The following is a 72,089-nucleotide window of genomic DNA, read 5'->3' as shown; positions in this document are numbered from 1 at the left end:
GAAACCCAGCCAGCCAACAGATCAAGGAGAGATGGGCTCCTTCATGTCTTATCATTTATTTTTTGTCCATTTGTGTTTAAATGATTCTAATAGATCAACGAATGTGCATAGATAATAAATCTTCTATAGATTGGTGAGTAAGTTGTGGTTGATTTCTGTTATTTATTTCTACAGATTTTTGTAATAGTCGACACTCAATTCTTTCTTTGTGCACACATCATGTGCCTGAAGTTGTGCAAGCAACAAGAACGATAACCAACTATCTAGATTAATGGAGCATTTCACACCACAGTTTTGCAATGTTTCTGCTTTACAAAGAGCAATAAACAAAGACGCAGAAGGGTAAACCTGGCATGGCCACTGACCACTAATTTCCTGCCCAGGTGATTTTTAATATGTTTGTTAACTCAGTGCTAAATTTATGAATGTAGACTCGAAACTACTTTATCCTGCTCATGCATGCATTGACCAATTTCCGGAAGAGGAGATTAATAAGATACCATTGTGTAAAGAAAACCTTGATAGCTCTTTGAATCGATATAAGTAACCAACATTTTTTAGAATAACAATTAAGTTGAAGCAAAATAACTAGGAATATTTCAGATTATTTTTTATCAAAATGGGAGAGATATTTGAATCAACAATTGTAGTACAACTCTTAGATAGAGGAAAATGATGAGGTAAAGTTTTGGTTCCTGCTTTGATATATTACTCAATGCCCGTATTATTTATTTCTCTATGAAATTTGACATATTAAGGACACTGATTTTACACCTTCACTTGTTTGTTCCAAACCGTCAGACTTGGGAACCATGTTATTACTTGTTAGTGATTATACTGTGGAACTGTATCCAATGACTAATTTTTCTCCGTGTGTAAATATGTCTTTGAAACATCTTTTCTTTTCACAATGCAGACTTGGAAAAATATGTGTTTCTTTTAATTTACATATGTTCTGCTAGATTCCTTAATTATCACCACTCATCTTAGAAAATACAAGAAATATCTGTAATTCTGCATTTGGATTACCTGGAGCTAAAACACGTATGTGACATGCAGGTGTTGTGAGAACATTTCCGTTTTTTGTGCAAAGGAGATGTGTGGGCTGAAGTAAGTAGTACCATCTATTTCCTTCAATTTGTAGAGTCTGATGCGTTGCAGGAATTGTAAAAAAAATGGTTGCCATTTCTTCATTTTTTATTATAATACGGCAACAACAGAATTACATAAAGCCTCGCCTCAGGATTTTGATATTTGTTTTTAGGGAGAACAATTAGCTTTGGTTTGACAACGAATAGATATGTAAATTCAATGTGATTCGCCTTAGAATGAACATTCCCTTGTGATTCTTAAGATCTTTGGATGAATGGGTCTTGATAGTGGTCTTTAGGTGTTCACATTATATATGCTTTTGTTCTTCGGCACCTAACAAGTATGAACATAGGGCACGCAGCGTCCAACTATTACTTTGTAATACACTTATTATGATGTGTACAAATTACATCATTGTTTAGGACCTAATAAGTATGAACATAGGGCATGCCTCAATAGGTTTATGTCAAGTCTTTAGTTTAGTCTGCACATCTGTTGAGTTTTTTGTTCATCAGATTGATGATGTAGATTTAAGTGCTTGTGATCGCTATGCATCTACTTAAAAAATTATAGGTACCATTAACTCTGCAAGTTGTTGTCATCATATCATTATTTTCTGCAGTTTCTTTCAGCCTTTCACATAATTAAGTTTGTAATGTACACTGCGAGTTGAGGCTTTTATTTTCCTTCCGCAATCCTTTTTGCACTTTCATGGCTTATTAAATGCTGATTTTATAGAGTAATGATCAAATTTATGAGATGCTAGAAAAATCTTTATAGGTGGTAGGGGTCGGATACTATTGGATGTATTAACAGCAGAAGCTTTGGCTCTAAGGTTCGGCCTATCCCTTGCACAGAGGGCGGGATGCAATCGTCTTGTCGTTAGCTCTGACAATATGGAGGTGATTGTCACAATGAAAAATGAAGGACATTCGGCGGCAGCGGCGACAACAGTGTTCGATGATTGCTATTTCTTAGCTTGTGTTTTTCCTCTTTTGTTAGGTTCAAACATTGTAATTGGGAAGCTAATAAGGTGGCTCACGAACTTGATAGGTGGCTGAACGGACTAGGAATGGAGCAACTTGTCCCCGATCTTCTGAAATTTGTGAACAAGAACACACCACGCCACCTCTGTGTGGTAGAGGCACTGAACGACGACCTTTGGGTTCGTGACATTGGCGATGCGCCCTCCATTTCGCCGATCACTTAGTTTCTACAGCTTTGGGCCACCGTAAGGCAAGTTCAGCTGGTTATATATATAAAGCGGGGGCGAAAGCTTGTTTCGAGGAGGAGGTTCAGCTGACTGCCGTGCCAGACGATGTCTCATGGAGTTGGAGGCTTCCGTTAGATGGGAAGCACAGAGCGAGTTCTACGTACTAGGCCATGTTCCTAGGCCGGGTCTTCCCTCCCTGCGCGGCGGAGCTTTGGCATTCTTGGGCACTCTTGGACATCAAGGTCTTTTTTTGGCTGGCACTCAGAGACAGGTAGCGGAGGCTGGTCGCCTCGCGCATCGTCAACTGCAACATTCGGACCGCTGCATTCGATTCGCCATGCTTCTCCCTTGGCGGCTCCACAGATTCACCCAATGACTCCAATGAAGCTTCAAGACTGGTGGCTGCAGGTACAAGGACATTTCTAACTGATCCCAAATAAATAGTGAAGTATCCGGTGGAGTAAACCCTTACTGTGTTGGAAATATGAGCAAAATTACTACAAGATTTAATCCGAATGAACAAAAGATAAATCATGACAGCAATAGCAGAGATTAAACTAATCATGCGAACTAGCATAGTAGATGAACAGATCACATCTAGGGCACATACTAGAAACATGAATTCTACCACGATCTCGAACAGGAAGGATAGAATCACATACGGTGCAGCGGGAGCAGCACCGCCGGCGTTGGCGTTGTCGCCCATGTCATCGAGGATGAGGTTGCCGAGGTCGGGGAAGAAGTCATCGTTCGCGAAGTCGTTGCTGCCAGCAGTCGCGCGAGTGTGCCCTGCAAAAACATGATCGCCCCTCTTCCGTACAGGACCACGAGAGGCGGGGTTCCGGAGGCCTGCTGTCCCTTCTCCAGTTGCACGCCGAAAGGAGGGATGAAGAAGACTTGCTTGGCAGCTCAATGATCTGGAACGGTGGTGAGAAACCATACGAAGCGGCGGCGGCTAGGGTAGACGTCTGCCTGACTATATAGTGTGGGCCGGGTAGGTCGTGGGAGTAAACCCCACTCCGAATCATCACGATCCAAAAGAATCGGAAACGGTTCAGTAATTAACGCGTCCGTTAATTATTAAATAATGACTCATTAATTTTCCCGAGCAGCAAAAATATAGACAACATGCAGAGCTCTGTCCTCAGCTCGGCTCAATCCCGCAACCCGCGGCACGGCGCGTCGTGACGAGGCATTGGCGTGGCGATGCGAGCATGCGTGTAGGTCTCCTCTTCACATGCTCATACAAGTGGTGGAATAGCTCACCTTATAAAGAGGTGCAACTCTCTCTCAACTCCCGGGGTGGGACTAAACTTTAGTCTCACTCACTCCACTCATATGTGTGCATGAATGGGCCAAGAGAATTTCAAAATTTTAGTTAGGCTTTGGGCCAAAGGCCTACTAGCAAAATTCCAACAATCCCTCACAAAGTCTCATTGGCACATCTCATCATTTAGTTCCAAAACATTGTTTATATACCAGTGCTTAGTGGAGACTGTGAAGTTGAACTTGCACTTAGAGTTTTATGCTACACTAGATCATAACTTGAATAGTGGACTATGCCTTGAACTACAAGTTTTCCGCGAAATTAGTTTCACACAAATTCTTGACCGATACTAGGCTGTCGCAAGGCTTCCCCGCGGGTGGAGCATATACGTCATACTCCAGGGCCTTTCATGAATTTATTAGAGAACACCCAATTCTCACAGACTACGACATTAACAGTCAAATTCATATAGGTGTGTTCATTAGGAGATGCTCTGCAGGACAACATCTCTGCTTACTCAAATAAGCACTTGGAACAGATTAAGATAAATATCAACCTGCCATGCAGATCAGGAGAGTATTGCATCTTCATGGAGTGGGATAATTAAAATAGGGATACTCTCCTCTCAGCTGACCAACAGCTTGTCTCCCACTTCTACTTCACGGGATGTCCGATCACATAGAGTGGGTTACCACTATGGACAACTCATGCGGTGGGTCTCAAACCCATCTCCATTGATGCATTATCTATCACATTATGTGATAAACCCTTTGTGAAGGGATCTGCCAAGTTTTTCGTTGTTTGGATATAATCCAACATAATAACTCCGGAGTTCCTCAATTTTCTGACAGATTTTAGTCTCCTCTTCACATGCCTTGAGGACTTCATATTGTCCTTAGAACTTTTTATCTTGACGATCACAGTTTGATTATCACAGTTCATCAGGATAGGGGGTATTGGTTTTTCAACCATAGGTAAGTCCATCAAGAGCTCATGAAGCCACTCTGCTTCAATAGTGGCAGTGTCTAATGCTGTGAATTTTGCTTCCATAGTTGACCTCGTTAAGATGGTGTGCTTGCAAGACTTTCAGGAAACAGCGCCACCAGTGTAAAAACATAACCACTTGTGGCCTTAATCTCATCAGCATCAGATATCCAGTTTGAGTCACTATAACCCTCCAGTACCCTTGGATACCCGGTGTAGTGAATCCCATAGCTCGTAGTGCCTTTCCAGTAGCGTATAACTCTCTCAAGTGCACGCCAATGATCATCTCCCGGTTTTGACACAAACCGACTCAGCTTGCTCAGAGCAAAAGAGATGTCAGGCCTCGTGGCACTCACCAAATACATAAGCGAGCCAATAATCTGATAATACCTCAGTTGATCTCTAGCAATCCGTCTATTCTTTGGAAGCAACACACTAGCATCATATGGAGTTGGAGAAGGCGTGCTGTCGCTATACCCAAAACTACTCAAAATCTTTTCCACATAATGAGACTGAAGTAGTGTGATCCCACCATTCTCATCTCTCAACATCTTGATGTTCATGATAACATCAGCTACTCCTAGATCCTTCATCTCAAAACAACAAGATAGGAAATCCTTAACGTCCTTGATTAGATCAAGTTTGGTTCCAAAGATCAGTATGTCATCGACATACAGATAAAGAATAACTCCTTCGCCCCACCATGGCGATAGTACACACACTTGTCACCATCATTTACTACAAACCCGACAGTAGTTAATGTTCTGTCGAACTTCTCATGCCACTCCTTAGGAGCTTGCTCAAGGCCATATAAAGACTTTAATAACTTGCACACCTTTGATTCCCGACCAGTACTACAAAACCATCTGGCTGATCTATGTAAATTTCCTCCTTCAACTCTCCATTGAGGAAAGCCGTCTTAACATCCATTTGATGAATGAGAATACCATGTGAGGCAGCCAGTGATAGTACCACCCAAATTAAAGCTAGTATTAGTAGAGATCTTTTTGTTACGAGAAAGTTATTTGTCCAAGGCAATCGATAACTAGACCGGTAATCACTGTTGCAATCCTATTTGAGGGAGAGGCATAAGCTAACATACTTTCTCTACTTGGATCATATGCACTTATGATTGGAACTCTAGCAAGCATCCGCAAATACTAAAGATTCATTAAGGTAAAACCCAACCATAGCATTAAAGTATCAAGCCCCTTTTATCCCATACGCCAACAACCTACTTACTCGGGTTTGTGTTTCAGTCACTCACGCAACCCACCATAAGCAAATCATAAACATATTGCAAACCCTATAGCGGGAATACCTCACGCTTGCGCGACATGGAGGGCACGATAGGACAGCACCAATAATAAAACATGTAACTCAAACCAATCACGATCATCAATTAACCCATAGGACAAAACGGATCTACTCAAACATCATAAGATAGCCATACATCATTGGGAAATAATATATATCATTGAGCACCATGTTTAAGTAGAGATTACAGCGGGTAAGAGAGAGGTTACACCGCTGCATAAAGGGAGGAAGAGTTGGTGATGAAGGCGGTGAAGTTGTTGGTGAAGATCGCGGTGATGATGATGGCCCCCAGCGGCGTTCCGGCGCCACCAGAAGCAAGGGGGAGAGGGCCCCCCTTCTTCTTCTTCTTCCTTGACCTCCTCCCTAGATGGGAGAAGGGTTTTCCCTCTGGTCCTTGGCTCCCATGGCGTGGGAGGGGCGAGAGCCCCTCCGAGATTGGATCTATCTCTCTGTTTCCGCGTTCTCAGATTCTACCCCTTCACCGTTTCCTTTATATCTGGAGATCCGTAACTCCGATTGGGGTGAATCTTTCACCTAGATCTTTCTCATAAAATTAGCTTTCTTGCGCCAAAAGAAGAGCGTCAACCGCCTTACAGGTGGCCCACGAGAGCCCAGGCCGCGCCCAGGGGAGAGGGCGCGCCCCCTGTCTCGTGGCCACCCCGGACACCGTTTCACGTTGATTTTACTTCCCAAAATCATAAATATTCCAAAAACAATCTCCGTCCGTTTTTATCCCGTTTGACTCCGTTTGATATTGGGTTTCTGCGAAACAAAAAACTTGCAACAGACAAGAACTGGCACTGGGCACTGGATCAATATGTTAGTCCCAAAAAATAGTATAAAAATTGCCAAAAGTATATAAAAGTTGAATAATATTGGCATGGAACAATAAAAAATTATAGAGACGACGGAGACGTATCAGCATCCCCAAGCTTAATTCCTGCTCGTCCTCGAGTAGGTAAATGATAAAAAAGATAATTTTTGATGTGGAATGCTACCTAGCATAATCTTGACCATATGTCTAATCATGGCATGAATATTAAGACACGAGTGATTCAAAGCAATAGTCTGTCATTTGACATAAAAACAATAATACTTCGAGCGTACCAATAAAGCAATCATGTCTTTTCAAAACAACATGGCCAAAGAAAGTTATCCCTACAAAATCATATAGTCTGGCTGTTGCTCTATCTTCATCACACAAAGTATTTAATCATGCACAACCCCGATGATAAGACAAGCAATTGTTTCATACTTTAATAATCTCAAACTTTTTCAACTTTCATGCAATACATGAGCGTGAGCCATGGATATAGCACTATAGGTGGAATAGAATATGATGGTGGAGGTTATGTGGAGAAGACAAAAAGGGAGAAAGTCTCACATCAACTAGGCGTATCAACGGGCTATGGAGATGCCCATCAATAGATATCAATGTGAGTGAGTAGGGATTGCCATGCAACGGATGCACTAGAGCTATAAGTGTATGAAAGCTCAAACTGAAACTAAGTGGGTGTGCATCCAACTTTGTTGCTCATGAAGACCTCGGGCATTTGAGGAAGCCCATCGTCGGAATATACAAGCCAAGTTCTATAATGAAAATTCCCATGAAAGTGAAAGCATACTAGACTCTCTCTATGAAGAACATGGTGCTACTCTGAAGCACAAGTGTGGTAAAAGGATAGTAACATTGCCCCTTCTCTCTGTTTCTCTCATTTTTTATTTTCTCTTTTTTCCTTCTTTTTTCTTCTTTTTTCTTTTTTTCTTTTTGGTGGGCTTCTTTGGCCTTTTTTTTTCTATTTGGGCTTCTTTGGCCTCTTTTATTTTTCATAAAGTCCGGAGTCTCATCCCGACTTGTGGGGGAATCATAGTCTCCATCATCCTTCCTCACTGGGGCAATGCTCTAATAATGATGATCATCACACTTTTATTTACTTACAACTCAATATCTAGAACAAAGATATGACTCTATATGAATGCTTCCGGCGGTGTACCGGGATGTGCAATGATCTAGCATAGCAATGACATCAAAAACTGGACAAGCCATGAAAACATCATGCTAGCTATCTTACGATCATGCAAAGCAATATGACAATGAATGCTCAAGTCATGTATATGATGATGATGGAAGTTGCATGACAATATATCTCGGAATGGCTATGGAAATGCCATGATAGGTAGGTATGGTGGCTGTTTTGAGGAAGATATAAGGAGGTTTATGTGTGATAGAGAGTATCGTATCACGGGGTTTGGATGCACCGGCGAAGTTTGCACCAATTCTCGAGGTGAGAAAGGGCAATGCACGGTACCGAAGAGGCTAGCAATGGTGGAAGGGTGAGAGTGCGTATAATCCATGGACTCAACATTAGTCATAAAGAACTCATATACTTATTGCAAAAATCTACAAGCCATTGAAAACAAAGTACTACGTGCATGCTCCTAGGGGGATAGATTGGTAGGAAAAGACCATCGCTCGTCCCCGACCGCCACTCATAAGGAAGACAATCAATAAATAAAATTGTGCTCCAACTTCATCACAAAGCGGTTCACCATACGTGCATGCTACGGGAATCACAAACCTCAACACAAGTGTTTCTACTAATCCACAGTCACCCAATAGCATAACTCTAATATCACCACCTTTATATCGCAAAACTATTGCAAGGAATCAAACATATCATATTCAGCGATCTACGAGTTTTATGTAGGATTTTATGACTAACCATGTGAATGACCAATTCCTGTCATCTCTCTAAAAAGATATAAGTGAAGCAAGAGAGTTTAATTCTTTCTACAAAAGATTGCCCATGCTCTAACAAATATAAGTGAAGAAAAAGAGCATTCTACAAATGGCGGTTTTCTATGTGAAGAGAAACAGGCAATCCAAACTTCAAATGATATAAGTGAAGCACATGAAGCATTCTATAAAGCCATACTCAAAAGATTTAAGTGAGGTGCAATGAGAATTCTATAAATCAACCAAGGACTATCTCATACCAGCATGGTGCATAAAAGAAAAATGAAAACTAAATGCAAAAGACGTTCCAAGACTTGCACATAATACATGAACGAAACGAATTTGAAAACATACCGATACTTGTTGAAGAAAGAGGGGATGCCTTCCGGGGCATCCCCAAGCTTAGACGCTTGAGTCTCCTTGAATATTTACTTGGGGTGCCTCGGGCATCCCCAAGCTTGAGCTTTTGCCTCTCTTCTTTTCCTCATATCGAGACCTCCTCGTTTAGACACTTCATCCACACAAAACTTTAACAGAAAACTCGGTAAGATCCGTTAGTATAATAAAGCAAATCACCACTCTACGTACTGTTGCAAACCAATTCATATTTCGTTTTTGCATTGTGTCTACTGTAATATAACTTTTTCATGGCTTAATCCACTGATATAAATTGATAGATTCATCAAAACAAGCAAACTATGCATCAAAAACAGAATCTGTCAAAAACAGAACAGTCTGTAGCAATCTGAACATCCACCATACTTCTGGTGCCCTAAAAATTCTACCAAAATTAGGAAAAATAAACAAGTTGTATAGCAAGACAGCGAAAAAGTAATCAGAACCAATTGACGTTCCAGTTAAAAATCTAAAATCGCGTACTACAGCCAAAGTTTCTGTCCAGCACCTTACAAACCAACAAGCATTGTAAACATCCTAAAGGCAAACCTTGGCACATTATTTTTATAATACAATGGAAATGTACAAGGGGGTAATTATTTTTGTTGAAAAGTTTCTGTAATCAAGATTCACAAAGTTTCCGTGAGCATGAACAAAGTCCAAGGCTAGCTCCCACTTCAACAATGCTTGTCTTTCTCACTTTCACTTTCCTTTTTGAAAAGGTTTTAGGTTCCCCTCTTTATTTTTGTGTTTTTAAACTATATGAAAGCACTCAACAGAAATAAATGACTCTCTAAAACTTCCGGGTTGTCTCCCTGGCAGCACTTTCTTTAAAGCCATTAAGCTAGGCATTTAGTGCTCAAGTAATGAATCCACCCAAATCCTAAGGTATATCAAAGCCAATTTTAATTAAAAATGATTTGTAATTTAGTAGTGAGCACAAAGTAACATATATCATGCAACAACGAAGTCTAACTCTCTTCCTATGCATCGACATGTCATAAAAGAACAATTCATGCACACCAAGTAAAGGCCAATGCATAGTATAAGCAGTTTCTTGCAATTCTATTGTGTTGGAAACATAAAGAGGCGAAGATGTAGTTCCTCTCTCATAATAATTGCAAGTAGGAGCAGCAAGCACATGCATATTATATCCATTAAAATCATCATGTAAAGTAGTAAAACGCAACCCATCAATATAATCCTTAGTAAGCACAAAATTCTCCGATATAGTGTAGTTTGGAGAATTCAAAAAGACAATAGGATTATCATGCGTGGGTGCAATAGCAACAATTTCATGTTTAACATAAGGATCTATAGCAAGTTCATCTCCATAAGCATAATTCATATTGGCATCTTGGCCACAAGCATAGCAAGCATCATCAAAAAGGGTATTTCAAACAAATTCAAGGGATCATAGCAATCATCCTTCGGTAAGCACGAAGGGGAATTAAATAATGTATGAGTTGGAGGGTTACTCTCATTAGAAGGTGGGCATGGGTAGCTAATCTGCTCTTCCTCCTTTTGTTCTTCGCTCTCCTCATCATCTTTTTCATCCAATGAGCTCACTGTTTCATCAATTTCTTCTTCCATAGCTTCCTGCAAAATATTAGTCTCTTCTTGGACAGCGGAGACTTCCTTAATAAATGCATTAATATAGTAATTGTATTCATAATTTTCATAGCAATATCCAAGTATAGCAAGATTTTCAGGCCTATAAGCATCATCATCTAAAGCTTCATACTTCTCAAACAAAGATTCAATTTCATAAGCAGCCTTAAAAGCAACAAATTCTTCTATTTGTTCCACATCATAGTAATCATATATACCATTAGCATAAGAAGCTAAGGTTTCATTATCGTTAAATTTGCATGAAAAGGGGAGGTGTGGAGCCTCCATCCTAGAGCAACAAGTAATATCATATCTCAAGCATAGATTCCAGGCATACCAACGCAACATAATAAATTGATCCCATAATAGTTTCCCTTTTTGTGTCGAGCGATAATCCCTAAAGTATTCACGTTGATCCGACGTATCTCCCATTATAAAGTTGAATGGGGTTTTCTCAGGATTATCAAAGTAGTACATAATATCTCTCACATAATGAGAATCGGGGGTTTTAGGAGTTACCCCATCTACATGAGTAGCAAGTACCTCTAATTTTTTTGGTATTTTGTGTTCCATATCCATAACTAAAGATAGAGAACAACTAGGAACAGCAAATAAAAATTACTTAGTGATAAAGCAAACAAGCACACACGAGAATATTCACCCCACGCTATGACTCCCCGGCAACGGCGCCAGAAAAAGGTCTTGATAGCCCGCAGGTATACGGGATCGTAGCAGTTTTCAATAAGTAAGAGTGTCGAACCCAACGAGGAGCTAAAGGTAGAATAAATATTCCCTCAAGTTCTATCGACCACCGATACAGCTCTACTCACGCTTGACGTTCGCTTTACCTAGAACAAGTATGAAACTAGAAATACTTTGTAGGTGTGATAGGCTAGGTTTGCAAGACAATAAAGAGCACGTAAGTAAAGAGTAGGGGCTGTTTAGATAAAGACACAACTAAAGTAAGTATTAGTAGAGAGCTTTTTGTTACAAGAAAGTTATTTGTCCAAGGCAATCGATAACTAGACCGGTAATCACTGTTGCAATCCTATTTGAGGGAGAGGCATAAGCCAACATACTTTCTCTACTTGGATCATATGCACTTATGATTGGAACTCTAGCAAGCATCCGCAAATACTAAAGATTCATTAAGGTAAAACCCAACCATAGCATTAAAGTATCAAGTCTCCTTTTATCCCATACGCCAACAACCTACTTACTCGGGTTTGTGTTTCAGTCACTCACGCAACCCACCATAAGCAAATCATAAACATATTGCAAACCCTACAGCGGGAATCCCTCACGCTTGCGTGACACGGAGGGCACGATAGGACAGCACCAATAATAAAACATGCAACTCAAACCAATCACGATCATCAGTTAACCCATAGGACAAAACGGATCTACTCAAACATCATAAGATAGCCATACATCATTGGGAAATAATATTAGCGTTGAGCACCATGTTTAAGTAGAGATTACAGCGGGTAAGAGAGAGGTTACACCGCTGCATAGAGGGAGGAAGAGTTGGTGATGAAGGCAGTGAAGTTGTTGGTGAAGATCGCGGTGATGATGATGGCCCCCGGCGGCGTTCCGGCGCCACCGGAAGCAAGGGGGAGAGGACCCCCTTCTTCTTCTTCTTCCTTGACCTCCTCCCTAGATGGGAGAAGGGTTTCCCCTCTGGTCCTTGGCTCCCATGGCATGGGAGGGGCGAGAGCCCCTCCGAGATTGGATCTATCTCTCTGTTGCTGCGTTCTCAGATTCTACCCCTTCCCCGTTTCCTTTATATCTGGAGATCTGTAACTCCAATTGGGATGAATCTTTCGCCCAGATCTTTCTCATAAAATTAGCTTTCTTGCGCCAAAAGAAGAGCTTCAACCTCCTTACGGGTGGCCCAGGAGAGCCCAGGCCGCACCCGGGGGGAGGGCGCGCCCCTTGTCTTGTGGCCACCCCGGACACCGTTTCGCGTTGATTTTACTTCCCAAAAATCATAAATATTCCAAAAAAAATCTCCGTCCGTTTTTATCCCGTTTGGACTCCGTTTGATATTGGGTTTCTGCGAAACAAAAAACATGCAATAGACATGAACTAGCACTGGGCACTGGATCAATATGTTAGTCCCAAAAAATAGTATAAAAAGTTGCCAAAAGTATATAAAAGTTGAATAATATTGGCATGGAACAATCAAAAATTATAGATACGACGGAGACGTATCACCGCTCTTCTCATGTTTGCGCTCCTCAAAGCGATTAGGACACTTCGGAGCCCAGTGATTAGGATCACCGCAGACATGAAAAAGTCCCTTCCCTTTCTTATGAGAATTCTTCTTGAAGTTGGTAGAATGTGACGGCTTGTTCTTTGTATCAAACTTGCCTTTGCCCTAAGTTTTGTTCTTGTTGTTTTGAACTTGTTGGGCTGGAAGTTCTTCTTCTGTACCATGTGGGCACTAGAAGCTCCCTCAACAACTTGAGCACGTGTGTCCTTTGCTCTCGCCTTCTCTTCAACATCAAGAGTACCAATGAGATCTGCAACGAAAAACTCCTGTCTCTTGTGTTTCAGGGAAGTAGCAAAATTGTTCCAAGAAGGTGGAAGCTTGGCAATGATACCTCCGGCAACAAATTTGTCTGGCAACACACACTTGAAGTACTCAAGTTCTTTTGCGAGCGACTGTATCTCATGAGCCTGCTGTACAACAGAGCACTCATCATTCATCTTGTAGTCATAGAATTGCTCCATGACGTACAACTCGCTGCCGGCGTCTGAGGCACCAAACTTGGCCTCGAGCGCAGCCCACATGTCCTTGCCATTGTCAAACGACATATACGAATCCACAATGGAGTCATCAAGAACACTCAGAAGAGCGCCTTTAAAGAGAATATCGATCTTCTCAAAAGCTTCCAGCTGTGCTGGATTAAGATTGCCTTCAGGCTTGCCCTTGGTGGCATCATAGCAGCCCATGGTCTGAAACCAGTAGACTGCTCTCGTGCGCCACCTCTTATATTGCGCCCCCTTAAAGACAGGCAGCTTCAGATGCGCAGCAAAACTACTCGGAGTAAATTGCCTATAATCAGGTTTTTGGATTATTGGAAATATGAGCAAATTACTACGAGATTTAATCCAAATGAACAAAAGATAAATCATGACAGCAATAGCAGAGATTAAACTAATCATGCGAACTAGCATAGTAGATGAACAGATGACATCTAGGGCACATACTAGAAACATGAATTCTACCACGATCTCGAACAGGAAGGATAGAAGCACATACGATGCAGCGGGAGCAGCACCGCCGGCGTTGATGTTGTCGCCCATGTCGTCGAGGATGAGGTTGCCGAGGTTGGGGAAGAGGTCGTCATTCACGAAGTCGTCGCTGCCAGCAATCATGCAAGTGCGCTCCCCAAAAACCTTGTCGCCCCTCTCCCGTACAGGACCACGAGAGGCGGGGTTCCGGAGGCTTGCTGTCCCTTCTCCCCATGCACGCCGAAAGAAGGGATGGAGAAGACTTGCTTGGCGGCGCAATGATCTGGAACGGTGGTGAGAAACCATATGAAGCAGCGGCGGCTAGGGTAGACGTCTGCCTGACTATATAGTGTGGGCCGGGTAGGTCGTGGGAGTAAACCCCACGTTCGAGTCGTCACGATCCAAAAGAATTGAAAACGCTTCAGTAATTAATGCATCTGTTAATCATTAATTTTCCCGAGCAGCAAAAATATAGACAATGTGCATAGCTCTATCCTTGGCTCGGCTCAATCCCGCGGCGCGGTGCAGTGCGGCGTGGCGAGGAGGAGGAGGAGCGCGCGTGTAGGTATCCTCTTCTCATGCTCATACAAGTGGTAGAAGAGCTCATCTTATAAAGAGGTGCAACTCTCTCTCAACTTCCTGGGTGGGACTAAACTTTAGTCTCACTCACTCCACTCAAGTGGTAGAAAAGTATCGGCAGGGAACTTCATCTTGTATGTTCATCACTACCTCCAAGCAGTCTGAGGCCACACATATGGAATGAACCTGCAAATCCGAGGCGAGAGAGAGGGCCTCGCAACATGCCTGTGCTTCGAGTATAGTTGGATCGAGGCGGCCTTCATAGATGATGGCCGAGGCACCCAGGAAGTTTACTCGTTTGTCCCTGCATATCACTGCTGCAGCTGCACGGTCGCCGATCTTCGAAAAGCCTACATCAACATTCATCTTAACATCATGGTGCTCAGGCGGGAGCCACGCATGCGATCCCCATGGCTACTTCTAGTCACATGCAGGTCCCTGGAAATCACATGCAGGTCCCCTGAAGTTACATGTAGGTCCTTGGGGCGTGATTTCTTGTGCGGCATCATCTCGAGCTCCGCTTGAAACTTGTCAATGAAAATATGGGTACTTAGTGGGCTCTGGTACTGGTCGTCATGGATGGCTCGGCGTCTCGCCCACCATATGGCCCACATTGTCACCAATACCCGTGCTAGGTCGGCCGAAGGTAGGGTATCAACCAACCATAGCATCCAAAGCTTGGCATCCTTCTCCCTGTTTGATATGATTATTTCCGTCAAATCCTCGTCAGTGAGGGCCCAAACACAGCGAGCCATGCGGCAATCAAAGAGGGAATGACACCGTGTATTGACCGCCGCGTGACAGATGGCGCACTCAGCTGAATCAGCCATACTTCGGTGTTTTCGGACATATCCAGTTGGGATCGAGCTCTTGGCCAACCTCTAGGTGAAGACCCGTACTTTCGAGGGAACTGCGGCACCCCATAGTCTGGACCAAGACCGGCGATCTGCAGCGGCCCACGAGTGCCCCTCAGTGTGTTCAAGCCAATCTGTGCACTGCTGTTTTGTGGGGGACAAAAGTTTGTATGCCGACCTCACCGTGAAAACGCCCTTGCGTTCATAATGCCACGCCCAGAAATCATCGTGGACTCGAGAGCTGAGAGGGCTGTTGAGGATTGCTTCCTTGTCCATTGCATAGAGGTGCGTTTCAAGCACATCGACATCCCAGGAAGAGGTGACCGGGTTGATGAGTTCTAACAGCATATGTGGAGGATTAGTCGTCTTCGGGCACACAGGTCGGAGCTTAAAATCTCGTGGTATCCAGTTATCCACCCAAATGTTGGTGTCCTCGCCGGAGCCAATACGTTTCACGAGACCAAGCTGTAATGTGTCTCGGCCTTCTATCAGAGAGCGCCAGACTTGTGATGGATTCCTGCCAAGCTCGGCTTCAAGGATCGATGATGTAGGATAATAAACAGCCTTGAGAATTCGAGCGCTCAGGGAATTTGGTTCCTGGAGGAGACGCCAAGCTTGCCGCGCAAGCAGGGCTAGATTAAAGAGTTCAATGTCACGGAATCCCATGCCCCCCATAAATTTCGGCTGCGTCATCACTTCGTCCCAGGAGACCCAAGCCGTTTTCCTCTCGCCATTTTTTGATCCCCACCAAAACTTCCTCAAGAAACCATTGATGTGTTGGCACAAGCCTCGTGGGAGCTTAAAACAGGCCATGGAATATGTCGGGATTGCTTGTGCCACGGACTTGACGAGCACCTCCTTCCCTCCAATAGAAGGTGCCTTCTCCATCCAGCCTTGTACTTGCTTCCAGATCCTGTCCTTCAAATATTTGAAAGACCCCTCCTTAGCTCTTCCCACGTCGGTAGGGAGTCCAAGGTACTTTTCGGAGAGCTTCTCATTTTGAACTTGGAGAAGTTGTTTGATCTCTTGCCTCGAGGATTCAGAGCAACCCTTACTAAAGAAAATGGAGGATTTCTCCTTGTTGATGCGCTGCTCTGATGCCGCACAGTACCTTTGAAGAAGGGTATCCACTCTATTTGCCATCTCCGGTGTAGCATTGAAAAATAGAAGGCTGTCATCTGCAAAAAGCAAGTGATTTACCTGTGGTGCACCAGCCGCCACCGTGATTCCATTCACACTCTCGTCAGGTCTTGTGGATTTCAGAAGACATGAGATCCCCTCAGCAGCCAATAGAAATAGATATGGGGATATAGGGCAACCCTGTCTGAGATCACGGGAGGGCCTGAACTCCTCCTGTTTGCCACCGTTGAAGATGACCGAAAAAGACACAAATGTGACACACCTCATAACTGTCTGTGTGAAACGCGGGTTGATTCCCAGTTTGAGCATAACTCTCTCCAAATAGTTCCATTCGAGCCTGTCATAAGCCTTCATCATATCGAGTTTTAAGGCACAGTACGTGTTGCCCTTCAGCTTCCTTGTTTTCATATAGTGGAGACATTCGTAGGTTGAAATGAAGTTGTCCGTAATAAGACGTCCTGGTACAAATGCTGACTGTTCTTTAGAGATGACATGGGGGAGAATAACCTTGAGCCGATTTGCCAATGCCTTGGATGCAATCTTATAGATCACATTGCAAAGGCTTATCGGTCGAAACTGTGCTAAATTTTTTGGGCTCGCAATCTTGGGAAATAAAACAATGAACGTTTTGTTAATCTCCTTCGGGGAATCCTCTCCGTTTAGAACTCGGAGCACCATAGCAGTAACCTCATCACCACAAAACTCCCTGTGCCGTTGAAAAAAGCGTGTAGGGAAACCGTCAGGCCCTAGAGCCTTGGTCGGGAACATCTGAAACAAAGCAGTTTTTACCTCGGCGTTGGTATTCTGTGCATTTAGTGAGGTGTTCATAGAAGCGTCCACTCTTGAGGGTATATGCGAAAGAACTTCCTCAATGCCCACCGTTGCTTCTGAGGCATACAGGTTGATGTAAAAGGATGTGGCCATGTCCGCCATGTCTTGCTCGTCCGTGCAGGTAGAACCATCCGGCCGTTGCAGCTCGGCAATGCGATTCTTTGCCTTTCGCGCGCTCGCCTTGCGGTGAAAAAACTTGGTGTTGCTGTCTCCTTCCGCAAGCCACTGGATTCGAGCCCTCTGACGCCACATGATCTCCTCCCTCAGACATAGTTCTATCATGCAGGTTTCCACCCGCTCCTCTTCAGCCGACGGTCCTGTGCGATTGGGGAGCGGACGCAACTCCTCAAGTTGCTTGCATAGACGGCGGAGTTCAGCCCGGACTGCACCAAAAGTGGTCTGTCCCTAGCGTTGCAGCCTTCCAGCTACCGACGCCAACTTGTCTGACAATTCTGTGACTGTTATGTGCTCTTCCTGTTGAATTCCATGCCTCAGTAAGCATGTCGCCGAAACGTGTGTCCCGCTCCCACACACACTCATAGAAAAATTGTTTCTGTTTTGCACACACACATGTAGCATTCAGGTCAGTCTGCAAAAGGATCAGGCAGTGATCCGACTTTGCTGCGGTAAGATGCTCAACTGAGGCAAACAGGAAAAGGTTAGACCAGCAAGGTGATGCCAAAACTCTATCCAGCCGAACGCGACAGTAATGTCCTCCGGCTACCTTCTTCTCCCAAGTCCAGTCCAAACCACGGTAACCCAAATCCGCTAGACCACACACGTCCACCGCTTCCCGAAAAGCTTCGATCTGAGAGCTGTCACGCTCATTGGGGCCGTGTTGCTCTTCAGGCCGCAAAATCTCGTTAAAATCGCCTATGCACATCCACGGGAGGGTGCTCTCCCCTCTCAAGAGTTTCATAGTATTCCATGTCTTGTAGCGGAAGCTCCTGGTCGCTTCCCCATAAAAGCATGTCATCCTCCATTGCTCCTTCCCAGGTTCCGTGACCCAGGTGTCAACATGATACTCGAAATAATTTTTTATTTCAACATCCAAAGAGTTCTTCCAAAAGATACAAAGGCCGCCACTGCGGCCACTACTCCCTACTCCAAAACTGAAATCAAAACCTAAAGATGTCCGAAGACCTTCCACATGACTCTTTTGCAATTGAGTTTCAACTAAACATAAGATAGTTGGCGAGCTAATATCCACGAGATCGCGGAGCTCACGAACTGTCGCGGGATCGCCTATCCCGCGGCAGTTCCAGCTTAATATTTTCATTGGGCCTGGCGGCACCCCGCGTCGGAGCCCTCAATGATGCCATCTTGTTTGTGTTCTGCTTTTTTGGTGAAGTTGTTGTCTTTGCCTTTTTTTGCTTCTCTGGGAGATACATACTGTGCGGGTAGTGGAGGGATGATTACCAAAGCCTGACTCTTATCACCCAGTGCTGTCATGCCCGCCTCAGATCCCTGTGTCTGCTGGTCTTGGCCATGTATGTCATTGGTTTGGCCAAAATCCAGATTCCTACGGGCCCCCAATGGTTCTTCTTGCTCCTTCCCCTCAGCATAGCTCGGTTTCAAGGGGCTGTTAACATCATCTTCTTCTCCCTCTTCTACGTCCGAGTCAAGACCCGCCTCCTGTGATGAGCATTTACGCACTAGAGATGGTTGGCGGGGTGGTGCAACACCCTGGCCTGATCTACCTCTGCCCCAGCCTCCGAACCTGCCTCCTCGAGGAGCTCGGCCGCCTAGCTGCTCCTGAGGTACCTCACTCCGCTGCGCCAACATCCAACCTCCCCATTGCTTGTATTTTGCCTCCCAAACTCCATCTCCACACTCCTCGTGGTTGTGACCCATGAGACCGCAAACTTTGCAGAAATATGGTATCTTCTCATACTTAACAGGTAGGAGTTTCCTGCCCTCACCTGTCACATTCAGCGGAGTCACTCTCGTCAGGGGTTTATTGACCAAAACCCTAGCACAGACCCGTACGTAGTCACCCTCGTAGAAGAGTCTAGGTGAGAGTTGTGTTTCCTTAACTCGATCGATTCGCCGAGCTAGTTGATCAACCACCTCGATCTTGCGATACAATTCTGGTATATTGTGGATCTGCGCCTAGACATACAAACCATCGAAGACGAAAGATGCTGGATCTTGCTTACCATCATAATCCTCAATGAGCATACCCATCCCCCGGAATAACCAGGGTCCTCCATGGACAACTTTCTTCCAATCTGCTAAGTAGAACATCTGGAAGATATAAAGATTTTCACCCGCTTCTCTGTACTTTGGCACTTGTGCTAATCCCCAGATGGATTTCATGGTCTCAAACATCGATGATGAACTAAACTGCCGGGTCATGTTAACCTTCCCGATCACCAGCCAACGCGCATCTGCTGCGTACTTCTTGGTTTCCTCCTCCCCCCACGATCACATCATACAGCTCATCGTCTTTGAGGTCCAAGTGCTGCAACATCTCCTCTAGCTTCTTCCCCGACCATCCCGCGGAAGACGATCCTGCTTCGGCCGCCATCTAGGGTTATCCCTCAAAATAGCTCACCAAATCAAAAAACCAGGCCAAACAGCTAGCCGATCTCTCCCCCCATTAGCCAGCACCAGGGCGGGCTCGAGCGAAGGATCAAATCGGCGGTAGATCCGAGTAAAACTCTAGGCGACGATGGGAGTCGCCGCCAGAGGCGAAAAACCCTAAACTCGAGGGTGGTATATTCCGTACTCACTCACTCCACTCATATGTGTGCATGAATGGGCCAAGATAATTTCAGAATTTTAGTTGGGCTTTGGGACAAAGGCCTACTAGCAAAATTCCAATATAGTGAAGTAAATTTACTCACTAAGTTTTGGCAGAACCTAATCGATCCCCTATATATAACGGAGTAAAAAAATCATTTGCATTTCATTTTCGGCCACTGAAACACATTTCTTTGCTTTGTTTTTATTCAACGACATTTTGATACATTGGAGTACATAATTCACCAATTCTTCGCTACGAGAGAAGACCAAAGAAAATAAGAATCACAATTAGACATTTTAAAAGCTATGTAATTTCCGTAACTGCTCCCACTAGTTGGACTAATATCTTCTCTATGTCTTCATTGTTGATCCGCGGCTTCTCGAGCTTGCACACTTTTTTCTTCTTCGATTCTAAAGAAGTAGACGTTGCTTCGTATCTAATCTCATCTCTAGCCTCTATTATAGCAATGAGTACACGCATATCTATCAATTTTCGTGCTATCAAACTTGCATCCATCATACACACAAATTTCAGCAAACAATGAGCTACCGAAATTGCGCCGAATCCGGTGAACAACCGAATAAAAAGAAACACATACCCCATTACTTTTGCACTTGAACAACACTTATCCGGATTGTTGCGGCGTGGTAGGAACTCGGTGCACCACTTGCCGCGAGCAGTCGTCGCACTGTATTACTGGCAACTGCGAGCCGACGAGCCAGCACTGAGCCCGGGCGACGACCAGGCGTGTCTTCACCGACGAACCGCTGACAGGAGAGATTCGAGTGTCTAGAAGAGGAGCCGATACCTGCATGCAGCACGGAGGCATTGCTGGGGCTGTGCGGTCCGATTCCCGACCAATCCATGGCAAGGCGCAGTCGCCTGCGGCCAGAAACGTCAAACCCGGCGGCAACGCCTGCAGCCGCAGATCCATCGGTTCTGTGCCGGCGACGGGAAGAGGAGGCACAAATCCAAGTGGTCGAGGATAGTGGCGGAGCCTATAGAGCATCGACAACGACGTGCCAGTGCCGGCGGGGATAGGAGGGGCGGCGCTGGCACATATGCGGCGTGGACAGGCAGTGGAGGAGAGGCGTGACTTTTACTCAGCCGCAAAACGGTGGAGTAAACATAGAAAAATTCGCCGCGGCTGAGTATAATTTCTACTCCCTTGACGGATTGGGAATCGGCTAGGTAATAGTTAAAGAAATAAAATCGAATCTTTACTTCTCTAACCGGTTATGGAGGACCGGTTAGAAATGCACTAACACCATGGTAAAGAATGGCGCTCAATTCCTTGATCTCGGTGACCATCAGGTTCATCTGGCTACGATATCGATACCGACGGAGGTAGTTAGGCGTGCCAGTTCGGAGTTTGTGTTTGTGGAAGCGTGCGCGGTCAAGCGGAGACCGCAGCTGAGTCCGAAGCCCTATGGTTCCACCCGTGACATACCGTACTGAAGACTTTTCTGGCCAAAATCTGACCACCTTGTGTTCTCTTCTCACCCACTGCTGTGCCGACCTTCCGATCTCGTGTAACCACCAGCGATTTCCATGCTGACAAACATGCATGAGGACGTACTTGGTCCAAGATTCCGGTGCTGAAGGGCTAACGATTCCGGCACCACGACTAGTAGTCTTTTTTTTGTTAAACTGCACAACTGTTGGTCTGTAGCTGCATCTTAACAGTCACAGTCAGCCAGAACTAGCTTCAACAAGATATATACGCTGGTTCATCCAAGCACATGGGGAAATTTGCTAATTATACGCTAATGTGAAGATGATTGCTCCTTTGCATATGGAAGACGTACAATTGCTAACACGAATACATGGTTACACAACGAGTGAGTTACAACCAAGTACATATTTTCTTGGAACTAATGGACACGTTTCCCATATGTATCAATAATATTTGCTCAAAATAGCAAAAAAAAAAAGGTTATCACAAACATATGTGTTCACTCAGCGTCCAAGAACTTACGACCTACGAGACTTGTTCAGTATTAGAAGGCGGTGTGCTATATCTGCCATCGCTGGTCTTTGATCCACGTCAAGGTTGAGACACTCCACTGCCATCCCTGCCAGATTTTGAAGAAGCTCCAAGTCCTCTGCTGCCGCAATTTCATTGTCAAACAACTCGGTTATTCTGCTCTTGTTGTTGCGAGCTTCAAGGAAGCTCTTTACTAAGTTCTTATTGTCAGAATGTGTGGCCTTCTTCCTACTAATAAGTTCCAACAACACCACTCCGAAGCTATAGACATCACTCTTTTCAGTTAGCAGGCCTGACTGCAGATATACTGGATCCATATAGCTCATGTCACCGATGATTCTTCCGGTGTGTTCTTTGTCTCCCGCAATCAACCTTGATATGCCAAAGTCCGAGATCTTGGGGACAAACTTATCATCCAAAAGTATATTTGCTGGTTTAACATCACCGTGTATGATTTTGGTGTTTGTTTTTGAATGCATGTAAGCAAGACCATCTGCTGATTCTACAGCAATACTTAAACGTATATCCAAGTTTAGAGGCTTCTTGTCTTTGCTGTGAAGAATGTCATCCAAGCTACCACCAGAGAGAAATTCGTATACTAGCAATGGGGTACCAACCTCGAGGCAACAACCTATGAGCCTAACAATATTCTTGTGGATGACTTGAGATTGGATGATGACTTCATTTGCAAATTGGTCATTTTCCAGCAGACTACCACTAATCGGTTGCTTCACTGCAACTTGTTCTTTACCAAGAGTGCCCTTGTAAACTACATCGAAGCCACCTCGTCCAATAAGATTGCTTTCCTTTAAAATTGGCACGAGCTCCTCCTTTTTGAAAATTTTAATATTTTTTGCTCTTTCTAGTGTAGGTCCACCATTCTTTTCATAGAACTCCCTGGTCTTCCTTCTCTCTTTGCGGAGAAGAACTAGAAATGACATAACTACTATGACAGAAATACCACCAATGATACCTACATGGCAAAGTATCCTACTAAAAAGTTTGCAACAAATGATATTGCATAAAAGATAATAAATTACTGATTCAACAAGTTATTTAGAATTTGACTTAAAAGCAGAAGTACTAGTGAATAGTTTAACAATAGAAAGAAAGGGGAGGGACTTTGCCTTGTCCTCTTTGAGTGAGCGACCCTCACAAAGTAAGCCATATATATGTACTCTGTCTCAGGGAATTGGATTTCTATACCAAGCGGAAGTATTTGTATGTGGAGTTGTGGACCTTTGTTGGTTGCATCCTTGTACGTTTACCGCAAGGTGGATCGAGAAATTGAGAAAATGCATAAATGGATGAGTAGGAATTGAGCAAAATGCACCAAGGAAGAAAATAGTGTTGGATCCAATGTGAATGTTGGGCAGATTCAAGCTTACTAAGCTAGTCTCTACGTTGGTATAGATTCATAACTTTTACCAAGAGAGAAATACTACTATAGATCATATTAGTCAAAGGCATATGATATGTTGGAAACCATGCCAATTTCTTGATGATCCAGAGCACCGTGCAGCAGGTCCTTTGGACTGGCATTGAAGTGGAAATGTGGAATACACAGACAAAAAAAAAAAGGAAAATAAGTGGACCACGCAAGCTCACACAGGGTAACCGGCCCCATTATTTGGTCAAGGATGACGGCTCGTGTCTGGGCCTGTCTGTCTTGAGCGTTCGTACGCGCAAAAGAGCAGGGGTCGTGTACGTAGTTGTCCATGTACCTCATTTTGACTTATTACGTACACTTCTTTTCAGACTTCATTTTAGAATTAACATGGTATCCTATATATGAACATTCATCCTATCCTATACTTTTATTAATTAAGTAGTACATGTCAGTAGTATGAAAATTAACAGCATATGTATTAGCAGTTGAAGTGGTACCTACCCACAATCGCCTTGGCTACCAGGGGAAATTTCTCAACACACTGTCCTAATTTCCCATCGCCTCTCATTCCTGGCTTGCATGGACAATCATATCCTCCCAGCCTGTTCTTACATACGCCTTTGCTCGAGCAGTAGTATAGATCGGGGAACTTGCACTCATCGATGTCTTGAGAAGATAAAATTAAGGGTATGAAATTAATTAAGCTTGAGTTAGTTAATTAGTCGTCTAAGACAGGATGGACTGTGCTACTAGTAGGTCAACGAATTGTTAGCTTGATTGAGAATAGTACCTCGGCATCCATCGGCGATGTACGGGTTGCCCGCGTAGTGCTCCGAGCATTTGCACACGTAGCTGAGTGCATACCCCGAGAGGCCAACTGTGGCGTTGACACAGTAGCTGTTGCGGCTGGCGCACGCGTAGTCCGGAGGTGGCCGCTGGCCTTTCGCCGGGCACGAGGCGTTCCCGACGATGGCGAAGTCGAGCACCACGGGGAGCGTCTCCATCAGCAGCGTGTCGCCGTACAAGTCCGGCGTGGAGAAGACGTAGCGCGACTTCTCGACCACCATGGCGTAGGAGCACGGGCTGGACCTCCACCGGGCGTTTTCGTCCGCGACCAGGAGCCCCGGCGCGACGCTGCCGTACTCCGGCTCGCGGGGCAGGGCGGCCTCGCAGCAGCCCTGCCCCGCGCACGACCCGTTCCTCACCGCGAGCTCTCGCTCCGTGCCAGTGCGGCAGACGGGCGTGGTCGGGCCGTCCATGACGACGTCGACCCTCCAGCCCACTCCGCCGACGACGTTGAGCGTCCGCGACACGGCGAACGGCCCCTCCGTGATGCCGTTGCCGAGCGTCATGGCCTGGGTTTGGAACCTGTACTGGGTGCTGTTGGTGCTGCAGCCGGACGTGATGGGGCCGTACGCCCGCGCCTGGCTCCTATCGGCTGACATGTCCACCAGCTCCACCGGAAAATACGAGGTGTTGAACCCCAGATAGGCGGCGGCGTCGGAGGCCGCCGAGGCGTCGCGGTCGGTGACCATGATGCGGTTGGTGTCTGTGTCGGCGAGGAACGCTCGAGGGGGGTCGACGGAGTGGTCGCAGGCGACCTGGAAGCCCTCGCGGAAGCAGCCGGGCATCAGGCCAAAGGGGAACGGGATGCTCAGGTTGCCGCACTTGTCAGGGCAGCCCGGACGTGTGATCGGCAGCTGCTCATCTAGTTCAGCCCCGGCCATGGCTGCTGCGCCTGCAAGAATGAGTAGAAGCTGGACTGGCAGTGGCAGCAGCCTGGATTGCGAGGGCATGTTCCGGCGCGAGATCTGCTTTTCTTTCCTTTTTCTTCTTGGCTAGCTTGGATGCTCTCCGGTTTGCGCACCATGTGTTATATAAAAATCAGAAGTCAACAGCGAGTCAACTGAGCTACGTCGCCACGGACTTAACGCGTTTCCACGTTTTTTTTAAAAAAAAGATCCATTTTATTAGCTTAAAATAAAGCATCATGAGAATACAAACACGATGAGCACACATCTGTCCTCTGCATAGTCAGAATGCACACAGTCAACACCAACACACAAAAACACACATACAGATAGCAAAGTCATATAATACCAAAGTTATGCATGGAGAGAAGAAATAAAATCCAAAGTGATCGGATCGGGAACCTACATGAAAGACCATATTCGCACAAACTATCTCAAGACGCCATATGGATAAGGAGGTTCTTCAAGAACAACGCCTTTTCAGGAAGGGAGTGGTGCTCAATTGCCGTCGTCACCGGATCCGGCCAGTCATGGACTGATGGCCAGAATTTAGGTTTTCACCTTTAAAAAACAGTTCGAGCAATGCCTTCAACAAGGTAAGAGCATCTCTAGCAGACACCGTATAATCGCCGGAACTGTAAAATTCCGGCGATTATACGGGTTTGGGCCGTTTTGTCTGCCAGAACAGACACCGTAAACGCGGCCTGGCTCGTAAAACTTTTGCGGTGGCCCGGAAACGCTTCCCCTCGACCAGTATATGTGCGGGTTCGACTGCTGGATATGGGCCCGAACCCTATCCCTCCTCCGCCGCGAAAATCCCCAAGCCCTCACCGCCGGTGCCGCAGATCCGCCGCTCGCGCCTCCAATCCGCCGCTCGCGCCTCCAATCCGCCGCCCGCGATGGCCAACTCCGCCCATCGTGACAACGGTGACCCCGAGCGGGCGTGTTGCGTCAGATCCTACGCAGCGCGGAAGCGCGCCGCCTTGCAGTACACACGCCACGGGGCCGGAGCGACGTGCCGATGGCGTCGTCGGGCCGGAGGACTTCCTCCCCCAGCGAAGGCGGACGCCATTTTGCCCACGTTTCTTGCACGCAGTGCGTGGGAGGAGGAAGCGGAGCGGCAACGCCGTCGGAGGGACGACGAGATCGACACCGTGCTCTACGAGCAGGGAGTCACGTCGGCCCTCGCATTCGGCGACAAGAAGGAGGATTGGCGCCGCGGGGCCGATGAGCAGGAGCGAATCTTCGTCCTCCTCACCTCCGACGATGACTCCGATTGAGCGCCGCCGCTGGTCGGCTACCGCACGAGCTCCAGTGAGCTCCATTTTGTCTAATGCTACGGTAGCGTAGCTCCGTCGAGCTTTTATGTAAATATATCTATGTTGTGTACGAACGATCTGCCCCTATGTGAAGAATAATCTATGCTCCGGCGAATTTTTGCGTTAAATTTCTTGCGCGAAACATGTTTTATAAATTTTACGGTTTTGGATACAGTTTCTGATCTAGCACGACGAGTTTGAGCCCGTATAAACATTGCCATTGCCAGACTTCAGATCTGGACTTTCACCTCTGGGCTCGGTACTGGGTACTCAAGAAGCACCACCATCGACGTCACAAATGTACTGTCACCACCACTATTCCACGATCCCCGCAGCTATATGTGATGCGCCGCTGCACGACTATTTCTCCGCGTCAAGCCGCCATCCATAGTTTGCAGCTCCTCGTCGAAGTCAACCATCGGATCTGGAGAGATGAACTCCCCAAAGATCTTTCGATGTACACCGTCGCCGTGGAGCCACAGGAGGTCGCCGCACCAACACAGTCCCATCGCCAGGCTAACCAAGATCTAGATCACCGTCACCAACCGAGGTACCGTGCGCCGACATGGGGAGACAAGCCACCATGCTAGGCCCGGCCCAAGTGCCGCTGGAGGTCACACACATCCGCAGGAAATGCCTGGTTGCAACGGCACCCCAACCAGCGCCCACCCATGCATGCATGAACCCTCCCACAATCGCAGTCCGAAACCAGACACTAGGGACCGCTGCAAACCGCGTCCAACCAACCGCTGAGCCCCGTCGTTGACCACAGTGACCTCGTGTCCAAGCGCACACCGACGCGCCGCCTGTCTCCGTGCCCATCAAATCCGGGTTGCCGCCGCGAGAGGAAAGCCCACGCCGCAGTGGGCCGCACGAGCTTCGCTCCGCGATGTCCTCCGGCGGCGGCGCGGCAGGAGGAGGAGGGATGTAGAGTGGCGGCGCTAGGGTTTGTGGAGCACGCCCTCGGCAAAGTCGGCACGGGTCGAGCGCTAGTCCACGAGTTTTATTGGGAAACGCTTGGTGTCACGATTTGCTGGAATCGGCATCGCCATTTGCTGGAACCAGAGACCCTGTTTGTGGGAAGGGCCGTCGATAGATCGACGAGATGCTGCAACCAACGCGGTGATTTGCTGGAACCATTGTCACGGTTTATTGGAACGTGTATCCTCTCTAGACTATCATGTCTTGGGTTATATAGTCTTACTGGGACTTAGGCTGGGCCATATTTCGACTCATTGTCTTGGGTTGTATTTGGACCTTATTTCGACTCGCAATGGGCCTTAGGCTTCGCCATATGTATATATGGGCCTACCCCTTGGGTATAACCTCCGTCATTATTCATTGTTTGTGTGTGATCATCGAGATGTATATGTGTTTGCATCAATTCAAAATTTCAAAAGTAAGGGTTGTGGATGCAAATGGAGTTGGTTGAGGCCGGTCAAGCATTGTCCGCGGGCGCGTTCATGGCCGTATTTGGGCCCAAATTTACCAACTCTGGTTGTAGATGCTCTTAGTTGAAAAACAAAGTGACCAGTCCTTGTGTAACCATGCAATGAAGCATCCTAAAAAAAGGTAATTAAGTTACCAAATATACACCCTCCATAAACGAGCAGTTAATCATCGACACAGTACAAGAACTATTTTTTCTTGAGGATCACGGTAGAAGAACTGGTAGCGTGTGTAAAGTCAGCAGTTTCCACTCGTGCTTAAATGAACCAGGCCTTGTCTGGTTGATGCGATGGATATGCAGCTACAGACAAACATCATCGACCGATGCACGTGGATGCACGACGAGTCTCTCTCTCTCTGTTCGGCACCGAAATCTTGGACCAAGTACGTCCTCGTCTTTTGTCAGCATCGAAATCGCTCCGGAATGCAGATATGAGATCGGTAGCGGCTTGGGCGAGAAGATAATGTTGGCCAGAGAGACTCGAAGTCTCCGCTGCCACGGCTGGCACGATAGTTCATAGGGACGGCTGATGTGCTTCCTCAACGTGCATGTGGACGTGATGCGCCGATCCATCAAACCCAAAGCTCACGGCTCACACATGCAGGCGCTACGGCACGGAAAATGCAGCAGCCACAACAACAACACGAATTACCCGCAAAAGAAAAGAAGAAAAAACACGAATGAAATCGCAAATCATGGAGAAATACCTCAAAAAATGATCTAAAAATAGCCTCGACAAACTCTCGAGGATCAAGGAGAGGCGAAATTGTCAAGTTGGAAGCGGAGGCCGGGCTAGAAAACCATCGAGCCGCTCCATCCCGGCAGATACGCAATCATTGACGTGTTGAGCTCCTTCGGATCGCCTGGGCTGCTGGAGGCAACTGACGAGGCGCGTCGTCAGTTCCTGCTTGCTAAGGGCATCTTCAGCCGTTGGCCCCCCCCAGGACGCACAAAAATCGCCCCCTGAGGGCGAGCCGGCGAGACACTCGGCGCGGGGGCGGTTTTTCGCTCAGTCGCCGCCCCCAGCTCGCCCCCAGGCGCCGAAATTGGCCCACTTTGCAGCCCAATTTCGGCGAATAAACGGCCCATATGGACGAAAATAGGCCCATATTCGGCGTGGTTTCGCCCTGTCTCGGCGTTCAATTATCAACATAATTATTCCTTATCACATATTTCATCACAGAAAAATCAAATACTTCAACAAAATAGTACAACAACAAATAGTTCAATACAAATTATATAGTTCAACAAATAAAAACTCGTATTTCATCACGCGGCGTCCCCCTTGAGCCTCCATAGGTGCTCAATCAGATCTTTCTGCAGTTGATGATGCACCTGTGGGTCTCGGATCTCTTGACGCATACTGAGATAGGCAGTCCAAGTTGCCGGTAGCTGGTGATCAACTTCGGCTAGAGGACCCTGCCTGTAGTATGGTTCAGTGTCAAACACTGGGTCTTCTTGCTCGCTCTTGATGATCATGTTGTGCAAGATGACACAACAAGTCATGATCTCTCACATTTGATCTTTCGACCAGGTCTGAGCAGGGTACCGAACAACAGCGAATCGAGATTGGAGCACACCAAATGCCCGCTCGACATCCTTCCTGCAAGCCTCCTGAAGCTTCGCAAACCAGGCGTTCTTGCCTCCTGGCACAGGGTTTGAGATCGTCTTCACAAATGTCGACCATCTCGGATAGATGCCGTCAGCTAGATAGTACCCCTTGTTGTATTGGTGCCCATTGATCTCGAAGTTCACCGGAGGAGAATGGCCCTCAACGAGCTTGGCAAAAACAGGAGAGCACTGCAACACGTTGATGTCATTGTGAGTTTCTGGCAATACCAAAGAAGGAGTGCCAAATCCAGAGGTGCTGTGTGGCTACCGCCTCAAGCACCACACTGCAACCGCCTTTGGCGCCTTTGTACATCCCCTGCCAACCAAATGGGCAGTTCTTCCATTTCCAATGCATGCAGTCGATGCTTCCAAGCATCCCAGGAAATCCTCTTGCTGCATTCTGGGCTAGGATCCGAGCAGTGTCTTCCGCATTGGGTGCTCTCAAGTATTGTGGCCCAAACACTGCCACCACTGCCCGACAGAACTTGTAGAAACACTCTATGCTGGTGGACTCGGTCATGCGCCCATAGGGAGCTCCATATGCAAGCATCCTCATCGCTGTCGTGCACTTCTGGATGGAGGTGAATCCAAGAGCACCAGTGCAATCCATCTTGCACTTGAAGTAGTTGTCGAACTCCCGGATGGAATTCACAATCCTGAGGAAGAGCTTTCGGCTCATCCGATAACGGCGCCGAAATGTTCTCTCGCCATGAAGTGGAGCATCGGCGAAGTAGTCGGAGTAGAGCATGCAGTAGCCTTGCAGACGATGCCGGTTCTTTGCTTTCACCCGCCCCGACGCCGAGCCACCTCGACGCGGCTTTTCACTGCTCGCTAGCAGCTGGGCGAGGGCGGCGAGCACCATCAGATGCTCTTCTTCCTGGACGTCGGCCGCGGCTTCCTCCTCCAGCAGCGCGGCGAGCTCTTCCTCCTCATCGGAGTCCATCGCCTAGTCAGTCAAAACGCCGAACACCTTGCGCTCGGTGGGCGTGTACCTGCCGTTAAACCGCGCCTTCGCGGCCGGAAACGGCGGCCGGCAGCGCCTAGTGCTGCGGGAGGGGCTGCCGCAGCGAAGCGCTGCTATTTTCCGGCGGGGAATGGCTATCTAGCGGAGTAGGCCGGCGCCCGTCGCCGGGATACAGCTAGTGGTGGCCGAGGGCGCGGGGGGTGCGAGGCGAGTCGGGGGAAGAAAAACTTGACTTTTCCCCTGTCGGTGTGGGCCAGGCGTGCTTTTCCCTAGCGCCGGAGCCCCCAACGGCTCCCCAGCGCGCCGGGTTCGGCCTGTGACCGCCGGGCGGAAAAAAGGTCCGAACCGGCGATTTTCGGCGTCCTGGGGGCGCGACTGGGCCGTTTTTTCGGCGCCGGCGCGAAAAAATCGCCTGGGGAGGCCTTCTTGGGGGCGCGGCTGGAGATGCCCTAAGTGTACACCAACTGATGTGTGGGTGACGAGCTTTGCTACACATACATGATGTTTCAGGCATGAGGGGTTTACAGGGTGTTGTGGCGGTTTTTAATTAGTCATTAGTAGAGGCGCGGGCTCACCCCCATTGTAATCAGGGGATGTGTTTAGAAAGTTTGGAAGGAGCTTATATATCTAGCATTTTTGGTGGGTGACTGATGTGCTGTGACGTTGCGTTGCTCTACAATTAATGTCTTCCTGGTGGTCGCTCTTGTCTGTTGTCTCCAGTCTTTTTTTTGAAATAAAACATCCTTTTTATTTATTAGTAATAATGGTTACATCGTCTATAAAAAAATTTAGAATATTGTTCATAGGTTCCTCAAACCAATCCCTTGTCTCAGAAAATTTGGCTACTCTAGCAACTTCATGAGCTACTTTATTTTCCTTCCTATTAAAGTGTTCAAATCTAACTAACGAAAAATCACAAGCCAAAAAATAACAATCATCAAACACAGCTGCCGCCGCTCCCGCTGTATGTCCTCCATTCTTCATCGTGTCAATTACTTCCATATTGTCGGAGTTAACAATAAGTCGGTTACTTCCCGCCTTTTGTGCAAGTAATAAGCCAAAACGTAGTGCCATGGCTTCTGCTGTTAAAACATCTGCACACCAATCCATCTTCCAATTCCCTCCAACAATAAATCTTCCTTTATCATCTCTAAGTACAGCTCCCGCTGTGCCTCTAAGCATGTCTTGATCGAAAGAAGAATCGACATTTAATTTCACAAAACCTAGAGGGGGTCTCGTCCATGCCTCTATTTTATTTGTTGCCTTGGAGGATTGGGCAATAACATAGTTCGTCGTTATAGCACGGGCTCCCATCGAAATTTGGTATGCATCTTGGGTCTTCCCCTGATGAACTAGCGAACGTCTTTCCCACCATAAATACCAGGCTGTTATAACGATCAGTTCGCGAACATTCTGTGTGCCCACTGTAGATAGCTCATGTTCTAGCATAAAAATTAGAAATTCAAGTACTGCCTCTCCCGCACGATCGACCGCACAGGCTTTTTTAATGGCTTCCTGCAATCCCAGTTTCTCCCACACCTCTTTTGCCTTTTGACATAAAAATAATAAGTGTTTAGTATCTTCATGCCCGTTCAAACATGATGGGCAGGTGGGCGAAACTTTCATATGTCTATTAGCAAGTGTAACACGACACGGGAGGGTTCCATGTAAGGTACACCAAATAAAGATCTTCACTTTTGCTGGACAAGATAATTTCTAAATCTTGCTCCAAATAGTATTGACATTTATTCCTCCAATGCCATCTGAGTGTTGCAATTGTTGGGAACATAGTAATTTCAAAAAATTTCCTACGCACACGCAAGATCATGGTGATGGCATAGCAACGAGAAGGGAGAGTGTCGTCCACGTACCCTCGTAGACCGTAAGCGGAAGCGTTATGACAACGCGGTTGATATAGTCGTACGTCTTCACGATCCGACCGATCCAAGCACCGAACGTACGGCACCTCTGACTTCAGCACACGTTCAGCTCGATGACGATCCCCGGGCTCCGATCCAGCAAACCTTCGGGGATGAGTTCCGTCAGCACGACGGCATGGTGACGATGATGATGTTCTACCGGCGCAGGGCTTCGCCTAAACTCCGCGACGATATGACCGAGGTGGAATATGGTGGAGGGGGGCACCGCACACAGCTAAGGAACGATCCGTAGATCAACTTGTGGGTTCTAGGGTGCCCCCCCGCCCCCGTATATAAAGGAGCCAGGGGGAGGAGGTGGCCGGCCAAGGAGGGCGCGCCAAGGGGGGGAGTCCTACTCCCACCGGGAGTAGGACTCCCTTCTTTCCTAGTTGGAGTAGGAGTAGGAAGAGGGGAAGGAAAGGGGGGGGGGCGCCGCCCCCCTCTCCTTGTCCTATTCGGACTAGGGAGGGGAGGGGGCGCGGCCCACCTCTTGTCTCCTCTCCTCTTCTCCCTTATGGCCCATGTAGGCCCAATAACCCCCGGGAGGGTTCCGGTAACCCCCCGGTACTCCGGTAGAATGCCGATTTCACCCGGAACACTTCTGATGTCCAAACATAGGCTTCCAATATATCAATCATTATGTCTCGACCATTTCGAGACTCCTCGTCATGTCCGTGATCACATCCGGGACTCCAAACAAACTTCGGTACATCAAAACTTATAAACTCATAATAAAACTGTCATCGTAACGTTAAGCGTGCGGACCCTACGGGTTCGAGAACTATGTAGACATGACCTAGAACTATTCTCGTGTTGGGGAACGTTGCAGAAAATTAAAATTTTTCCTATAGTTTCACCAAGATCCATCTATGAGTTCATCTAGCATCGAGTCATGGGAGAGTGATTGCATCTACATACCACTTGTAGATCGCGTGCGGAAGCGTTCAATGGAACGGGGTTGATGGAGTCGTACTCGCCGTGATTCAGATCATCGGAGATTCTAGCACCGAACGGACGGCACCTCCGCGTTCAACACACGTACGGAACAACCACGTCTCCTCCTTCTTGATCCAGCAAGGGGAGAGGAGAGGTTTAGGGAGATGGCACCAGTAGCAGCACGACGGCGTGGTGTTGATGGAGCTGCAGTACTCCGGGCAGGGCTTCGCCAAGCGCTATGGAGGAGGAGGAGGTGTTGGAGAGGGAGAAGGAGGCAACCAAAGGTGTGGGATGAAAGCCCTCCTTCCCCCACTATATATAGGAGGGCCTAGGGGGGGGGGCGCCGGCCCTAGGAGATCAAATCTCCTAGGGGGGGCGGCGGCCAAGGGGGTTTCCCTCCCCCCCAAGGCACCTAGGAGGTGCCTTCCCCTCCTAGGACTCTTCCCTCTCAAACCCTAGGCGCATGGGCCTATGTTGGGGCTGGTGCCCTTGGCCCATGCAGGCCAAGGCACACCCCCTACAGCCCATGTGGCCCCCCGGGGCAGGTGGCCCCACCCGGTGGGCCCCTGGGACCCTTCCGGTGGTCCCGGTACAATACCGATAACACCGAAACTTGTCCCGATGCCTGAAACAGGACTTCCCATATATAAATCTTTACCTCCGGACCATTCCGGAACTCCTCGTGACGTCCGGGATCTCATCCGGGACTCCGAACAACATTCGGGTTACTGCATATACATATCCCTACAACCCTAGCGTCACTGAACCTTAAGTGTGTAGACCCTACGGGTTCGGGAGACATGTAGACATGACCGAGATCGCTCTCCGGTCAATAACCAACAGCGGGATCTGGATACCCATGTTGGCTCGCACATGCTCCATGATGATCTCATCGGATGAACCACGATGTCGAGGATTCAAGCAACCCCGTATACAATTCCCTTTGTCAATCGATATGTTACTTGCCCGAGATTCGATCGTCGGTATCCCAATACCTCATTCAATCTCGTTACCGGCAAGTCACTTTACTCGTACCGTAATGCATGATCCCGTGACCAGACACTTGGTCACTTTGAGCTCATTATGATGATGCATTACCGAGTGGGCCCAGTGATACCTCTCCGTTATACGGAGTGACAAATCCAATCTCGATCCGTGTCAACCCAACAGACACTTTCGGAGATACCTGTAGTGCACCTTTATAGTCACCCAGTTACGTTGTGACGTTTGATACACCCAAAGCACTCCTATGGTATCCGGGAGTTACACGATCTCATGGTCAAAGGAAAAGATACTTGACATTAGAAAAGCTCTAGCAAACGAACTATACGATCTTACGCTATGCTTAGGATTGGGTCTTGTCCATCACATCATTACCCTAATGATGTGATCCCGTTATCAATGACATCCAATGTCCATAGCCAGGAAACCATGACTATCTATTGATCAACGAGCTAGTCAACTAGAGGCTTACTAGGGACATGTTGGTGTCTGTTATTCACACATGTATTACGATTTCCGGATAATACAATTATAGCATGAATAAAGACAATTATCATGAACAAAGAAATATAATAATAATGCTTTTTATTATTGCCTCTAGGGCATATTTCCAACAGTCTCCCACTTGCACTAGAGTCAATAACCTAGTTACATTGTGATGAATCGAACACCCATGGAATTCTGATGTTGATCATGTTTTGCTCTAGGGAGAGGTTTAGTCAACGGATCCGCTACATTCAGGTCCGTATGTACTTTACAAATCTCTATCTCTCCATCTTGAACATTTTCACGAATGGAGTTGAAGCGACGCTTGATGTGCCTTGTCTTCTTGTGAAACCTGGGCTCCTTGGCAAGTGCAATAGCTCCAGTGTTGTCACAGAAGAGCTTGATCGGCCCCGACGCATTGGGTATGACTCCTAGGTCGGTGATGAACTCCTTCACCCATATTGCTTCATGTGCTGCGTCCGAGGCTGCCATGTACTCCGCTTCACATGTAGATCCCGCCATGACGCTCTGCTTGCAACTGCACCAGCTTACTGCCCCACCATTCAAAATATACACGTATCCGGTTTGTGACTTAGAGTCATCCAGATCTGTGTCGAAGCTAGCGTCGACGTAACCCTTTACAACGAGCTCTTCGTCACCTCCATAAACGAGAACCATTTCCTTAGTCCTTTTCAGGTACTTCAGGATATTCTTGACCGCTGTCCAGTGTTCCTTGCCGGGATTACTTTGGTACCTTCCTACCAAACTTACGGCAAGGTTTACATCAGGTCTGGTACACAGCATGGCATACATAATAGAACCTATGGCTGAGGCATAGGGGATGACACTCATCTCTTCTATATCTTCTGCCGTGGTCGGACATTGAGCTGAGCTCAATTTCACACCTTGCAAAACAGGCAAGAACCCTTTCTTGGACTGATCCATTTTGAACTTCTTCAAAATCTTATCAAGATATGTGCTTTGTGAAAGACCTATGAGGCGTCTCGATCTATCCGTATAGATCTTGATGCCTAATATATAAGCAGCTTCTCCAAGGTCCTTCATTAAAAAACTTTTATTCAAGTAGGCCTTAATGCTGTCCAAGAGTTCTATATCATTTCCCATCAAAAGTATGTCATCTACATATAATATGAGAAATGCTACAGAGCTCCCACTCACTTTCTTGTAAACGCGGGCTTCTCCATAAGTCTGCGTAAATCCAAACGCTTTGATCATCTCATCAAAACGAATGTTCCAACTCCGAGATGCTTGCACCAGCCCATAAATCGAGCGTTGGAGCTTGCACACCTTGTCAGCATTCTTAGGATCGACAAAACCTTCCGGCTGCATCATATACAATTCTTCCTTAAGGAAACCATTAAGGAATGCCGTTTTGACGTCCATTTGCCATATTTCATAATCATAGAATGCGGCAATCGCTAACATGATTCGGACGGACTTCAGCTTCGCTACCGGTGAGAAAGTCTCATCGTAGTCAACCCCTTGAACTTGTCGATAACCCTTAGCAACAAGCCGAGCTTTATAGATGGTCACATTACCATCCGCGTCTGTCTTCTTCTTAAAGATCCATTTATTTTCTATGGCTCGCCGTTCAACGGGCAAGTCAGTCAAAGTCCATACTTCGTTTTCATACATGGATCCTATCTCGGATTTCATGGCTTCTAGCCATTTGTCGGAATCCGGGCCCGCCATCGCTTCTTCATAATTCGAAGGTTCACTATTGTCTAACAACATGATTTCCAAGACAGGGTTCCCGTACCACTCTGGTGTGGAACGTGTCCTTGTGGACCTTCGAATTTCAGTAGGAGCTTGATCAGAAGTATCTTGATCATTATCATTAACTTCCTCTCTAGTCGGTGTAGGCACCTCAGGAACATTTTCTTGAGTTGCGCCATTTTCTGGTTCAAGAGGTAATACTTCATCAAGCTCTACTTTCCTCCCACTTACTTCTCTCGAGAGAAACTCTTTCTCCAGAAAGGACCCATTCTTGGCAACAAAGATCTTGCCTTCGGATCTGAGATAGAAGATATACCCAATAGTTTCTTTAGGGTATCCTATGAAGACACATTTTTCCGATTTGGGTTCGAGCTTTTCAGGTTGAAGTTTCCTGACATAAGCATCGCATCCCCAAACTTTTAGAAACGACAGCTTAGGTTTCTTCCCAGACCATAATTCATCTGGTGTCGTCTCAACGTATTTCGACGGTGCCCTATTTAAAGTGAATGCGGCAGTCTCTAAAGCATAGCCCCAAAAAGATAGTGGTAAATCGGCAAGAGACATCATAGATCGCACCATATCTAATAGAGTGCGATTACGACGTTCGGACACACCATTACGCTGAGGCGTTCCAGGCGGCGTGAGTTGTGAAACTATTCCACATTTTCTTAAGTGTGTGCCAAATTCGTGATTCAAATATTCTCCTCCACGATCTGATCGTAGAAACTTGATTTTCCTGTCACATTGATTCTCAACTTCACTCTGAAATTCCTTGAACTTTTCAAAGGTCTCAGACTTGTGTTTCATTAAGTAGACATACCCATATCTACTCAAGTCATCAGTGAGGGTGAGAACATAACGATAGCCACCGCGAGCCTCAACACTCATTGGACCGCACACATCAGTATGTATGATTTCCAATAAGTTGGTTGCTCGCTCCATTATTCCTGAGAACGGAGTCTTGGTCATTTTACCCATGAGGCATGGCTCGCACGTGTCAAATGATTCGTAATCAAGAGACTCTAAAAGTCCATCAGCATGGAGCTTCTTCATGCGTTTGACACCTATGTGACCAAGGCGGCAGTGCCACAAGTATGTGGGACTATCACTATCAATCTTACATCTTTTGGTACTTACACTATGAATATGTGTAGCATTACGCTCGAGATTCATAAAGAATAAACCATTCACCATCGGAGCATGACCATAATACATATCTCTCATATAAATAGAACAACCATTATTCTCGGATTTAAATGAGTAGCCATCTCGAATTAAACGAGATCCTGATACAATGTTCATGCTCAAACTTGGCACTAAATAACAATTATTGAGGTTCAAAACTAATCCCGTAGGTAAATGTAGAGGTAGCGTGCCGACGGCGATCACATCGACCTTGGAACCATTCCCGACGCGCATCGTCACCTCGTCCTTCGCCAGTCTCCGTTTATTCCGCAGCTCCTGCCATGTGTTACAAATATGAGCAACGGCACCAGTATCAAATACCCAGGAGTCACTACGATTACTGGTAAGGTACACATCAATTACATGTATATTAAATATACCTTTGGTTTTGCCAGCCTTCTTGTCCGCTAAGTATTTGGGGCAGTTCCGCTTCCAGTGACCACTTTCCTTGCAATAAAAGCACTCAGTCTCGGGCTTGGGTCCATTCTTTGGCTTCTTCCCGGCAGCTTGCTTGCTGGGCGCGGCAACTACCTTGCCGTCCTTCTTGAAGTTCTTTTTACCCTTGCCCTTCTTGAACTTAGTGGTTTTATTGACCATCAACACTTGATGTTCCTTCTTGACTTCTACCTCTGCTGATTTCAGCATAGCAAATACTTCAGGAATGGTCTTTTCCATCCCCTGCATATTGAAGTTCATCACAAAGCTCTTGTAGCTCGGTGGAAGCGACTGAAGGATTCTGTCAATGATCGCATCATCCGGGAGATTAACTCCGAGCTGAGTCAAGCGGTTATGTAACCCAGACATAGTGAGTATGTGCTCACTGACAGAACTATTTTCCTCCATCTTACAGCTGAAGAATTTGTCGGAGACTTCATATCTCTCGACCCGGGCATGAGCTTGGAAAACCATTTTCAGCTCTTCGAACATCTCATATGCTCCATGTCTCTCAAAACGCTTTTGGAGCCCCGGCTCTAAGCTGTAAAGCATGCCGCACTGAACGAGGGAGTAGTCATCGGTACGTGCCTGCCAAGCGTTCATAACGTCTTGTTCTGCAGGGAGAACAGGTGCATCACCTAGCGGTGCTTGTAGGACGTAATCTTTCTTGGCAGCTATGAGGATGATCCTCAGGTTCCGGACCCAGTCCGTGTAGTTGCTGCCATCGTCTTTCAGCTTAGTTTTCTCTAGGAACGCGTTGAAGTTGAGGACTACGTTGGCCATTTGATCTACAAGACATATTGTAAAATATTTAGACTAAGTTCATGATAATTAAGTTCATCTAATCAAATTATAATGAACTCCCACTTAGATAGACATCCCTCTTAGTCATCTAAGTGTTACACGATCCGAGTCGACTAGGCCGTGTCCAATCATCACGTGAGACGGACTAGTCATCGTCGGTGAACATTCTCATGTTGATCGTATCTTCCATACGACTCGTGTTCGACCTTTCGGTCTCCGTGTTCCGAGGCCATGTCTGTACATGCTAGGCTCGTCAAGTTAACCCTAAGTGTTTTCGCTGTGTAAAACTGTCTTACACCCGTTGTATGTGAACGTAAGAATCCATCACACCCGATCATCACGTGGTGCTTAGAAGCGACGAACTGTAGCAACGGTGCACAGTTAGGGGAGAACACTTCTTGAAATTTTTGTAAGGGATCATCTTATTTACTACCGTCGTCCTAAGTAAACAAGATGCATAAAACATAATAAACATCACATGCAATTATATAAAGTAGTGACATGATATGGCCAATATCATATAGCTCCTTTGATCTTCATCTTTGGGGCTCCATGATCATCTTGTCACCGGCATGACACCATGATCTCCATCATCATGATCTCCATCATCGTGTCTTCATGAAGTTGTCACGCCAACGACTACTTCTACTTCTATGACTAACGCGTTTAGTAATAAAGTAAAGTAGTTTACATGGCGTTCTTCAATGACACGCAGGTCATACAAAAAATAAAGACAACTCCTATGGCTCCTGCCAGTTGTCATACTCATCGACATGCAAGTCGTGATTCCTATTACAATAGCATGAACATCTCATACATCACATATAGATCATTCATCATTCATCACAACTTTGGCCATATCATATCACAAAGCACTTGCTGCAAAAACAAGTTAGACGTCCTCTAATTGTTGTTGCAAGTTTTACGTGGCTGAAGTAGGGTTCTAGCAAGAACGTTTTCTTACCTACATGAAAGCCACAACGTGATTTATCAACTTCTATTTACCCTTCATAAGGACCCTTTTCATCGAATCCGCTCCAACTAAAGTGGGAGAGACAGACACCCGCCAGCCACCTTATGCAACTAGTGCATGTTAGTCGGTGGAACCGGTCTCGTGTAAGGTTGGTCCGGGCCGCTTCATCCCACAATACCGCTGAAGCAAGATAAGACTAGTAGCGGCAAGAAAGTTGACAAATCTACGCCCACAACAAATTGTGTTCTACTCGTGCAAGAAGAACTACGCATAGACCTAGCTCATGATGCCACTGTTGGGGAACGTTGCAGAAAATTAAAATTTTTCCTACGGTTTCACCAAGATCCATCTATGAGTTCATCTAGCAACGAGTCATGGGCGAGTGATTGCATCTACATACCACTTGTAGATCGCGTGCGGAAGCGTTCAATGGAACGGGGTTGATGGAGTCGTACTCGCCGTGATTCAGATCACCGGAGATTCTAGCATCGAACGGACGGCACCTCCGCGTTCAACACACGTACGGAACAGCCACGTCTCCTCCTTCTTGATCCAGCAAGGGGAGAGGAGAGGTTGAGGGAGATGGCACCAGCAGCAGCACGACGGCGTGGTGTTGATGGAGCTGCAGTACTCCGGGCAGGGCTTCGCCAAGCGCTATGGAGGAGGAGGAGGTGTTGGAGAGGGAGAAGGAGGTAACCAAAGGCGTGGGGTGAAAGCCCTCCTTCCCCCACTATATATAGGAGGGCCTAGGGGGGGGGCGCCGGCCCTAGGAGATCAAATCTCCTAGGGGGGGCGGCGGCCAAGGGGGTTTCCCTCCCCCCCAAGGCACCTAGGAGGTGCCTTCCCCTCCTAGGACTCTTCCCTCTCAAACCCTAGGCGCATGGGCCTATGTTGGGGCTGGTGCCCTTGGCCCATGCAGGCCAAGGCGCACCCCCTACAGCCCATGTGGCCCCCCGGGGCAGGTGGCCCCACCCGGTGGGCCCCCGGGACCCTTCCGGTGGTCCCGATACAATACCGACAACACCGAAACTTGTCCCGATGCCCGAAACAGGACTTCCCATATATAAATCTTTACCTCCGGACCATTCCGGAACTCCTCGTGACGTCCGGGATCTCATCCGAGACTCCGAACAACATTCGGGTTACTGCATATACATATCCCTACAACCCTAGCGTCACTGAACCTTAAGTGTGTAGACCCTACGGGTTCGGGAGACATGTAGACATGACCGAGATCGCTCTCTGGTCAATAACCAACAGCGGGATCTGGATACCCATGTTGGCTCCCACATGCTCCACGATGATCTCATCGGATGAACCACGATGTCAAGGATTCAAGCAACCCCGTATACAATTCCCTTTGTCAATTGATATGTTACTTGCCCGAGATTCGATCGTCGGTATCCCAATACCTCGTTCAATCTCGTTACCGGCAAGTCACTTTACTCGTACCGTAATGCATGATCCCGTGACCAGACACTTGGTCACTTTGAGCTCATTATGATGATGCATTACCGAGTGGGCCCAGTGATACCTCTCCGTTATACGGAGTGACAAATCGCAGTCTCGATCCGTGTCAACCCAACAGACACTTTCGGAGATACCTGTAGTGCACCTTTATAGTCACCCAGTTACGTTGTGACGTTTGATACACCCAAAGCACTCCTACGGTATCCGGGAGTTACACGATCTCATGGTCAAAGGAAAAGATACTTGACATTAGAAAAGCTCTAGCAAATGAACTATACGATCTTACGCTATGCTTAGGATTGGGTCTTGTCCATCACATCATTACCCTAATGATGTGATCCCGTTATCAATGACATCCAATGTCCATAGCCAGGAAACCATGACTATCTATTGATCAACGAGCTAGTCAACTAGAGGCTTACTAGGGACATGTTGGTGTCTGTTATTCACACATGTATTACGATTTCTGGATAATACAATTATAGCATGAATATAGACAATTATCATGAACAAAGAAATATAATAATAATGCTTTTTATTATTGCCTCTAGGGCATATTTCCAACATCTCGGTTAATAACCAATAGCGGAACCTGGATGCCCATATTGGTTCCTACATATTCTATGAAGATCTTTATCGGTCAAACCGCATAACAACATACGTTGTTCCCTTTGTCATCGGTATGTTACTTGCCCGAGATTCGATCGTCGGTGTCCAATACCTAGTTCAATCTCGTTACCGGCAAGTCTCTTTACTCGTTACGTAATGCATCATCCCGTAACCAACTCATTGGTCACATTGCTTGCAAGGCTTATAGTGATGTGCATTACCGAGAGGGCCCAGAGATACCTCTCCGACAATAGGAGTGACAAAACCTAATCTTGAAATACGCCAACTCAACATGTACCTTCGGAGACACCTGTAGTACTCCTTTATAATCACCCAGTTACGTTGTGACGTTTGGTAGTACCCAAAGTGTTCCTCCGGTAAACGGGAGTTGCATAATCTCATAGTTACAGGAACATGTATAAGTCATGAAGAAAGCAATAGCAATATACTAAACGATCAAGTGCTAGGCTAACGGAATGGGTCATGTCAATCACATCATTCCTAATGATGTGATCCCATTAATCAAATGACAACACATGTCTATGGTTAGGAAACATAACCATCTTTGATTAATGAGCTAGTCAAGTAGAGGCATACTAGTGACTATATGTTTGTCTATGTATTCACACATGTATCATGTTTCCGGTTAATGCAATTCTAGCATGAATAATGAACATTTATCATGATACGAGGAAATAAATAATAACTTCATTATTGCCTCTAGGGCATATTCCCTTCAGTCTCCCACTTGCACTAGAGTCAATAATCTAGATTACATAGTAATGATTCTAACACCCATGGAGTCTTGGTGCTGATCATGTTTTGCTCGTGAGAGAGGCTTAGTCAATGGGTCTGCAACATACAGATCCGTATGTATCTTGCAAATTTCTATGTCTTCGACTTGGACTTGATCCCGGATGGAATTGAAGCGTCTCTTGATGTGCTTGGTCCTCTTGTGAAATCTGGATTCTTTTGCGAAGGCAATTGCATCAGTATTGTCACAGAAGATCTTCATTGGTCCCGATGCACTAGGTATGACACCTAGATCGGAAATGAACTCCTTCATCCAGACTCCTTCATTTGCTGCTTCCGAAGCAGCTATGTACTCCGCTTCACATGTAGATCCCGCCACAACGCTTTGTTTAGAACTGCACCAACTTACAGCTCCACCGTTTAATAAAAACACGTATCCGGTTTGCGATTTAGAATCGTCCGGATCAGTGTCAAAGCTTGCAACGACGTAACCATTTATGACTAGCTCTTTGTCACCTCCATATACGAGAAACATATCCTTAGTCCTTTTCAGTTATTTTAGGATGTTCTTGACCGCTGTCCAGTGATCCACTCCTGAATTACTTTGGTACCTTCCTGCCAAGCTTATTGCTAAGCATACGTCAGGTCTGGTACGCAGCATTGCATACATGATAGAGCCTATGGCTTAAGCATAGGGAACATCTTTCATTTTCTCTCTATCTTCTGCTGTGGTCGGGCATCGAGTTTGACTCAACTTTACACCTTGTAGCACGGGCAAGAACCCTTTCTTTGCCTGATCCATTTTGAACTTTTTCAAAATTTTATCAAGGTATGTGCTTTGTGAAAGTCCTATTAAGCGTCTTCATCCATCTCTATAGATCTTGATGCCCAATATGTAAGTAGCTTCACCGAGGTCTTTCATTGAAAAACTTTTATTCAAGTATCCCTTTATGCTATCCAGAAATTCTATATCATTTCCAATTAATAATATGTCATCTACATATAATATCACAAATGCTACAGAGCTCCCACTCACTTTCTTGTAAATACAGGCTTCTCCAAAAGTCAGTATAAAACCATATGCTTTGATCACACTATCAAAGCATTTATTCCAACTCCGAGATGCTTGCACCAGTCCATAAATGGATTGTTGGAGCTTGCACACTTTCTTAGCACCTTTTGGATCAGCAAAACCTTCTGGCTGCATCATATACAACTCTTCTTCCAGAAATCCATTCAAGAATGCAGTTTTGACATCCATTAGCTAAAGTTCATAATCATGAAATGCAGCAATAGCTAACATGACTCGGACAGACTTAAGCATCGCTACGGGTGAGAAAGTCTCATCGTAGTCAACCCCTTGAACTTGTCGAAAACCTTTCGCAACAAGTCGAGCTTTATAGACAGTTACATTACCATCAGCGTCAGTCTTCTTTTTGAAGATCCATTTATTCTCAATGGCTTGCCGATCATCGGGCAAGTCAACCAAAGTCCATACTTTGTTTTCATGCATGGATCCCATCTCAGATTTCATGGCCTCTAGCCATTTTGCGGAATCTGGGCTCATCATCGCTTCCTCATAGTTCGTAGGTTCATCATGGTCAAGTAACATGACTTCCATAATAGGATTACCGTACCACTCTGGTGCGGATCTTACTCTGGTAGACCTACGAGGTTCAGTAGAAACTTGATCTGAAGTTTCATGATCAATATCATTAGCTTCCTCACTAATTGGTGTAGTTGTCACAGGAACCGGTTCTTGTGATGAACTACTTTCCAATAAGGGAGTAGATACAGTTATCTCATCAAGTTCCACTTTCCTCCCACTCACTTCTTTCGAGAGAAACTCCTTCTCTAGAAAGGATCCAATTTTAGCAACGAAAATCTTGCCCTCAGATCTGTGATAGAAGGTGTACCCAATAGTCTCTTTTGGGTATCCTATGAAGACACATTTCTCCGATTTGGGTTCGAGCTTATCTGGTTGAAGTTTCTTCACATAAGCATCGCAACCCCAAACTTTAAGAAACGACAACTTTGGTTTCTTGCCAAACCACAGTTCATAAGGCGTCGTCTCAACGGATTTTGATGGTGCCCTATTTAACGTGAATGCGGCCGTCTCTAAAGCATAACCCCAAAACGATAGCGGTAAATCAGTAAGAGACATCATAGATCACACCATATCTAGTAAAGTACGATTACGACGTTTGGACACACCATTTCGTTGTGGTGTTCTGGGTGGCGTGAGTTGCGAAACTATTCCGCATTGTTTCAAGTGTAGACCAAACTCGTGACTCAAATATTCTCCTCCACGATCAGATCGTAGAAACTTTATCTTCTTGTTACGCTGATTTTCCACTTCACTCTGAAATTCTTTGAACTTTTCAAATGTTTCAGACTTGTGTTTCATTAAGTAGATATACCCATATCTACTCAAATCATCTGTGAAGGTGAGAAAATAACGATATCCGCCGCGAGCCTCAACATTCATTGGACCACAAACATCAGTATGTATGATTTCCAACAAATCAGTTGCTCGCTCCATAGTTCCGGAGAACGGCGTTCTAGTCATCTTGCCCATGAGACACGGTTCGCAAGTACCAAGTGATTCATAATCAAGTGATTCCAAAAGCCCATCAGTATGGAGTTTCTTCATGCGCTTTACACCGATATGACCTAAACGGCAGTGCCACAAATAAGTTGCACTATCGTTATCAACTCTGCATCTTTTGGTTTCAACACTATGAACATGTGTATCACTACTATCGAGATTCAATAAAAATAGACCACTCTTCAAGGGTGCATGACCATAAAAGATATTACTCATATAAATAGAACAACCATTATTCTCTGATTTAAATGAATAACCGTCTCGCATCAAACAAGATCCAGATATAATGTTCATGCTCAACGTTGGCACCAAATAACAATTATTTAGGTCTAAAACTAATCCCGATGGTAGATGTAGAGGTAGCGTGCCGACCACGATCACATCGACTTTGGAACCATTTCCCACGTGCATCGTCACCTCGTCCTTAGCCAATCTTCACTTAATCCGTAGTCCCTGTTTCGAGTTGCAAATATTAGCAACATCACCTATATCAAATACCTAGGTGCTACTGCGAGCATTAGTAAGGTACACATCAATAACATGTATATCACATATACCTTTGTTCACTTTGCCATCCTTCTTATCCGCCAAATACTTGGGGCAGTTCCGCTTCCAGTGTCCAGTCTGCTTGCAGTAGAAGCACTCAGTTTCAGGCTTAGGTCCAGACTTGGGTTTCTTCTCTTGAGCAGCAACTTGCTTGCGTTCTTTTTGAAGTTCCCCTTCTTCTTCCCTTTGCCCTTCTTCTTTAAACTGGTGGTCTTGTTAACCATCAACACTTGATGCTCCTTCTTGATTTCTACCTCCGTGGCTTTTAGCATTGCGAAGAGCTCGGGAATAGTCTTGTTCATCCCTTGCATATTATAGTTCATCACGAAGCTCTTGTAGCTTGGTGGCAGTGATTGGAGAATTCTGTCAATGACACTATCATCAGGAAGATTAACTCCCAGTTGAATCAAGTGATTATTATACCCAGACATTTTGAGTATGTGTTCACTGACAGAACTATTCTCCTCCATCTTGCAGCTATAGAACTTATTGGAGACTTCATATCTCTCAATCCGGGCATTTGCTTGAAATATTAACTTCAACTCCTGGAACATCTCATATGCTCCATGACGTTCAAAACGTCGTTGAAGACCCGGTTCTAAGCCGTAAAGCATGGCACACTGAACTATCGAGTAGTCATCAGCTTTGCTCTGCCAGACGTTCTTAACGTCGTCAGTTGCATCAGCAGCAGGCCTGGCACCCAGCGGTGCTTCCAGGACGTAACTTTTCTGTGCAGCAATGAGGATAATCCTCAGGTTACGGACCCAGTCCGTGTAATTGCTACCATCAACTTTCATCTTGTAAATATAGGCTTCTCCAAAAGTCTGTGTAAAACCATATGCTTTGATCACACTATCAAAGCGTTTATTCCAACTCCGAGATGCTTGCACCAGTCCATAAATGGATCGCTGGAGCTTGCACACTTTGTTAGCACTTTTTGGATCAACAAAACCTTCTGGCTGCATCATATACAACTCTTCTTCCTGAAATCCATTCAAGAATGCAGTTTCGACGTCCATTTGCCAGATTTCATAATCATGAAATGCAGCAATAGCTAACATGATTCGGACAGACTTAAGCATCGCTACGGGTGAGAAAGTCTCAGCGTAGTCAACCCCTTGAACTTGTCGAAAACGTTTTGCAACTAGTCGAGCTTTATAGACAGTTACATTACCATCAGCGTCAGTCTTCTTTTTGAAGATCCATTTATTCTCAATGGCTTGCCGATCATCGGGCAAGTCAACCAAAGTCCATACTTTGTTTTCATGCATGGATCCCATCTCAGATTTCATGGCCTCTAGCCATTTTGCGGAATCTGGGCTCATCATCGCTTCCTCATAGTTTGTAGGTTCATCATGGTCAAGTAACATGACTTCCATAATAGGATTACCGTACCACTCTGGTGCGGATCTTACTCTGGTAGACCTACGAGGTTCAGTAGAAACTTGATCTGAAGTTTCATGATCAATATCATTAGCTTCCTCACTAATTGGTGTAGTTGTCACAGGAACCGGTTCTTGTGATGAACTACTTTCCAATAAGGGAGTAGATACAGTTATCTCATCAAGTTCCACTTTCCTCCCACTCACTTCTTTCGAGAGAAACTCCTTCTCTAGAAAGGATCCAATTTTAGCAACAAAAATCTTGCCCTCAGATCTGTGATAGAAGGTGTACCCAATAGTCTCTTTTGGGTATCCTATGAAGACACATTTCTCTGATTTAGGTTCGAGCTTATCTAGTTGAAGTTCCTTCACATAAGCATCGCAACCCCAAACTTTAAGAAACGACAACTTTGGTTTCTTGCCAAACCACAGTTCATAAGGCGTTGTCTTAACGGATTTTGATGGTGCCCTATTCAATGTGAATGCGGCCGTCTCTAAAGCATAACCCCAGAATGATAGCAGTAAATCAGTAAGAGACATCATAGATCGCACCATATCTAGTAAAGTACGATTACGACGTTCGGACACACCATTTCGTTGTGGTGTTCCAGGTGGCGTGAGTTGCGAAACTATTCCGCATTGTTTCAAATGTAAACCAAACTTGTAACTCAAATATTCTCCTCCACGATCAGATCGTAGAAACTTTATTTTCTTGTTACGATGATTTTCCACTTCACTCTGAAATTCTTTGAACTTTTCAAATGTTTCTGACTTGTGTTTCATTAAGTAGATATACCCATATCTGCTCAAATCATTTGTGAAGGTGAGAAAATAACGATACTCGCCGCGAGCCTCAACATTCATTGGACCACAAACATCAGTATGTATGATTTCCAACAAATCAGTTGCTCGCTCCATAGTTCCGGAGAACGGCGTTTTAGTCATCTTGCCCATGAGACATGGTTCGCAAGTACCAAGTGATTCATAATCAAGTGATTCCAAAAGCCCATCAGTATGGAGTTTCTTTATGCGCTTTACACCGATATGACCTAAACGGCAGTGCCACAAATAAGTTGCACTATCATTATCAACTCTGCATCTTTTGGTTTCAACACTATGAATATGTGTATCACTACTATCGAGGAATAAAAATAGACCACTCTTCAAGGGTGCATGACCATAAAAGATATTACTCATATAAATAGAACAACCATTATTCTCTGATTTAAATAATAACCGTCTCGCATCAAACAAGATCCAGATATAATGTTCATGCTCAACACTGGCACCAAATAACAATTATTTAGGTCTAAAACTAATCTCGATGGTAGATGTAGAGGTAGCGTGCCGACCGCGATCACATCGACTTTGGAACCATTTCCCACGCGCATCGTCACCTCGTCCTTAGCCAATCTTCGCTTAATCCGTAGTCCCTGTTTTGAGTTGCAAATATTAGCAACAGAACCAGTATCAAATACCCAGGTACTACTGCGAGCATTAGTAAGGTACACATCAATAACATGTATATCACATATACCTTTGTTCACTTTGCCATCCTTCTTATTTGCCAAATACTTGGGGCAGTTCCGCTTCCAGTGTCCAGTCTGCTTGCAGTAGAAGCACTCAGTTTCAGGTTTTGGTCCAGACTTGGGTTTCTTCTCTTGAGCAGCAACTTGTTTGCTGTTCTTCTTGAAGTTCCCCTTCTTCTTCCCTTTGCCCTTTTTCTTGAAACTGGTGGTCTTGTTAACCATCAACACTTAATGCTCCTTCTTGATTTCTTCCTCCACGGCTTTTAGCATTGCGAAGAGCTCGGGAATAGTCTTGTCCATCCCTTGCATATTATAGTTCATCACGAAGCTCTTGTAGCTTGGTGGCAGTGATTGGAGAATTCTATCAATGACACTATCATCAGGAAGATTAACTCCCAGTTGAATCAAGTGATTATTATACCCAGACATTTTGAGTATGTGTTCACTGACAGAACTATTCTCCTCCATCTTGTAGCTATAGAACTTATTGGAGACTTCATATCTCTCAATCCGGGCATTTGCTTGAATATTAACTTCAACTCCTGGGACATCTCATATGCTCCATGACGTTCAAAACGTCGTTGAATACCCGGTTCTAAGCCGTAAAGCATGGCACACTGAACTATCGAGTAGTCATCAGCTTTGCTCTGCCAGACGTTCTTAACATCGTCAGTTGCATCAGCAGCAGGCCTGGCACCCAGCGGTGCTTCCAGGATGTAACTTTTCTGTGCAGCAATGAGGATAATCCTCAGGTTACGGACCCAGTCCGTGTAATTTCTACCATCATCTTTCAACTTTGCTTTCTCAAGGAACGCATTAAAATTCAACGGAACAACAGCACGAGCCATCTATCTACAACAAACATAGACAAGCAAAATACTATCAGGTACTAAGTTCATATTAAATTTAAGTTCAATTAATCATATTACTTAAGAACTCCCACTTAGACAGACATCTCTCTAGTCATCTAAGTGATTACGTGATCCAAATCAACTAAACCATGTCCGATCATCACGTGAGATGGAGTAGTTTCAATGGTGAACATCACTATGTTGATAATATCTACTATATGATTCACGTTCGACCTTTCGGTCTCCGTGTTCCGAGGCCATATCTGTATATGCTAGGCTCGTCAAGTATGACCTGAGTATTCCGCATGTGCAACTGTCTTGCACCCGTTGTATTTGAACGTAGTGTTGGGGAACGTAGTAATTTCAAAAAAATTCCTACGCACACGCAAGATCATGGTGATGGCATAGGAACGAGAGGGGAGAGTGTTGTCCACGTACCCTCGTAGACCATAAGCGGAAGCGTTAGCACAACGCGGTTGATGTAGTCGTACGTCTTCACGATCCGTCCGATCCAAGCACCGAACGTACGGCACCTCCGAGTTCAGCACACGTTCAGCTCGATGACGATCTCCGGGCTCCGATCCAGCAAAGCTCCGGAGATGAGTTCCGTCAGTACGACGGCGTGGTGAAGATGATGATGTTCTACCGGCGCAGGGCTTCGTCTAAACTCCGCGACGATATGACCGAGGTGGAATATGGTGGAGGGGGGCACCACACACGGCTAAGGAACGATCCGTAGATCAACTTGTGTGTCCATGGGGTGCCCCCCCGCCCCCGTATATAAAGGAGCAAGGGGGGTGGCCGGTCGGCCCTTGGAGGGCGCGCCAAGGAGGAGGAATCCTCCTCCTAGTAGGAGTAGGACTCCTCCTTTCCTACTCCAACTAGGAGGGGGAAGGAAGGAGGAGAGGGGGAAGGAAAGAGGGGGGCACCGCCCCCCCTCCTAGTCCAATTCGGACCAGAGGCAGAGGGGGCGCGCGGCCCACCCTGGCCGCCCCTCTCTCTTCCCCTCTAAGGCCCATAAGGCCCATTACTCTCCCGGGGGGGGGGGTTCCGGTAACCCTCCGGCACTCCGGTTTTCTCCGAAATCACCCGGAACACTTCCGGTGTCCGAATATAGTCGTCCAATATATCAATCTTTATGTCTCGACCATTTTGAGACTCCTCGTCATGTCCGTGATCACATCCGGGACTTCGAAATAACTTCGGTACATCAAAACTTATAAACTCATAATAAAACTGTCATCGTAACGTTAAGCGTGCGGACCCTACGGGTTTGAGAACTATGTAGACATGACCTAGAACTATTCTCGGTCAATAACCAATAGCGGAACCTGGATGCCCATATTGGTTCCTACATATTCTATGAAGATCTTTATCGGTCAAACCGCATAACAACATACGTTGTTCCCTTTGTCATCGGTATGTTACTTGCCCGAGATTCGATCGTCGGTATCCAATACCTAGTTCAATATCGTTACCGGCAAGTCTCTTTACTCGTTACGTAATGCATCATTCCATAACTAACTCATTAGTTACATTGCTTGCAAGGCTTATAGTGATGTGCATTACCGAGAGGGCCCAGAGATACCTCTTCGACAATCGGAGTGACAAAACCTAATCTCGAAATACGCCAACTCAACATGTACCTTCGGAGACACCTGTAGTACTCCTTTATAATCACCCAGTTACGTTGTGACGTTTGGTAGTACCCAAAGTGTTCCTCCGGTAAACGGGAGTTGCATAATTCTCATAGTTACAGGAACATGTATAAGTCATGAAGAAAGCAATAGCAATATACTAAACGATCAAGTGCTAGGCTAACGGAATGGGTCATGTCAATCACATCATTATCCTAATGATGTGATCCCATTAATCAAATGACAACACATGTCCATGGTTAGGAAACATAACCATCTTTGATTAATGAGCTAGTCAAGTAGAGGCATACTAGTGACTATATGTTTGTCTATGTATTCACACATGTATCATGTTTCCGGTTAATACAATTCTAGCATGAATAATAAACATTTATCATGATATGAGGAAATAAATAATAACTTTATTATTGCCTCTAGGGCATATTTCCTTCAGTCTCCCACTTGCACTAGAGTCAATAATCTAGATTACATAGTAATGATTCTAACACCCATGGAGTCTTGGTGCTGATCATGTTTTGCTCGTGAGAGAGGCTTAGTCAACGGGTCTGCAACATTCAGATCCGTATGTGTCTTGCAAATCTCTATGTCTCCCACTTGGACTTGGTCCCGAATGGAATTGAAGCGTCTCTTGATGTGCTTGGTCCTCTTGTGAAATCTGGATTCCTTTGCCAAGGCAATTGCACCAGTATTGTCACAGAAGATCTTCATTGGTCCCGATGCACTAGGTATGACACCTAGATCGGAAATGAACTCCTTCATCCAGACTCCTTCATTTGCTGCTTCCGAAGCAGCTATGTACTCCGCTTCACATGTAGATCCCGCCACGACGCTTTGTTTAGAACTGCACCAACTTACAGCTCCACCGTTTAATAAAAACACGTATCCGGTTTGCGATTTAGAATCGTCCGGATCAGTGTCAAAGCTTGCAACGACGTAACCATTTACGACTAGCTCTTTGTCACCTCCATATACGAGAAACATATCCTTAGTCCTTTTCAGGTATTTTAGGATGTTCTTGACCGCTGTCCAGTGATCCACTCCTGAATTACTTTGGTACCTTCCTGCCAAGCTTATTGCTAAGCATACGTCAGGTCTGGTACACAGCATTGCATACATGATAGAGCCTATGGCTGAAGCATAGGGAACATCTTTCATTTTCTCTCTATCTTCTGCTGTGGTCGGGCATCGAGTTTGACTCAACTTTACACCTTGTAGCACGGGCAAGAACCCTTTCTTTGCCTGATCCATTTTGAACTTTTTCAAAATTTTATCAAGGTATGTGCTTTGTGAAAGTCCTATTAAGCGTCTTGATCTATCTCTATAGATCTTGATGCCCAATATGTAAGCAGCTTCACCGAGGTCTTTCATTGAAAAACTTTTATTCAAGTATCCCTTTATGCTATCCAGAAATTCTATATCATTTCCAATTAATAATATGTCATCTACATATAATATCAGAAATGCTACAGAGCTCCCACTCACTTTCTTGTAAATACAGGCTTCTCCAAAAGTCAGTATAAAACCATATGCTTTGATCACACTATCAAAGCATTTATTCCAACTCCGAGATGCTTGCACCAGTCCATAAATGGATTGAGCTTGCACACTTTGTTAGCACCTTTTGGATCAACAAAACCTTCTGGCTGCATCATATACAACTCTTCTTCCAGAAATCCATTCAAGAATGCAGTTTTGACATCCATTTGCCAAAGTTCATAATCATGAAATGCAGCAATAGCTAACATGATTCGGACAGACTTAAGCATCGCTACGGGTGAGAAAGTCTCATCGTAGTCAACCCCTTGAACTTGTCGAAAACCTTTCGCAACAAGTCGAGCTTTATAGACAGTTACATTACCATCAGCGTCAGTCTTCTTCTTAAAGATCCATTTATTCTCAATGGCTTGCCGATCATCGGGCAAGTCAACCAAAGTCCATACTTTGTTTTCATGCATGGATCCCATCTCAGATTTCATGGCCTCTAGCCATTTTGCGGAATCTGGGCTCATCATCGCTTCCTCATAGTTCGTAGGTTCATCATGGTCAAGTAACATGACTTCCAGAATAGGATTACCGTACCACTCATGTGCGGATCTTACTCTGGTAGACCTACGAGGTTCAGTAGAAACTTGATCTGAAGTTTCATGATCAATATCATTAGCTTCCTCACTAATTGGTGTAGTTGTCACAGGAACCGGTTCTTGTGATGAACTACTTTCCAATAAGGGAGTAGATACAATTATCTCATCAAGTTCCACTTTCCTCCCACTCACTTCTTTCGAGAGAAACTCCTTCTCTAGAAAGGATCCAATTTTAGCAACGAAAATCTTGCCCTCAGATCTGTGATAGAAGGTGTACCCAATAGTCTCTTTTGGGTATCCTATGAAGACACATTTCTCCGATTTGGGTTCGAGCTTATCTGGTTGAAGTTTCTTCACATAAGCATCGCAACCCCAAACTTTAAGAAACGACAACTTTGGTTTCTTGCCAAACCACAGTTCATAAGGCGTCGTCTCAACGGATTTTGATGGTGCCCTATTTAACGTGAATGCGGCCGTCTCTAAAGCATAACCCCAAAACGATAGCGGTAAATCAGTAAGAGACATCATAGATCACACCATATCTAGTAAAGTACGATTACGACGTTTGGACACACCATTTCATTGTGGTGTTCTGGGTGGCGTGAGTTGCGAAACTATTCCGCATTGTTTCAAGTGTAGACCAAACTCGTGACTCAAATATTCTCCTCCACGATCAGATCGTAGAAACTTTATCTTCTTGTTACGCTGATTTTCCACTTCACTCTGAAATTCTTTGAACTTTTCAAATGTTTCAGACTTGTGTTTCATTAAGTAGATATACCCATATCCGCTCAAATCATCTGTGAAGGTGAGAAAATAACGATATCCGCCGCGAGCCTCAACATTCATTGGACCACAAACATCAGTATGTATGATTTCCAACAAATCAGTTGCTCGCTCCATAGTTCCGGAGAACGGCGTTCTAGTCATCTTGCCCATGAGACACGGTTCGCAAGTACCAAGTGATTCATAATCAAGTGATTCCAAAAGCCCATCAGTATGGAGTTTCTTCATGCGCTTTACACCAATATGACCTAAACGGCAGTGCCACAAATAAGTTGCACTATCGTTATCAACTCTGCATCTTTTGGTTTCAACACTATGAACATGTGTATCACTACTATCGAGATTCAATAAAAATAGACCACTCTTCAAGGGTGCATGACCATAAAAGATATTACTCATATAAATAGAACAACCATTATTCTCTGATTTAAATGAATAACCGTCTCACATCAAACAAGATCCAGATATAATGTTCATGCTCAACGTTGGCACCAAATAACAATTATTTAGGTCTAAAACTAATCCCGATGGTAGATGTAGAGGTAGCGTGCCGACCACGATCACATCGACTTTGGAACCATTTCCCACGCGCATCGTCACCTCGTCCTTAGCCAATCTTCACTTAATCCGTAGTCCCTGTTTCGAGTTGCAAATATTAGCAACAGCACCTATATCAAATACCTAGGTGCTACTGCGAGCATTAGTAAGGTACACATCAATAACATGTATATCACATATACCTTTGTTCACTTTGCCATCCTTCTTATCCGCCAAATACTTGGGGCAGTTCCGCTTCCAGTGTCCAGTCTGCTTGCAGTAGAAGCACTCAGTTTCTGGCTTAGGTCCAGACTTGGGTTTCTTCTCTTGAGCAGCAACTTGCTTGCGTTCTTTTTGAAGTTCCCCTTCTTCTTCCCTTTGCCCTTCTTCTTTAAACTGGTGGTCTTGTTAACCATCAACACTTGATGCTCCTTCTTGATTTCTACCTCCGTGGCTTTTAGCATTGCGAAGAGCTCGGGAATAGTCTTGTTCATCCCTTGCATATTATAGTTCATCACGAAGCTCTTGTAGCTTGGTGGCAGTGATTGGAGAATTCTGTCAATGACACTATCATCAGGAAGATTAACTCCCAGTTGAATCAAGTGATTATTATACCCAGACATTTTGAGTATGTGTTCACTGACAGAACTATTCTCCTCCATCTTGCAGCTATAGAACTTATTGGAGACTTCATATCTCTCAATCCGGGCATTTGCTTGAAATATTAACTTCAACTCCTGGAACATCTCATATGCTCCATGACGTTCAAAACGTCGTTGAAGACCCGGTTCTAAGCCGTAAAGCATGGCACACTGAACTATCGAGTAGTCATCAGCTTTGCTCTGCCAGACGTTCTTAACGTCGTCAGTTGCATCAGCAGCAGGCCTGGCACCCAGCGGTGCTTCCAGGACGTAACTTTTCTGTGCAGCAATGAGGATAATCCTCAGGTTACGGACCCAGTCCGTGTAATTGCTACCATCAACTTTCATCTTGTAAATACAGGCTTCTCCAAAAGTCTGTGTAAAACCATATGCTTTGATCACACTATCAAAGCGTTTATTCCAACTCCGAGATGCTTGCACCAGTCCATAAATGGATCGCTGGAGCTTGCACACTTTGTTAGCACTTTTTGGATCAACAAAACCTTCTGGCTGCATCATATACAACTCTTCTTCCTGAAATCCATTCAAGAATGCAGTTTCGACATCCATTTGCCAGATTTCATAATCATGAAATGCAGCAATAGCTAACATGATTCGGACAGACTTAAGCATCGCTACGGGTGAGAAAGTCTCATCGTAGTCAACCCCTTGAACTTGTCGAAAACCTTTTGCAACTAGTCGAGCTTTATAGACAGTTACATTACCATCAGCGTCAGTCTTCTTCTTAAAGATCCATTTATTCTCAATGGCTTGCCGATCATCGGGCAAGTCAACCAAAGTCCATACTTTGTTTTCATACGTGGATCCCATCTCAGATTTCATGGCCTCTAGCCATTTTGCGGAATCTGGGCTCATCATCGCTTCCTCACTAATTGGTGTAGTTGTCACAGGAACCGGTTCTTGTGATGAACTACTTTCCAACAAGGGAGCAGATACAGTTATCTCATCAAGTTCTACTTTCCTCCCACTCACTTCTTTCGAGAGAAACTCCTTCTCTAGAAAGGATCCAATTTTAGCAACGAAAATCTTTCCCTCAGATCTGTGATAGAAGGTGTACCCGATGGTCTCTTTTGGGTATCCTATGAAGACACATTTCTCCGATTTAGGTTCGAGCTTATCTAGTTGAAGTTTCTTCACATAAGCATCGCAGCCCCAAACTTTAAGAAACGACAACTTTGGTTTCTTGCCAAACCACAGTTCATAAGGTGTTGTCTTAACGGATTTTGATGGTGCCCTATTCAATGTGAATGCGGCCGTCTCTAAAGCATAACCCCAGAACGATAGCAGTAAATCAGTAAGAGACATCATAGATCGCACCATATCTAGTAAAGTACGATTACGACGTTCGGACACACCATTTCGTTGTGGTGTTCCAGGTGGCGTGAGTTGCGAAACTATTCCGCATTGTTTCAAATGTAAACCAAACTCGTAACTCAAATATTCTCCTCCACGATCAGATCGTAGAAACTTTATTTTCTTGTTACGATGATTTTCCACTTCACTCTGAAATTCTTTGAACTTTTCAAATGTTTCTGACTTGTGTTTCATTAAGTAGATATACCCATATCTGCTCAAATCATTTGTGAAGGTGAGAAAATAACGATACTCGCCGCGAGCCTCAACATTCATTGGACCACAAACATTAGTATGTATGATTTCCAACAAATCAGTTGCTCGCTCCATAGTTCCGGAGAACGGCGTTTTAGTCATCTTGCCCATGAGACATGGTTCGCAAGTACCAAGTGATTCATAATCAAGTGATTCCAAAAGCCCATCAGTATGGAGTTTCTTTATGCGCTTTACACCGATATGACCTAAACGGCAGTGCCACAAATAAGTTGCACTATCAATATCAACTCTGCATCTTTTGGTTTCAACACTATGAATATGTGTATCACTACTATCGAGGAATAAAAATAGACCACTCTTCAAGGGTGCATGACCATAAAAGATATTACTCATATAAATAGAACAACCATTATTCTCTGATTTAAATGAATAACCGTCTCGCATCAAACAAGATCCAGATATAATGTTCATGCTCAACGCTAGGTCTAAAACTAATCTCGATGGTAGATGTAGAGGTAGCATGCCGACCGCGATCACATCGACTTTGGAACCATTTCCCACGCGCATCGTCACCTCGTCCTTAGCCAATCTTCGCTTAATCCGTAGTCCCTGTTTTGAGTTGCGAATATTAGCAACAGAACCAGTATCAAATACCCAGGTACTACTGCGAGCATTAGTAAGGTACACATCAATAACATGTATATCACATATACCTTTGTTCACTTTGCCATCCTTCTTATTTGCCAAATACTTGGGGCAGTTCCGCTTCCAGTGTCCAGTCTGCTTGCAGTAGAAGCACTCAGTTTCAGGTTTTGGTCCAGACTTGGGTTTCTTCTCTTGAGCAGCAACTTGTTTGCTGTTCTTCTTGAAGTTCCCCTTCTTCTTCCCTTTGCCCTTTTTCTTGAAACTGGTGGTCTTGTTAACCATCAACACTTGATGCTCCTTCTTGATTTCTTCCTCCGCGGCTTTTAGCATTGCGAAGAGCTCGGGAATAGTCTTGTCCATCCCTTGCATATTATAGTTCATCACGAAGCTCTTGTAGCTTGGTGGCAGTGATTGGAGAATTCTGTCAATGACACTATCATCAGGAAGATTAACTCCCAGTTGAATCAAGTGATTATTATACCCAGACATTTTGAGTATGTGTTCACTGACAGAACTATTCTCCTCCATCTTGCAGCTATAGAACTTATTGGAGACTTCATATCTCTCAATCCGGGCATTTGCTTGAAATATTAACTTCAACTCCTGGAACATCTCATATGCTCCATGACGTTCAAAACGTCGTTGAAGACCCGGTTCTAAGCCATAAAGCATGGCACACTGAACTATCGAGTAGTCATCAGCTTTGCTCTGCCAGACGTTCTTAACGTCGTCAGTTGCATCAGCAGCAGGCCTGGCACCCAGCGGTGCTTCCAGGACGTAACTTTTCTGTGCAGCAATGAGGATAATCCTCAGGTTACGGACCCAGTCCGTGTAATTGCTACCATCATCTTTCAACTTTGCTTTCTCAAGGAATGCATTAAAATTCAACAGAACAACAGCACGAGCTATCTATCTACAAACAAACATAGACAAGCAAAATACTATCAGGTACTAAGTTCATGATAAATTTAAGTTCAATTAATCATATTACTTAAGAACTCCCACTTAGACAGACATCTCTCTTGTCATCTAAGTGATCACGTGATCCAAATCAACTAAACCATGTCCGATCATCACGTGAGATGGAGTAGTTTCAATGGTGAACATCACTATGTTGATCATATCTACTATATGATTCACGTTCGACCTTTCGGTCTCCGTGTTCCGAGGCCATATCTGTATATGCTAGGCTCGTCAAGTATGACCTGAGTATTCCGTGTGTGCAACTATTTTGCACCCGTTGTATTTGAACGTAGAGCCTATCACACCCGATCATCACGTGGTGTCTCAGCACGAAGAACTTTCGCAACGGTGCATACTCAGGGAGAACACTTCTTGATTATTAGTGAGAGATCATCTTAAAATGCTACCGTCAATCAAAGCAAGATAAGATGCATAAAGGATAAACATCACATGCAATCAATATAAGTGATATGATATGGCCATCATCATCTTGTGCTTGTGATCTCCATCTTCGAAGCACCGTCGTGATCACCATCGTCACCGGCGAGACACCTTGATCTCCATCGTAGCATCGTTGTCGTTTACGCCATCTATTGCTTCTACGACTATCGCTACCGCTTAGTGATAAAGTAAAGCAATTACAGGGCGTTTGCATTTCATACAATAAAGCGACAACCATATGGCTCCTGCCAGTTGCCGATAACTTCGGTTACAAAACATGATATTCTCATACAATAAAATATAGCATCACGTCTTGACCATATCACATCACAACATGCCCTGCAAAAACAAGTTAGACGTCCTATACTTTGTTGTTGCAAATTTTACGTGGCTGCTACGGGCTTAGCAAGAACCGTTCTTACCTACGCATCAAAACCACAACGATAGTTCGTCAAGTTAGTGTTGTTTTAACCTTCGCAAGGACCGGGCGTAGCCACAATCGATTCAGCTAAAGTGAGAGAGACAGACACCCGCCAGCCACCTTTAAGCACGAGTGCTCGTAACGGTGAAACCAGTCTCGCGTAAGTGTACGCGTAATGTCGGTCCGGGCCGCTTCATCTCACAATACCGCCAAACCAAAGTATGACATGCTGGTAAGCAGTATGACTTGTATCGCCCACAACTCACTTGTGTTCTACTCGTGCATATAACATCAATGCATAAAACCTGGCTCTGATGCCACTGTTGGGGAACGTAGTAATTTCAAAAAATTTCCTACGCACACGCAAGATCATGGTGATGGCATAGCAACGAGAGGGGAGAGTGTTGTCCACGTACCCTCGTATACCGTAAGCGGAAGCATTAACACAACGCGGTTGATGTAGTCGTACGTCTTCACGATCCGACTGATCCAAGCACCGAACGTACGGCACCTCCGAGTTCAGCACACGTTCAGCTCGATGACGATCTCCGGGCTCCGATCCAGCAAAGCTTCGGAGATGAGTTCCGTCAGCACAACGGCGTGGTGACGATGATGATGTTCTACCGGCGCAGGGCTTCGCCTAAACTCCACGACGATATGACCGAGGTGGAATATGGTGGAGGGGGGCACCGCACACGGCTAAGGAACGATCCGTAGATCAACTTGTGTGTCTATGGGGTGCCCCCCACCCCCGTATATAAAGGAGCAAGGGGGGAGGCCCCCCGGCCCTTGGAGGGCGCGCCAAGGAGGAGGACTCCCTTCTTTCCTAGTTGGAGTAGGAGAAGGGGGGAAGGAGGAGGAAGAGGGGAAGGAAAGGGGGGGGGGGCGCCGCCCCCCTCTCCTTGTCCTATTCGGACTAGGGAGGGGAGGGGGCGCGGCCCACCTCTTGCCTCCTCTCCTATTCTCCCTTATGGCCCATGTAGGCCCAATAACCCCCGGGAGGGTTCCGGTAACCCCCCGGTACTCCGGTAAAATGCCGATTTCACCCGGAACACTTCCGATGTCCCAACATAGGCTTCCAATATATCAATCTTTATGTCTCGACCATTTCGAGACTCCTCGTCATGTCCGTGATCACATCCGGGACTCCGAACAAACTTCGGTACATCAAAACTTATAAACTCATAATAAAACTATCATCGTAACGTTAAGCGTGCGGACCCTACGGGTTCGAGAACTATGTAGACATGACCTAGAACTATTCTCGGTCAATAACCAATAGCGGAACCTGGATGCCCATATTGGTTCCTACATATTCTACGAAGATCTTTATCGGTCAAACCGCATAACAACATACGTTGTTCCCTTTGTCATCAGTATGTTACTTGCCCGAGATTCGATCGTCGGTATCCAATACCTAGTTCAATCTCGTTACCAGCAAGTCTCTTTACTCGTTACGTAATGCATCATCCCGTAACCAACTCATTGGTCACATTGCTTGCAAGGCTTAGAGTGATGTGCATTACCGAGAGGGCCCAGAGATACCTCTCCGACAATCGGAGTGACAAAACCTAATCTCGAAATACGCCAACTCAACATGTACCTTCGGAGACACCTGTAGTACTCCTTTATAATCACCCAGTTAAGTTGTGACGTTTGGTAGTACCCAAAGTGTTCCTCTGGTAAACGGGAGTTGCATAATCTCATAGTTAGAGGAACATGTATAAGTCATGAAGAAAGCAATAGCAATATACTAAACGATCAAGTGCTAGGCTAACGGAATGGGTCATGTCAATCACATCATTCTCCTAATGATGTGATCCCATTAATCAAATGACAACACATGTCTATGGTTAGGAAACATAACCATCTTTGATTAATGAGCTAGTCAAGTAGAGGCATACTAGTGACTATATGTTTGTCTATGTATTCACACATGTATCATGTTTCCGGTTAATACAATTCTAGCATGAATAATAAACATTTATCATGATACGAGGAAATAAATAATAACTTTATTATTGCCTCTAGGGCATATTTCCTTCAGCAATTTCCTCCCATGTTGCGTTTTCCATTCCTCCAGATAAGCAGAACGAACCGTGAACAGTCCATTCTTTGTAAAGCTCCAAGCTATGAAATCTGACATGTCATACGTGGGGAGGGGGATCGTAAGCACCCTTTGGACATCAATTGGCCACAATGTTTGTCTTACCAAATCTTCATCCCAGCAATTGTTGATTGGATCTATAAGATCAACAACTTTTGTTAGAAGCTGCCCTCTTCTAGGAGTGATAATTTTCCTATTTGCCCCATTCGGGATCCATGCATCTCTCTAGATATCAATATTCTGTCCATTACCAACTCTCCAAATATAACCTTTTTTGAGAGAATCCACTCCGGACATAATGCTTTGCCACGTGAAAGAGGATCCTTTTTTCAGACTCGCATTCATTAAATCTCCATCTGAAAAATATTTAGCTCTCAAAATTGTAGCACATAGTGAATCAGGGTTATCAAGCAGGCGCCACGCTTGTTTGGCTAACAAGGCCAGATTGAAACAATGTATGTCTCGAAAACCCATTCCTCCTTGGTCTTTTGGTACACACATCTTCCACCATGCCATCCAATGCATTCTCTTCTGATTGTCTTCGTCACCCCACCAAAAATGCGACATCGTGTCAATGATTCCTTTACAAATCTTTTTAGGAATTTTAAAGACGGACATTGCATAAGTTGGGATAATTTGTACAACCGATTTGAGAAGGATTTCCTTTCCTCCTGCTGATAGCAACTTTTCCTTCCAACCACTGATTTTCATAACAATTCGGTCTATTAAGAATTGGAAACAATCACTTTTGTCCATACCCACATTTGAAGGCAGACCCAAATATTTGTCATTGAGAACTTCAGTCATAATGTTCAGAATAGTACATATATGCGTCTTATCTTCCACTTTCGTGTTGGGACCAAAAAATATACTAAATTTTTCAACACTCACCATTTGCCCCGATGCAGCACAATAAGCATCCAAAACTGCTTTCAGCGCCTCCGCGTTCATGGAATTAGCTTGCATCAGGATTAATGAATCGTCCGCGAAAAGGAGATTTGAAATAGATGGGGCATCTCTGCTAACTTTAATTCCGGAAATACTTCTATTCTCCTCTGCATTAGCTAAGAGTGCAGTCAGGCCTTCCGTACATAACAAAAAAAAATATGGGGAGAGAGGGTCCCCCTGCCTCAGTCCTCTAGATGGTTTGAAGCTCTCTGTTTCTTCCGTGTTAAAACGAACCCGATATTCCACCGAGGTCACACATTGCATAATTAAATTCACCAAATCCTGCTGAAAGCCTAGTCTCAACATGATTTCCTTTAAAAAAGGCCACTCCACTCCGTCATATGCTTTGTGCATGTCCAGTTTGATTGCACACAGGCCCTCTTTACCAGCCCTTTTATTTTTTATTTTATGGAAACATTCATAAGCCACCAAGATGTTATCTATAATCATTCTTCCAGGCACAAAAGCACTTTGGGTAGGGCTAATACTATCAGGGAGGATTGTCTTCAGACGAGTAGCAATCATCTTTGAAATGGCTTTATACACCACATTGCACAAACTGATTGGTCTAAATTGAGTTACCTTTTCCGGGGAGTTAACTTTTGGGGTCATTACTATTGTAGTATCATTCCAACCATCAGCTATAGTACAGGTATTCACCGCTTGGATAACCTCTTCAGTCAAATCATCCCCTAACATAGCCCAAAATCTCTTATAAAAAATGGCGTGAAGGCCATCTGGCCCCGGCGCCTTTAAATCACCAATGTTAAAAAGTGCCTTCCTAACCTCTTCAGCCGTGTAGGGGGCAAGGAGAGCCCTATTCATCTCATTCGTTACTTTTCTTTTTACAAGGGAGAGGACCTCATGGTTCGGTTGATTAACTTCTGAAGTAATTAAACAAGTTAGAAAAATACCCCAGAATATGATTCTTCATGTCCGTGTCTTTTACCCAAACCCCATTATTGTCAAGCAATTTTTTTATCTGATTCCTCTTCTTTCTAGCTGTTGCGACGTTATGGAAAAAAGAAGTATTACGGTCACCATGCAATAACCAGTTTGCTCGACCCCGTTGTAGCCAGTGTATCTTCTCTTGTTCCAGTCTTTTTTAAAGGGGAATGCCTCGTGGCTCTTTATTGCGAGATTGAGATAGTTACAAAAGGCATGATAAAGCTGGGAGGATCTCCATTTCAAACTAAAACACCATTTAAGTCAACAACATGCCTTGCAATAGTATAATTAAGCCACTTTATTTTCATCCCTTGGACAATATTGGAAAGAAATACTATTCCATATCCTCTGTGCCGTCACGAAACATTCCGCCAGAATTGCCCCATATGGAGTCAAGACTTCTCTCACACCATATTACATATTTGGATGTGTTCCATATAATCCGATTCGACCATTACTTGAGAGCATCCCAGTTGGTCCACTGAGAGCATCTCTAGCAGACCCCTTAAAACCGTGACCAGCATAAGGTGTTTATAGTTCAACAAAGAACTGTTTTGCGGGTCGAAATCATGCGCGGCAGAGTAGAACCCGTATATGAAATTGTATAATTTGAAAAAAACTTTCGCAGAAGAAACTACAACCACACTAGTTCATCACATACTACATGATCATACACTAGTTCATCACATACTACAAGATCATACATTCTACATTCTTCTTCTACTACTAGAGGGGGGTGGGGATCTCGCGGCGGCGAGGCCGAGGTCGATGTACCAAAATGGACGAGCTCACAGCCGAGGACGACGCGGTGGAGGAGCTCAGTCCTCCTCGTCGGAGCTGACGAGATCGATGAACTTCTGCCTCTGCTCCTCGCGGATGCGCCACCACTCGTCGTCCTTGTCCTTCGCGGCAAGGTTGTCCGCGACGGCCTGCTTGAGGATGAGGTTCGAGCTCCTCGTCGTGGCGCCGGCGCTCCGCCTCCGCGCGCAAGCTTCGTTCGACAATGGCGGCCGCGACCGCGTCGACATCGGCCACGAAATCTTCGGGCCCGATGACTCCTCGGTGCTCGATCTCCTCCAGCTCATGCTTGATGGCGACGAGCTTGATCTCCTCCGGCTCCTGCTTGACGGTGACGTGCTCGATCTCCTCCGGCTCCTCCGACCACTCCCTCTTCACAGGGAGAAGCCCCGCGACGGAAGAGGAAGAGCTCGCGGCGTGGGAATATCTTGCGGCGGATGACGAGCCTGCGGCCGAGGAGGGTGTACGCCCGTGTAGACGGTTGTACTCCTCCGTCTCGCGACGGATGAGCGTTGGCGGCAGCTCGAGGCCCATGTTCGTCCGCTTCCTCGCCGCACGCTTCCTCGCGCCGTCCGAGCGGACACGCCGCTCGCGCTCGGGGTCGCTGCCCCCGCCGGAACAGCGGCCGGAGCTCCAAAGAAAGCAAAGTTTATATGAGCCCCGTGGTGGCTTTGTCCATGAAATTTCATGTGCCTTCACTGCTCGCCCGGTAGAATGGTTTGAGGTGAAAGCCTGATTAGCGAATGTTGTTCTAGCCGGCCAAGCTACTTGCTGTCCTTTGACAAGTTTACGCCTTTGCCACCAAATATACCAGGCACCCGCTGAAACAATTTCCTTGACACCAATTTGTCTGAGAACCGGTGACCATGCTCCGGTGTGACGAAGGATCTCCTCCAAAATGATGGACCCCGGTTGATCAACAAAAAGTGTTTTTTCTACAATATCATGAATTCCGAGATGGGAATGCATGACGCAAGGCAAGGTAACGAGGAATCCTAGTGCCCCCCGTCCCCCCGTGCCGCTCCCGCGAGCGGCCCGGGCGGAACCCTAGATCGCCGCCGCTACTCCCCTTCCTCGCCTTCCTTCTCCCTCGCCGCCGCCAGGGGACGCCGCCGGGCAAAGCCCGCGCGTGCGTCGGCGGCGGCAGGGCTCCCTCCCTCCTCGCGAGGCTCCTAGGCTGCGCAGGACGGCCGGCCCTCGCGGCGGCGCTCGGCTCGGCGACAGGTCGGGCCGCCGGCGGATCTGGACGGGGCTCCCCTGCTTGGTGGTGCTGCGGCGTGGTCTACGCGAGATGGCGAGCGCGCGGGCTCCTCCTCATCCCGATCTGATGGCGCCGTGGTGGTGCCGATGCTCGGGCATGCGGCGGGGTACGCGAGGGTGGTCGGCGCGTGTCTTCCTCCCCGATCTGATGGCTCCACGGTGGAGCCAGTGCTCGGACGGTTGGCTTTGGCAAGCGGTGGCGGGCGCCGGGATCTCGGCGGCGCTCCGGCTTATGCAAGCGGCGGCGGTCCCTGTGCGCGGTCGGCGGCTCCGTCTCTGACCTGGACGACACGGGGGATGGCGGCGGCCCGGCGTGGCCGGCGATCTGGATGCGGTGGTGCGGGCGGCTCGCTGATATGCCGGTACTCCAGGGTCTGCCTGGTGGTGCTGGTGGTGACGGCGGCTCGGGCACGAGAGTTGGATCCCTTCGAACTGATCTGGGTGAAAATTTGCCTTCGGCTCCTGCTAAGGCCGGCGGTGGCGGCGCTATCTGTGTCGTTCCCTCTTGAAGGCATCGCCGTGGAGAAGTTCAAGGCCACTCTCTGCTACCTCCGGGGGAAACCACGGATCGGATGATCGGATGACGGCGGCGCTCTGGTGTCGTTCCTCCCTTGGGGGCGTCATTCTTGGAGGTACACACGTGATCGAGGGACCAGATGACGGATTCTTTGGTGGAGCGGTGCTTCATCCTACACACTGATGGCGACGGATCCTGACGGCGTGGAGCAATGCAGATTCGGAGTTCGCTGTGGGAGGATGGACTCGCGCAGGAGGACGACGCTGTCGGGCGTCGTGGTGGCGTCGATAGCAGAGAGACCTGGCACGGTACATGCAACAGTACAGCTCTGAAGATGGTTGGTGGCAGGTGGCTAAGACGGCCTCATACCCGGCAGGCGTCCTGGTTGAGGAGAGCGTCGGACTGGTAGATGCCCCATACCCGACAGGCGTCCTGGTTGGGATCTCAGGTCTTAGATATTTAGGTTTGGCTGCGATATCTGTTTGGTATTAGGCCCAGACTATCTGCGCCCCTTCATCAATTGGATAGGTGTAGCGATAATTGTTGCTTAGACGGTGGCTTTAGTCTTACTATTATATGACTTTGTAAGGTCTTGTGAGAATAAATAATAAAATGGCCGTATGCATCGCCTAGATGCAGAGGCGCGGAGTCATCCTCCTTTTCTAAAAAATCATGAATTTCGAGAAACTTCCAAACCTGTTAGGCTCGCTCACACGTGAAGAGTAGATGCGTGATGTTTTCACTGTACCTGACATTGAGGAGGCACAGAATATGTCTGTTGCTCCAGTTTATTTGGTTGAATTTGTTTGGTGCTCTAGTAATAAGCCTGTAGGGTGGCCTTAAGTACTTGATAGGTTTCCTTTTTTCTTTTTTGAAATGTGGCCCAGTTGGTATAACTTGACTCTGTGACCATTCGTTCCCGTCCCTCCCCATCCACCAGTTCTGACCTTTTTACCTTGCTGGTAAAAAACTCAGTTTCGGTTCTTGTTATTCAATTATGCCGACTACTCTGTTTTTGGATATAGAATTTTATAATTTCCTACTCACCATCTGTAATCGACAAACCACGATATTTCAATTGGCAAGATTCCAATGACTTGAATTACCCTATCCCGCTAATCGCCGACTTCCAACCCCAGAACAACTTGGTGAAATTTGCAAATCAAACCACCAAGTCAGAGCGTCAAGTGCTAGAGGATTTCACTACACCAAGAACTCGGCTTTTATGTAGAAATATTCACACATATAGTAAGTCATATGAATCTAAAAAATATTCATGTTTTTTTTTAAATCACATATTTTAAATAATTCAAAATTTTCATGTTTGAAAAAAAATGTAGTAAGTTTTTAAGAAGTTTTTTGTGCAACTAAAGTTTTTCATGCAATTTAAAATTGTTCATATAATTTTAGAAAGTGATCACATTTGAAAATATATTCTTTTTTAACTTCATTTAAAAATATATTCTTATAAGAGCCCGTCATGCACATGCGAGCAATGGCAACTGACGACGCAAAATCCTACTGTATCGGGCAATGACAGTACACCTCGCTTGCGAAAAAAAAAACACGACATAACCTCGTGTTGGTGTGTACAGGTTTCTTGTTCTTGTATGTATCCATGTAGGAATTAGTATCCGAGTAGTATTGCTTCAGGCGGTTAGCATCAGAGTACTATATAGTATATGCGTGCACCTAGGTTCGGCCAAACTGCATCGCGGCCAGCGAAAGATTGATTGGGTGCGGTGCAATCTCATCAACGTAAAAGAACTTCATCGTGATCAGTCAGCTGTGCTTGGTCGTCGTCCGAGAAGTACTCGTCAGTACGAACTGGGCCCAAAATTTTATACCTAGGGTCCTTTTGGGCTAGGGAGGCGGCAGCTGCTTTATTCCCGATCCTGATCGCCATGCTGCCCATGGAAGCCGTGCCAAGCTCCGATGAGGAGGAGACGGTCGTCCTCTCCGATTGGGAGATGGCGGAGGAAGAGGAGGAGGAGGAGACCGACGTCTTCACCGATTGGGCGATGGAGGAGGCCGCCGTCTTTCCTGACTGGGCGATGCTGGATCGCATGGGCCGCACCCGCTGCCACAAGGACCTAGACGCCGCTCGTCTGGTTGTCAGCAAGAACAAGACCGCCGCCCGACTCCGCATTGACCGCGGCTGCTCCTGCTACGTGTCCTTCACCCTCGCGGCTCCAGAAGGGGTCTCCTACCTCAACCTCCACTGGCCGGTGGGAGAAGGCTCCGACGCCATCTATGCCCTGCTCCGGGCAACCGACAAGGACCTCGTCCTCTTTGACATCTACGACCGGAGCCGGCTTCCCTACTTGCGCGCGCCGGCAGCTCTGTTCGTCTACACGGCCGCCGGTCCTTTCCCCTCCGTGCAGCGGCTCCCTATGTACGCCGAGGAGAGGGGGAAATGGCGGCGGTTCCTGAAGGGTCAATTCACCACAGGCATCTTGCGGCTCTCGGAGAAGCGCTACATCGTCGCCGACCTCTGTGTCCTCGACGGCGCACTCTGCGTCTTCAACTCCTCCTCCGAGGCCAAAGAGTGGAAGGTCATCCCCATTACGCCTGGCCTGATACGTTGGCACACGCCGGAGCAGAACCAGAGCAGCAGTGGTCAGCTCCCCAACCAATGGTCAACTGACGATGTGCTCGCTTTCGACGGCCGTTTCCTGTGCTGGGTCGACTACTTCAGCGGTGTCCTACTAGCTGACTTCTCTTCCGCTCTAGGTTCCCCGGCGCTCCACTTCGTGCCGTTCCCGGGAGAAAAGGAATACCCTGCAGAGGTACGGGTCCCAAGGGAGTTTCCGGGGAGGTTCCGGAATGTGTCCATCAGCCAAGGCAAGATGCGCTTTGTCCACATTGACAATGACTTCCATGAGACAATCGAGGATGACTGGCCATGGCGTCATCTTCCCGAGAGAAGAAGCCAAGGGCAGCAGCATCAGGGTCCCCCAAAAATCACCATATGGACTTTGAACTCCGACAAGTTCAAGTGGGAGCAACATGGCGTGATCAACCTGGATTGTCTATGGGCGCAACGTGGTTACGAAGCTCTGGGCATACGGCAGCGTCTTCCCGAGTTCCCAATCGTCAGCGTCGACGACCCAGATGTTCTTTGCTGCCTGTTAAGGGAGGAGGAATTTAATGGCAAGGGGTGGATGATCATGGTTGACATGAAGCATGCATATCTGCGGTCATCTACTCCATATATCAATCGACATTCCTACTGTGCTAAGTGTGCGGATGTGGGTTGTGCTGAGTGTGTGGATGCCAGAAACGATTTTCCTAATACGCTCCTACTTCCAACTGTCTTCTCCAAACACCTTGAAAGGCCAACAGGTAGCTAGCTAGCTAGAAGAAGCTCACTCAATATTCAAATTATGTCTTTTATTGACATGGTTACATTTGCTTAGCTTTCTGTTGGATATGGTAACACCGGTCCTTCTTCAGCCATGCATCAAGTTGTCCTAGAATCCTATTTCTCCTTGTTTGGATTTTTTTGCTCTTTATGGGACTGCCCATTATCTGTGTTTTTTTTCTTCGAAAAGAGGGGACATCCCTCGGCCTCTGCATCGTGCCCATTATCTGTGTACACGCGTAGTTCTTGATTCATGATTTTTTTTTGAAAGTATGATGAATCTTATAGCAAATTCAAAAATTAAACGCCCTAATGCATAAAAATCGAAACTATGACCCGTCAGCGTCCTATTGGCCGAAGAGGACCTTTTCGGCCTACCGTTGGCCTCCCATTGGCCGAAGAGTGGCCAGCTAGGCCGAAGATAGTAGCTTCGGGGCCGAAGAGTGGTCTTCGGCCGTGTGTAGACCGAAGAGTGGTCTTTGGCTTCCTTAAGGCCGAAGAGCGCCGGATCATCGAGGCGCGTTGCCTCGCTGCAGCAGTGCAGCTGCACGTACGCTGGTTGGCTTGGCTGGCTGGCTTGCTGCCATATGCATGCAGGAGCCTTTACTCGTGGATATGGACTCGATCTCACATGCATGCAGCTGACCGTACCTGTAGTTCCATCCATCGATCTCACATGGCATTGCAGCTGGCCGTTGGTGGTGCTACTGTATTATCTAGAGTAATCACTTGCAGCATGTCCCAGACGCTCGCCTCGCTGCAGTTACAGACTCGATGGAATTGACGTGTCCTTCCATCCACCCATCCATCGATCTCACATGGCATGTTTGCATGTTTGTACGTCCACCACGTGCCCGTTCATCTGGTGATGGAGACGGTAGTGCATGTAATATCTACGTACACTAGTAAGAGTGCTTTGCATGTGGATGTACTATCTACGTATACTAGTACCGTGCAGGATTATTTTGCCAATCACGTGCAAGTGCATGGTCGGTACTCGGTAGTAGTAGTGTGTTAGAGCAACTCCAACCGACCGACTCAAACGGGTAAAAAACGAACGTTTGGGTCGGCCGAGCGGACGCATGTGTCTGGTTTTTCATTTGGGTCGACGCATGCACCCAATGCTGGCAGGACGTTTGGATCGACGCAAACCCAACGCTGGCCGTCCTCGTCCTCCTCCGGCTTCACCTTTGGGGGCGGTGGGGGGTACACGGGGTTGGCTGGCACGCCGCAACGGCGGTCTTCCTCGTGCTCCAACGTGGACCAGACCTCTCGGTTGGGAGAGTCGGCCGCGTACGCTGCCATCCGCCACTGCTCCGCAGTGAGCAGCTCGCGCCGCCTCGACGGGTGCCGGCGCCGTCGGGGCACCGCCAGAATCGGGATGCGACTCGGATCCAGATGCCAGCTGTGCGGCAGGCGGCAGGCTGACATCTAGTACGGGAGTGGATGCCGGTACTGCCAGTGCCATCACGCTTGGTGGACTGGGATGTGCAGCTTCTTGCACACCCGTGGCGGCCCACCGCGTCGATGAGCCGATGGCGGTGGTGGCAGAGGATGAGGCACGTGGCCTTGCCCTTGCCGCTGAAGAAGCCCATGGCGCTGTCCTAGGGTTTTTTGTCGCCGACGAGGGGGGCAAGCAGACTAGATGTGGACAGGGAAGGGAAGTGGACGAGGCCGGCTCCGTCACACGCTCGGATTAAAAAGGACGAGGACTGGTGGCTTCCACACCCACCACCAGGCATGCTCCTAGTGCACATGCATTAGTACATGTAGCAGGCGATTAGATAATACAGTAGCACCAACGGCCAGCTGCGCGTGATTAGATAATTGCTACTAGATCGGCAACGCGCCCTGGCGCGAGGGTGCCTGTCGGAACGTTTTAATCAAACGTGTAATGTTAAGTTATTAGTAACTCAAGTTGTTATTTGGATGACTAAAAGGGCAATGAAAGCATGATATTATCATCGTGTGTCTAAATGGGACTAACAACGCCTGAATTAACTGGAGCTATAGATGTCAGATAGAATGTAACTACAAATATCGGTATTCGCTTAACGCTGCAACCTGAGAAACCTCGAACACTCACCCATGAAGCTGTTGCATCACAAAGTATAGATTGGGATCGCGCCTTGGCGCGAGGGTGCCGGTCCCAATTATGTGTTAAAGCAGATAATGTCAAGTCACTAAGAATCCTGATTTGGTGTGGTAAAGCAAGTATCATAGGATAGGAATCCTGGTTTAGCCAACGTATTCAAACAGGAAAAAACATTCACTTACAATAGAATGAAGACATCATCAAGTTCAACATCATTATTAGATTACAAGGCAGCATCGAGTCCAATGCATTTATGAGACTACAGAAGATAACCACTTGACATTCAGTTCAATACTAAGAGCGCTGATGCGGGCGTGGACATGAGAGAGTAGGTACTAATAGTACTAATATAAGACAAAGTTTGCAGCATATCCATATGTAAGCAAGGCAGCTACCCAATATAGGCTAAAGTTATACCAAAAAACTACTTCAGTACAAAGGAAACATCTCAAAAAACAGGAGGTAGTAAACATTTACTAATGGTTCAGTACAAAACATCAAGGTTTCATCACACACCATTGACAAATAGTCAGACCGGTCAACCGCGGCCTGATTTGTTTATGATTTGTTTTCAAAATCTAT

General features: G+C 46.1%; 1 protein-coding gene across 2 annotated transcripts; it reads right to left on the bottom strand.

Annotated features, from left to right (window-relative positions):
- Positions 1 to 21,782: 21,782 nt before the first annotated feature.
- Positions 21,783 to 25,229, bottom strand: LOC119312283 (wall-associated receptor kinase 2-like). Of its 2 annotated transcripts, XM_037588007.1 has the most exons (3): positions 24,178 to 25,229; positions 23,889 to 24,053; positions 21,783 to 22,970 (listed from the first exon to the last, which is right to left on the bottom strand). In XM_037588007.1, exons 1-3 carry the CDS (start codon positions 25,181 to 25,183, stop codon positions 21,985 to 21,987), a joined length of 2,157 nt encoding a protein of 718 aa, XP_037443904.1. In that variant the 5' UTR covers positions 25,184 to 25,229; the 3' UTR covers positions 21,783 to 21,984. The 2 variants fall into 2 exon arrangements, with proteins under 2 accessions (XP_037443904.1, XP_037443905.1); XM_037588008.1 differs by lacking the exon at positions 23,889 to 24,053.
- Positions 25,230 to 72,089: the final 46,860 nt, after the last annotated feature.

Source organism: Triticum dicoccoides, chromosome 5B (genome assembly GCF_002162155.2).
Source record: "Triticum dicoccoides isolate Atlit2015 ecotype Zavitan chromosome 5B, WEW_v2.0, whole genome shotgun sequence".
NCBI classification, from domain to species: Eukaryota; Viridiplantae; Streptophyta; class Magnoliopsida; order Poales; family Poaceae; genus Triticum; species Triticum dicoccoides.
This window is presented reverse-complemented; position numbering and strand designations above follow the sequence as displayed.

Bases quoted from the DNA above. Each gene is read 5' to 3' on its own strand.
- LOC119312283 (XM_037588007.1), bottom strand. From the start codon at position 25,183: ATGCCCTCGCAATCCAGGCTGCTGCCACTGCCAGTCCAGCTTCTACTC. The intron at 24,054-24,177 runs GTACTATTCTCA...TATCTTCTCAAG, and splicing joins CATCGCCGATGGATGCCGAG to ACATCGATGAGTGCAAGTTC. The intron at 22,971-23,888 runs GTAGGTACCACT...TTTGCCATGTAG, and splicing joins GGTAGCCAAGGCGATTGTGG to GTATCATTGGTGGTATTTCT.